The following is a 72,089-nucleotide window of genomic DNA, read 5'->3' on the forward strand; positions in this document are numbered from 1 at the left end:
AGAACAGGGATAGAGTCACTATGGTAGAGAATACACAGCAGTTCATGGTAAAGTAACATATAAGGTTTTAAACCTGAAATTGGAATGAAAGTGAAGGCTGCCCAAGATCAGGTGATAAGCTCAAAAGAGTAAGAAATGTGATTATCCTACCACCCAAAGCCTCATGCTTTAAGGTGGATAAGTTAGTCCAACCTGTAAGAACAGCTTTGCTCAATGATGCTGAGAGAAGCAAGCTGAGAATTACCAGCAGGCTCTTGAGTGGACATGGCTCAGTAGTGCCTAATCCAAGGAGAAATGATTAGGCTGACTGCCCAGGCCGAGGCTGAGATTCAGAGGATTGGAGCTAAGGGAAATGTGAGACAAGGGATTCAGGAGGAAGGAGCAGAGGTGCATTAGGCTCAGGTGTATGGATACAGCAACAGTTCTGGGTGAAATTAATTGCTTTCGGGTCGTGCATATTAGAAAGAATGAATCCAAAGTAACTTTTAGGAATTATACAATATGGTCCAAGTTTCTTAAAATAGGAATTTTCACCCATCGGGATTTTTCCTAAATAAATTTGCTACCAAAAGGGAACACACTTCTCAATGGAGTCACAACCCGATTCCATAGAGAGAGAAGTGGGGCTCTCCAACAGTGTGGACTGCCATTGTTGACTGTTTTAGCTGGTTCGACTTTGGCAGTTATTGCTCTGAAATGTTCACTTGCTGACATCTATAAGTGGAAATATATTACCTTTACTACAGGAAAATTCTAAGTAAATGAAATTTGAGGGAGGGAATTCATTCAAGAATGCCTCCTGTTTATTCCTATTCAATTCAAGAAACAGATATTGATAAGTAACATGGCTAGGTTAGATGCTGTGAGGACTACAGTCTGAAAGCTTAAGTTAAGATGAGGCAAGCTATCACCTAAAAATATGGTCTGTGCATGAATTTTTCTATAAGATTCCATGTGAAGGAATCTTATCATAAGTCTTCTCAACCTACTGGCATGTTTCTTCCCAGCAACAACTTCCTATTTTATTTAAACCCCTTTTGATTGGTTGGTCTCTCTGCTTTGCCTCTGAAATATATAACTGATCAATATCCTAAAGAGTTGATTTGCCCTGTGCTTCATAGTTATTTCATTTCATAGCCCCACTGTGATGATGTTTGAATCTGTAAAGATAAATATCTTCCTCTCTCCTTTTCTCCCTCATCTTTCTGTCCTCATTCTTTAAAATGTTAAATTCTGCTCTTCGGGTCCATGGTCCATACAATATCTTCTTAATGGACCTGGGCCAGGATGAACATAACTTTTCCCACTGGAAAGGCTAAACTGTCATGAGGCATCTCAGTCAAGATAACGACTAAGGTAGAGATGTTATAAGAAGAGGAGAGGAATATGTGAGGAACCCAGCTGAGCCAATTTGGTGCCTCTCTGTACGCTCCTGCCCTATCGTGGCTATGGATGTGCAGGTCAGGTAGAACTGGTCTGTAAAGGGCATGACAAACAAGGGGTCAGGTTCCTCAAGGATGAGGCTCTATCACACCAGTAGGGTAAGCTATTGAGTCCAGCAAAGATGATAGTTGATGAGTTGAGAGTAAGGGGAATAGAGAATGGAGATGAGGAGAGATGTAGTATCAATTGCAGCTTGATACTAACTACAGTGGCAATGGTTATAGTTGGTCCCACCAGTTCCCTCCCTTCTGCCTAATTTCTTCTTAGGAAAAAACGCTCACCAGAATCCTGAAGGATTGCTTCAGGATGGATTGTGGTAGACATGGAGATACACTTCCATGATCCCCTTTCAAGAGAATGTCTTGCCTAGCTATGGATTATGTAGTCAGAAGGCAGCTTCCATTTCTCAGGTCTTTTAGAGTCTGCCTGAGATAAGGAGACTTGCCTTCCTAATTAAACTTTTCCAGAGAATCTTGGAACCAGCGACTGAGTGAAGCAGAGGTAGAAAGGAACAGACATTTTGGCTTGATGGACAGTTCTTGCCCCAGAGCTCCCCACTAGGTCTCCCAAGGCCATGTTGGGTCTCTATCACTGTTTTCTCTTTTCAATCCCAATGCCTTCACTTCACAAGCAATGATATTTGATTAACATCTTACACCCCAACTAGAAGCCCGATGCACAAAGATTTGTGCTAGAATGGGCCTTCCTTTCCCTGGCTGCCAGCACCGCCTTCGCTCTGGCCTGGACCCACCTTTCTGCCTTCCCACGCTGCCCAGAGGCGCAGAGTAGCCAGGGGCGGGGCAGAATGCCTGCGTCATTGCCATGGCAACGATGCAAGCATCCCGCCCCACCACCCCCGCCGCTCAGCGCCTGTGTATGCAAATTAACCAGCCATCTTTGGTGGGTTAATTTGCATACTCACTCCTGATTAGCTGGTGGGCGACGTGAAGGTATGGTCAATTAGCATGTTACTCTTTTATTAGGTAGATATCCATCTCAGCATCCTCTTCTGTGCTAGTCCATCCAAACCTTCTCCCAAGAATGTTTTGATTCCTAACACCAGTCCCTTAAGGAGAAGGCCACAGTTTAATCAAAAGTAATTAAGTCTCCACTTCACTTAACAGCTATTAGGAGTAAATAAGCTGAGGAAAAGCAGCCACCATGTCAGATGTGAAAACTGTGAAGGAAACAGACCATGAAAAGAAAGAAGTTTTCTAGGAGCCGAGGGAGTGGAGCTGTGTTGAGTTTTGCAAAAGGACTGAGCCCCAGTCCTGAGTAGGAACTAATGCAGAAGGCACACTAACTTTTCACATGATCCCCTTATATTGAACAGTCCCTTTTATTTTCCTTATATAGAATTTATTCTTGGCAATAGGGTAATTACTTTCCCAAGGGATACTTCTATAGAGAAATTTGCCTGATGCATAGCTAGATTCACAGTCAAATTCAATTGCAGACACACTTAATTAGCAAAAATGTTTAGACTAACTGATTTCTTCTACAGGCTGTGTATTTTCAGCCAAAAAGAAATTCCATTATTCTTGTAACAATTTTTTTTAAATTAAAGAAAAATTTTAAAATGTACTTTACTAAAATTTACTATGTTGGAAGCCTTTTTCTTAATGGTATAAAGATTAAGAAAATGTCTTCCCAGAGTTGTTTCTATCATCTTAACAGCTTTTCCTTGAAGGTAGAAAACAAATGCTAAGGAGAAAAAAGTAGAAAAATAAAAGGTTCTTGGGTTCTGCTGACACAGTAAAGGTGTTATACCTACCCTGGAATGCCTTTCTCAGAACTCATTTTACATGAGGTTGATTTAGGCTTCCATCTTTTTGAGCCACTGTTATTTCTGGCTTCTGTTGGGAGCCTTTGAATGAATCTCTAGGTGAATCTCAGGTACTTTAGCCTGAGAACCGAAACAACAATTATTTGATGCAATTATTAAATGAACTGAACTCTATGTACATGTTGGATATTTAGTTCATGTCTTATATTTTTCAGTTCTATATGAATATTCTCATTAATAGTCATAATTTTTTTCTCTCAAAAACCCCCACACACAAACCAAATTCATGTCTTGTCTTTACTGATCAATGGCAATTTGAGACTGAGTAAAATACCTCATTTTTGCTTTGAGGAATACCTTCAGAAACATAAAATTCTAAGAATGTAAAATAGTTTATGAATGGTTTGAATTATTTTCCATTGGTTAGAACTAGATTCAGAGATATTAAAAATCAGAATAGCTAAAACATCTTCGATGGTCACTCATCCTTTATAATTAATCTCACACGAGAAATTTTTATTAATCTTGGCTGTCTAATTAGTCACTTATCTGTGGTTGGGGATCTGTAGCTACATGATAATTTAATTAGAATGGCTTTAAGAGCCTTCGTTTTTATTAAATTCTCTTTTCCTTTTTTATACAAACATTTGATAAAGATGAATTTTTATTTAGATATAATAATAGAATCTATATCACCTGTTTAAAGTTTCTTCTCAAATGCACAGTAAATGATTCACTATAATATGGTCACAGATTAAAAATTAACAACACAAGATCAAATTAATTTCTGGAACCAAATAAGATTTAAAGACATAGGATTTACTTAATTATATTCCTTTTTTGGTATGTAAGGCAATTATAAACTGAAAACTTTAGAAAATAAAATGTTTAAAAGTAAGTCTCCTAGTCTCCCATTTGGTTAAAAAATATTTCATAAACACTTGTTTTTTCAAAATATATCTATCACATTAAAACACAAGGGGTTTCCATCATTATTTATTTAATAGTCACTAGGTAAATAATCTGTTATAAATATTTTAAAGTTAAATATTAGAATTCTATTTAATATTTGATAGCACATTTTAGCTAACAGCATTTTAAAATGTAAAAATTTAAGTTTTGATAATAAAATTTTAGAAATAAGAGCTATACTGTGGTTCAGAAGAAAATACATACATAGGTTTACAAAACATAAAAAAGGATTTTTTTTTCTCTCAAATTAAGAGCAAAATTTTGGTAGAGGAGATATAAGCCTTTTTGATATAAAATTTATTTTTACTGTTCCTATTACATTCTAGCTTTTATCTGAACTTAAAGCTAGTACCATCTATTTGACCTTAAAAAGAGGTATTTTTTCAAAAATTGTTCTTATTTTAGATTTATGTAACCTATTTAGTAATATACTTCTTAAATATTTCCTCTTATTTCTAAAGTAATGATATGGGAGTTACATAACTATATCTTTAAGTTGCTATGTTCGTAAGAAGTGTGTTATTTTCCTACTGCACTGAACTTTACACTCTGCATATTTTAAATATGTTCATAGTGAACTGAAGTTATGATATTAGGAAGTGTTTTCTATTATTTGTATCAGTCAGCATATGTTGCCACTTCATGTTTTGTTTACTTCTTCAAATATAAGAGCACATTTAGTGACAATAGTGACCTTAAGTCTGATATATATTAATCAGTTCATTGTAACTGTACACTATTAAATGAAAATTTAAAAAGCAAAGCTAACATGGATAAACCTGTTTTTTATATTTTCATTGGGAAAAAATAATATACATTCCCCTGAGTAAGCTATCCCAGTATGAAGAAATAAGTGAATGTATAAAAAGTAAAATTTTTATGTATAATTGAGAAAAGTCATGAATTAGTCCTGACATCAAGTTTATTTTTAGGAATTGTATGTGTTCATTGCTAATAAAGTTGATATCCTATATAATAAAAGCCCAGTGACTGAACGGCGGAATAACCAGAAAGACCGCTCAACCAGTCACTATGACGCACACTGACCACCAGGGGGTAGACGCTCAATGCAGGAGCTGCCCCCTGGTGATCAGTGCACCCCCACAGCGGGAGCAGCCGCTCCGAGGGTGGGTCCACAGCTGCTCGGCTGACTGGGATGAGCGGCACTCCCACAGCAAGCCAATTCCTACAGGCCACGCCCCCCACCAGTGCATGAATACCATGCACCAGGCCTATAGTTTTTCATATTTTTCTAGTAGATAGTATATTGGAAGCTATTGTTGATATATTTATTTTGTAAACAACTGCATTACATTTGGATTGTCCTTAAGAGCACTTTCCTTTAGTCTGAATATTTTTATTGATACACTCATAAAATCAAGGCATAAATTCAAATAGTAATTGTTTTGCTCTCTACTGAGTGCTCAGATTTGTCAGGTTATAAGCATCTAAACTTCCTGCCCAGTTGTGACCAAGGCTTAGAGAAGAAGATAGGTCCCTTATACTATGTATATTACCACTTCGATTCTATTTTAACTCCATGTCCAGCACTTACAGAGGAGTAGTTGTTTAAAATACAAGGGAGGAAGTATCCATTGATTTCTAAACTGCTGTTCATTCAACTATTAAATTAATAGAAACGAGTTGTCAGCATGTCAGGATTCTCAGGACATGGTCTATGCTTTAGTATTGGAGAAGACTTGTGATTCCAGATAGATGTGAAAGTAGGTTAGCCATGGCAAACCTCCCTGCCTTATTTGAAATTTAATATTATTACAGAATGTACATGAATTGGTCAATATGGAGTTTCTAAAAGTAGCTTTTAAAATCTTTAATTTTCAGTGAAGTACAGATGTGCCATAAAGGAAGTCAATCAAATGGATTGTTAATCTATGATACTCATTATAGATATACTAGAGGCCCGGTGCACGAAATTCGTGCACGGAGGGGGGTTGTCCCTCAGCCCAGCCTGTACCCTCTCCAATCTGGGACCCCTCAAGGGATGTCCGACTGCCTGTTTAGGCCCGATCCCTGGGATCGGGCCTAAACGGGCAGTCGGACATCCCTCTCACAATCCAGGACTGCTGGCTCCCAACTGCTTGCCTGCCTGCCTTCCTGATTGCCCCTAACCGCTTCTGCCTGCCAGCATGATCACCCCCTAACCACTCTGCTGCCAGCCTGTTTGCCCCCAACTTCCCTCCTCTGCTGGCCTGGTCACCCCTAACTGCCCTCTCCTGCAGGGTTGATCACCTCCAACTGCCCTCCCTTGTAGGCTTGGTCCCTCTCAACTGCCCTCCCTTGCAGGCCAGGTGCCTCCCAACTGCCCTCTCCTGCTGGCCATCTTGGGGTGGCAATCCTGTGTCCACATGGGGGCAGGATCTTTGACCACATGGGGGCAGCTATATTGTGTGTTCGAGTGATGATCAATCTGCATAGTACTCTTTTATTAGATAGGGTAGAGGCCTGGTACAGGGGTGAGGGCCAGCTGGTTTGCCCTGAAGGGTGTCCCTGATCAGGGTGGGGTACCCTTGGGGCATGGGGCGGCCTGAGTGAGGGGCCTGTGGTGGTTTGCAGGCCGGCCACGCCCCCTGGCAACGCAAGCGGAGGCCCTGGTATCTGGAATTTATTTTCCTTCTACAATTGAAACTTTGTAGCCTGGAGCAGAGCCAAGCCTGGGGCTCCCTCCGAAGCCCAAAGCCATTTGTGTTGGGGTTATAATTGAAACTTTGTTGCCTTAAGCGGGTGGGCCCGGCCAGGGTGTGTGGAAAGCTTTGCTTCCCCTGTTGCCGGTGGCAACCCTGGCCTGCTCTCTCAAGCTCCATTCTGCTGCCATTTGTTTGAATTTGTTTACCTTCTATAATTGAAACTTTGTAGCTTGAGTGGAGGCTTAGGCCTGGCTAGGGCAGGCGGAAAGCTTGGCTTCCTCTGTTACCTAGGAAACCTTGCTCTCTGTGGCTGTAGCCATCTTGGTTTGGGTTAATTTGCATGCTCACTCTGATTGGCTGGTGGGCGTGGCTTGTGGGTGTGTTGGAGGTATGGTCAATTTGCATATTTGTCTATTATTAGATTAGATTATTTTGTAAATTTAAAAATTACAAAACTATAAATGTGTAGTATGCATGTTACAAATAACTTCTTCATGCTTTTCCTCTTTGGAACCTCAAGAAATCTGTGGAACTAGACAGGGAAGACATCATTTTCATCACTATTAGTCATTTACTCGGCACATATTTATTGAACACTAGCTTCCATGCTATAAAGCAACTCAAGTGTTTAAGATAAAGGCATAATTTTTGCTTCCCAGGAGTTTACAAACTACTGGGTGAAATAGATAAGACAATTGATAATGGTAACAACATGGCAAGTCTTGTGAGAGGTAAATATGAAAGCATAAAGAGAAACATCTCACCCATGGTAGTCTTATCTAAGGGACACACAAGGGGAAGACCCTATGAAGTAGGGGACACTGTTTATCACAAGGGCTGTTAAAGAAGTCACTTCAGGAACTCACATTTGCATGTGACTCTGTGGGCTGTTCTCTAGAGCACACACTTGGGTGAGGTGGCTAGTGAGACTTTTAAATCCCCACAGGATGCTTGGCCAAACAAAATGGATGCTGAGGCAGTAATACAGTGGAGTAACTTAGCTAAACAATAGACACTTTTGTTTGTTTGTTTACTTAGGAAAATTTCCAGCAAAGGAAAAGGAAAGGAATATTAAGAAACATTAATGATAGCTACCATAAAATGATTGCTTACTGTAATCCATGCATTGAGCTAAAGACTTTACATGAATTAGCTCATTTCTCTCTACTTATATCCTCTGAGTTAGGTATTGATAACACTGTTTTATATATGAGGAATCTGAGATTTAGGTAAGTACTTTACCTACTTTCAGACTCAGTATTCCAACCCAAATCTGCCCTTAGCCTCTTTGGGATCTATTTTGCTTCCAAGTCCAGAAGGTACTAAATTCAGAGCCAGGGAAGCCATTCTGAGTGCAGTGGTTCTATCTTTCTTTAAGATTTAATTTTTTGCTGAAAAAATTCTTAAATTTCTAGGGAAGATTTCAGTTGAAGTCACTGCTCTGGAAGAAGTAACAACAACTTTATTGTATCTCATTTGGGTCCAGATTATTCAAAATTGCTGTGTGCCCCTATATTAAACTTTGTTCTCATTTTAATGTTAACTTTCAATTCCCTCCAGTCTGAAATTATTGGAAATGGTAACATTTTCTAGGTATATGTAATTGTGGTAAATAATTATTTTAAATTGTACCCATTCAGTTTGAATTGCAGCTTTAATATTAATAATAAACATAACCTATTTTCACAAAATCACTTACCTATTACTGCCAGAACTGCTCATTCCCTTTCAATTTCCCTATCTTGCTGGCCCTATTTTATTTTTCATCTTTTGAAGTAGTCTGACAAATAATAGGGCAGGAAGAAAAATTTTCTAATTCACCAAGTTAAAAATATTAGTTTTCTTTAATAATTTTGTTGTCTTAAATACATAGAGTAAGGAAAAATCTATAGTTAAGCATTGACTTTCACAGGTCAACAATTCACTTGTTATATTTTAAAACAAGATACTATCTAAGTAAAACTAGAGGTAGGAAATTCTTATATATCACAATGACTTTTTCATCAAATGGCAAAGATAATAATGGACATGTCCTTTTCTTAAAAAAAAAAAAAAAGCACTTTTGGAGCAAAGGAAAACAGTTAAGGGGTAATGTAGACAAACATTTTAAATGCAGGAGGCTGATAAGCTATTGTAAAACAGAAACAAACCACTTCAGAATCAGCAAAGTACATGAAGAAATCCTGAGGGGCTATGAATAGCAAAACAAATTATTGTGACCTACTAAAGTTAATGAATAAAATAGGAACACTGTAAAAATAAAATATAGCAAGACAGAGCCAGATTGAAAACATTCCTAGGCAATTGCCATGATCTCAGGGGACTGTGGATAGATGTTTTGATAATTCATAACCCAACAGTCGAAGACACCCTTATCCTCTATCCCAGGTACATAAATATGTGAATCTTAGTTTGTAATGGGTTTCTAGAAACTGGAAAATCCAGGAATTACTAACACATTTGCCTTTTCCACTTCACTGTTCACATGAAGCTATATTGAACAGAATTACTTAAGTCAAATGATATGAGGTTAATTGGATGATAAGTCAGGGGGAAAAATGGTTGAGGATATTTGTGAAATAGATTCCACACATAGACGTATATTAAAATCACCTGAAAAATATTGTGAACATTCAGATTCCTAAGCCTCACTACTGATCTGTTATCCCGATATGGGTCTTTGCAATATTTGCAAAGTGATTCTAATTTTTTAGCCCATTTTCTTTTTACTTTTAGGCAACCTTGAATAAATGAGAACCTGTTCTCTTTCAATCAGAGAAAGAATAGCAAAACCCCCTTCAGTCAGCATTTTGAAAATTAACGCTGGCACATCTATATTTTCTAATGTGCATTTTTCATAAGGAAAATAAACTGATTTTTCTGCTCTTGATAACTATGGAAAATATTTATTACAATGTTCCTTTTAATATATTTCAAAGTTTTACTTTAAATTAAATTTTAAATGTAATAATTTTTAACCTTCCCATTAGGTTCAATTCACCAAGGCATCTTTTTTCATTAAATTTATTGGAGTGACATTGGTTAATAAAATTATATAGTTTTCAAGTGTACAATTCTGTTACATCATCTGTATATTGCATTGTGTGGCCACCATCCAAAGTCAAACCTTCCTTCATCACCATAAATTTGACCGCCTTTATATATATATATATATATATATATATATATATATATATATATATATATACCCTATATAATAAAAGGGTAATATGCAAATTGACCCAACAGCAGAACGACTGGTCGCTATGATGTGCACTGACCACCAGGGGCAGACACTCAAAACAGAAGCTTCCCCTGGTGGTCAGTGCACTCCCACAGGGGGAGCACCGCCTAGTCGGGTGAGCACAGCAGTGGTGGCAGGAGCCTCTCCCACCTCTGAGGCAGCGCTAAGGAGCAGCGAGCAGGCAGTGGGTAAGGAGCAAGGGCTCCCAGACTGCAAGAGGGCAAAGGCCGGGCGGAGGGACCTCCCACAGCCAGTGCACGAATTTTCGTGCACTGGGCCTCTAATTATACATACATATACATATATATACATATACATATATATACACATATATATACATATACATACATATATATACACATATACATACATATACATATGTATGTACTAGCTTTCCCGTTGCAGGAAAATTCCTGCAATGGGATTTCCTGCTGCACTCTACCCCACCTCCGTTCCTCCCTTGCCGCCCGCCTCGCCTTCTCCTCCGGCCCTCCCGCATTTCTCTTCGCCCCCGGCCCCGCCTCCGCTCCGCCTTTATCACCCGCCTCACCTTCTCCTCCAGCCCGCCCGCATTTCCCTTTGCTCCGCCATTGTCGCCCACCTCCGCCCCGCCCCGCCCTTGCCGTCCGCCTGGCCCGCCTGCTTTTCCCTTCGCCCCCGGCCCCGCCTCCGCCCCCGGCCCCGCCTCCGCCCCGCCCTTGCCGCCCGCCTTCTCCTCCGGCCCGCCTGCTTTTCCCTTCGCCCCCCCCCCCCCCGGCCCTGCCTCCGCCCCCGGCCCCGCCTCCGCCCCGCCCTTGCCGCCCGCCTCGCCTTCTCCTCCAGCCCGCCCGTGTTTCCCTTCGGCCCCGGCCCCGCCTCCGCCCCGCCCTTGCCGCCGGCCCCGCCTTCTCCTCCAGCCCGCCTTCGTTTCCCTTCGCCCACGGCCCTGACTTTGCTCCTCCCTTCTCCTCCCCCTGCCCCCCTGGCTTGCTTGCTTCTTCGAAGCTTTACTCCCCTTTGCAGCTCTTGGCTTCTTTCGACACTGTCTTGATATGCAAATCAGCCGCCATCTTTGTTGGGGCAATTTGCATACTCGTCCTGATTGGTTGGTGGGCGTGGCTTGGCTGGTGGGCATGGCTTAGGTGTAGCGAAGGTGCGGTCAATTTGCATATTTGTCTATTATTAGATTAGATATGTATATGTGTGTGTGTGTATGTGTATCCTATCTAATAAAAGAGTAATGTGAAAATTGACTGTCACTCCAAGACACAAGATGGCCACCCCCATGTGGTCAAAGATGGCTGCCCCCATGTGGACACAAGATGGCCACCACAAGATGGCCTGCAGGGGAGAGCACCAGGCTGGCAGATGAGGGCAGTTGGGAGAGACCAGGCCAGCAAGGGAGGGCATTTGGGGGGACCCAGGCCTGCAGGGGAGGGCAGTTGTGGGCAATCAGGCCAGCAGGAAGGCCGGTTGTGGGTGACCAGGCTGGCAGGGGAGGGCAGTTGGGGGAGATCAGGTCAGCAGGGGAGGGCATTTGGGGGGAACCAGGCCTGCAGGGGAGGGCAGTTGGGGAGAGGACCCAGGCCTAAAGTGGAGGGCAGTTGGGGAGAGGACCCAGGCCTGCAGGGGAGGGCTGTTGGGGGAACCAGGCCTGCAGGGGAGGGCTGTTGGGGGGGGGGCAGGCCTGCAGTGGAAGGCAGTTAGGGGTGACCAGGCCAGCAGGGGAGGGCAGTTAGGGGTGATCGGGCTGGCCGGGAAGCAGTAAGGCGTTGATCAGGCTGGCATGGGAGTGGTTAGGGGGTGATCAGGCTGGCAGGCAGAAGCAATTAGGGGCAATCAGGCAGAGGCAGGCGAGTGGTTGGGAGCCAGCAGTCCTGGATTGTGAGAGGGATGTCTGAACCTCTGGGATAGGGCCCAAACGGGCAGTTGGACATCCCTCAAGATGTCCCAGATTGGAGAGGGTGCAGGCTGGTCTGAGGGACACTCCCCACTCCTGCCTCTTGTGCACGAATTTCGTGCACTGGGCCTCTAGTTGTGTGTGTGTGTGTGTGTGTGTGTGTGTGTGTGTGTGTGTGTATGTATTGAGTTCAGAGAGGAATGGAGAGGGAGAGGGAGATAGAAACATAAATGATGAGAGAAAGGCATTGATTGCCTGCTTCCTGCACACCCATACTGGGGATAGAGCCCGCAACCTGGGCATGGGCCCATGACCTGAGATGAACCGTGATCTCCTTGTTCCTGGGTCGACACTCAACCACTGAGCCACACCGACTGAGTGACCCCCTTCACTCTTTACTTTCCAAACCCTTCCCTCTGGTAACCACCATACTGTTGTTTGTGTCTATGAGTTTTTGTTTGTTTTATTTATTCATTTATTGCTTTCAGTTTTATATTCCACATATGAAGAAATCCTATGGTTCCTTACTTCTTCTGACTTATTTTGCTTAGCATGATATTCTCAAGATCCATCGATGTTGTCACAAATGGCAGTATTTCATCTTTTCTTATGGCTGAGTAGTATTCCATTGCGTATATGTACCAAATCTTCCTTTATCCAATCATTTATCAAAGGACACTTCAGTTTTTCCATGTATTGGCTACCATAAGTGATGCTACAAAGAACATAGGGGTGTATATATCTTTGCAAATAATTGTTTTCAAATTTTTCAGGTAGATACCCAGAAGTGGTGTTGCTGGGTCATATGGTAACTCTATTCTTAATTTTTTGAGGAGCTTCCTAACTGTTTTCCCTTGTGGCTGTGCCCGTTTACATTCCCAGAAGCAGTGAATGAGGGTTTCTTTTTCTCCACAACATCTCCAACACTTGTTATTACTTGTCATTGATAATAGCCATTGTAATAGGTATGAGGTGATATCTCATTATAGTTTTGATTTGCATTTCCCTAATTACTAGGGAAGTTGAGCATCTTTTCATATATCTGTAGGCCATTTCTATGCCTTCTTGGGAGAAGTGTCTGTTGAGGTCCTCTGCCCATTTTCTTAATTGGATTGTTTGCTTGGTGTTGAGGTATGTGAGTTCTTTATATATTTTGGATAGTAACCCCTTGTCAGAGCTGTTGATGCAAATATCTTCTCCCATTTGTTTGGTTGCCTTTTGTTTTATTGACAAAGGAGCGAAAAACATACAATGGAATAAAGAAAGCCTCTTAAAAAATGGTGCTGGGCCCAGCCAGTGTGGCTTAGTGGTTGAGTGTCAACCTATAAACCAGGAGGTCACAGTTTGATTCCTTGCCAGGGCACGTGTCTGGGTTGCGGGCTCAATCCCAAGTGTGGGGAGTGGAGGAGGCAGCCAATCAATGATTCTCTCTCTCATTGATGTTTCTATCTCTCACTTCCTCTCTGAAATCAATAAAAATATATTTGAAAAAAGAAATGGTGCTGGGAAAATTGGAAATCACATGCAAAAGAATGAATCTAGACTACTGTTTGTCCTCATATACAAAAAATAACTCAAAAATACCTCAAAGACCTAAATATAAGACCTGAAACAATAAATTACATAGAAGAAAACATAAGTACTCAACTTCTGGACCTTGGTTAGAGAGTTATGAATCTAAAGATGAGGGAAGTAAAAGTAAAAATAAATGAATAGGAAGATATCACACTGAAAATTTTCTGCAAGGCATCTTTTTAACTCACTTCAGAAGGTTACTCATAATACAAGAATACATATTGCCCTAACTGGTTTGGCTCAGTGGATAGAGCGTCGGCCTGCAGACTCAAGGGTCCCAGGTTCAATTCCAGTCAAGGGCATGTACCTTAGTTGCGGGCACAACCCAGTAGGGAGTGTGCAGGAGGCAGCTGATCGATGTTTCTCTCTCATCGATGTTTCTAACTCTCTATCCCTCTCCCTTCCTCTATGTAAAAAATCAATAAAATATATTTAAAAAAAGAATGCATGTTGACTCTATTTACAGCTTGCATATTATAGTTGTATCATATCCTCCCACAAAGAAATATTTCATGTTTAATATATTTCATGTTTAAAAATATGTATAGAATAATGCTATGTGTATATAAAATATACATAATATACATCAATCTGTAAAGATATACACAAAACTGTTTACTTGGGTTACTTTAAGAACATAAATAATATGAGGATTGAAAGCTAAATTTTACTTATAATCTGTGTATTTGTCTCCTTTAATTTTGTTTTACTATAAACATATATTGATTTTATAAGGTTCTTTAAAAGTAGAAAAATTGTATTTTCAAAAAATAGGCAAAGGACCTAATTAGACACTTTTCAAAAGAGGACATAGAGAAGGCAAAACGACATATAAACACATGCTCAAGGTCACTAATCATCCGAGATATGCAAATCAAAACAATAATGAGGTACCATCTCACACCTGTCAGAATGGCTATTATCAACAAATCAACAAACGACAAGTGCTGGTGAGAATATGGAGAAAAAGGAACCCTCGTGCACTGCTGGTGGGAATGCAGACTGGTGCAGCCACTATGGAGAACAGTATGGAATTTCCTCAAAAAATTAAAAATGGAACTCCAGTTTGACCCAGTAATCCCACTTCTAGGAATATATCCCAAGAAAATAGAAACACCAATCAGAAAGGATATATGCACTCCTATGTTCATAGCAGCACAATCCTACCTAATAATAGACAAATATGCAAATTGACCGTACCTTTGCTATGCCCGTGATTGGCCAGGAGGCGCGGGGGGTGGGACTCGGGGTGGCCGGGGTGGCCGATTGGGCCGGCAAGATGCTGAGCTCGTGTCGCCAGCGGCGGCTCGAGCTCAGTGTCTGTGCCATGGCTGTGCTGAGGCACAGAAGGGGCCTCTGGGGCAGCGAGCTCACGTCCCACCGCAGACCATCAAAAGTGGGGGAGCTAGGTGCCTGTCTGCTCAGGCACCAGGCCTTTCAGAAGCCTTCGCGGCGCCGGAGGCTTCTGAAAGGCCTGGTACACCAGTGGACAGGCACCCAGCTCCCCCGCGATCGAAAACAAAACTGTGGGAGCTGGGTGCCTGTCCTCAGGTGCACCAGGCCTTTCAGAAGCCTCCGCCGTGCTGGAGGCTTCTGAAAGGCCTGGTGCACCAGCGATCAAAAGCAAAAGCGTGGGAGCTGGGTGCCTGTCCGCTCAGGCACCAGGCCTTTCAGAAGCCTCCGGCGGGGCGGAGGCTTCGGAAAGGCCTGGTGCACCAGCGGACAGGCACCCAACTCCCCCATGATCGAAAGCGAAAGCATGTAGGGGACCCTACACATGCATGATTCAATCATGCACTGGGCCTCTAGTTTATAATAACTACGATTTGGAAACAGCCTAAGTGCCCATCAGCAGATGAGTGGATTAGAAAACTGTGGTACATCTACACAATGGAATACTGCACCGCTATAAAAAAGAAAGAACTGTTACCATTTGCAACAGCATGGATGGACTGGAGAGCATTATGCTAAGTGAAATAAGCCAGTCAGAGAAATATAAATATCACATGATCTCACTCATATGTGGGATATAATGATCAACATAAACTGATGAACAAAAACAGATCCAGAGACAGAGAAGCATCACAGACTGTCCAACCTCAGAGGGAAGGCAGGGGAGGAGGAGATGGTAAGAGATCAACCAATGAACTTATATGCATGCATATAAGCATAACCCATGAAAAAAGATAGTAGTGGGGGGGGGGTGAGGGCATGTGCTGGCAAGTGGGAACAGACAGGGAGAGGTCAATGGGGGGTGGGGAAGGAGACATAGGTAATATTTTAAACAATAAAGAATTTAAATTAAACAAAAAAATCAACAGTATTTTTTTATTGCTCAATTTCAGGCTGCATAACACTGAAGTTCTAATTGCTACTTATTTTTAAAAAGCATTCATAAAAAAATTTCATAATTTAAAAAAAGTTAACACATCCAAACAGTTTCAAACTGGTATCTTAAAAACAGTCAACTAGTTTTCTCTGCAGTCTATAGCAATGCTGCAGTAAAACTATGTAATTTCTAAAATTTAAGACTGTAATGGACATTCTAAGTCTAGAAACAGGAGAAACTGCAGGCTCTTTTTCTCTTATTTTTAATTGTAGTTGTAAAATAATAATCATTTAAGTTTGCTGTTCTCTTCAAACCATCAGCCCTGAAAATATTCTGTATTTACTGACACAGACAAAATAATGATGGAACCAGAGAATTCATTAGTTACTACTACTGACTAAGTAATTAAAGATAATACATGTTTCCTTAAAAATAAGGGGACTGATATTCAGCATACTGTCCTTTTTTGTTTTGTCTCATTTTGCATTGCAAATCTCTAAAATTTGCTCCTGAATCCTTCCTGTCCATCTGGAAACATCTTTGAATACTATATCATTGCTGTGCCTCACTCTAATGATTTAGTGGACTTATAAATCATTAGAAACACCAATCTGGCTGAAGATGCATTTGAGTAATACATCATCAGAAAAAGGTGCTTAGATGATATATTACTCCAAAGATGGCGCTATATAGAATAGAATCCAGGAACACTTCTTACAGCACCGAGTGCTCAATTTTTAGAGGGGTTCATTTAAAAATACATTCACTGTCTTTTGGCTAAGTTTTAATCCATCATTAAATATCTTGTTACAGAGCTGTCACTCTAACTATTTGTGCCTAAAAGCAGACATTCACAAGAAATATATCATGTTTTTGAGGAAAAGTTACTCCCATTCTTCATTAAGAAATACATTGACATGATATTTTGGGCTTTTATTCAATAGTAGAGGCCCAGAGCACAAAATTTGTGCATGCGGGGGAGAGGTCCCTCAGCTTGGCCTACACCCTCTCCAATCCGGGACATCCCTCTCACAATCCAGGACTGCTGGCTCCTAACCACTCACCTGCCTGCCTGTCTGATCTCCCCTAACCACCTCTGCCTGCCTGCCAGCCTAATCTCGCCCCTAACTGCTTGCTCCCAGCACCAGCCTGATCTCGCCCCTAAATGCTTGCTCCCTAGTGCTGGCCTGATCTTGCTTCTAACTGCTTGCTCCCCTGCCAGCCTGATTACCCCTAACCGCCTCTGCCTTGGCCCCTGCCACTATGGCTTTGTCTGGCAGGAAGTTGGACATTCGGAAGATGACCGGTCGATCTGGTCTAATTAGCATATTACCCTTTCATTAGTATAGATTAATTTTCTACATATCTTAGTGTTAATATGTATGACCCTATGATCCAGAGATATTTTTCATCATCAATATTAATTTTGCATGTTATAAAATGGGAATCCTATATAATAAAGATGTAATATGCAAATTGACCATCACACCCTTGCACAAATGGCCGCCCCCATGTGGTCACAAGATGGCTGCCACAAGATGGCTGGCAGGAGAGGGCAGTTGTTGGTGATCAGGCCTACAGGGGAGGGCAGTTGGGGGCAACTGGCCTGCAGGGGAGGGCAGTTGGGGGTGACCAGGCCGGCAGGGGAGGGCAGTTAGTTGCGACCAGGATGGCAGGGGAGGGCAGTTAGAGGTGATCGGGCTGGCAGGGGAGTGCAGTTGGGGGTGACCATGCCTGCATGGGAGGGCAGTTAGGGGCGACCAGGGCAGGAGGGTAGGTCAGTTAGGGGTGACCAGGCCAGCAGGGGAGTGCAGTTAGGGGCGACCGGGCCTGCAGGGGAGGGCAGTTGAGGGCAATTGGGGGCAACCAGGCCGGCAGGGGAGGGCAGTTAGTTTTGACAAGGATGGCAGGGGAGAGCAGATGGGGGCAATTGGGCCAGCAAGGGAGCAGTTAGTTGTCAATCAGGCCAACAGGGGAGTGGTTAAGGGGTGATCAGGCTGGCAGGCAGGCGAGTGGTTAGGAGCCAGCAGTCCCGGATTGTGAGAGGGATGTCCGACTGCCAGGCCTAAACCAGCAGTTGGACATCCCCTGAGGGGGTCCCAGGTTGGAGAGGGTGCAGGCTGGGCTGAGGGACCCCCCCCCCCACCACCAGTGCACAAATTTCGTGCACTGGGCTTCTAGTACTAGAATAATGTGGAGACACATCTGCAATCAGTGTTAACTAAGCCATGTGACTTCTGTGTGAACTGTGTAGTGTTTAAATAGTATAATTTAAAAATAGCTCCCAGGCATCTGTGGATTAATTTGAGTCCTATATCCTTTGAGAGCTATAGTTTATTAATCTTCTAATGTTTAGTTATAATCAAGTGTTATTCTATACTATTGATTTTCTATTTGTGAGAAATAGCATGTAATTTTTCTAAGACTAATTCATAAGTAATAGGTCTGTACTCTAAAATTGAATAGAGAGGGTATGTTTTGTTTATGTTTTGTTTTAAATAAAAAGAAGTAATCTGGCAAGTGAAATGAGCACCCTTACATACTTTTAATATTAATGTAAAATGGTATAATCATATCTTACATGAAAGCCTTACTCTCTGATGCAAAAAGTGTGAAAAATAATGTAAATGGAGCCCCTTCAAAACGGAATCAAAACCATCAGCCCAGAGGAACTGCTTTGCAGGTCTTACTCCTCAAACCTTTAGAACATTTGAGCTGAGCAAAAGAACCTTTGGAATGGGCCAAAGCAATATTGCATTCCAAGTAACTGTTTGAAAGCTAACAGGAAAGCAGGCATCCTGGCTATCCACTGAAAATTAAAGACATTCATTTGAATTAGCACCATTATGTACAGATAAAGAATAACTTAGCTTACTTGTACCTATAGAAATTTCTTCCTTGGCTTGTTAACACCAACAAAAATTATTTTCTTCTATCCATGTAATTATTCTCCTTGCCTTTTTATAATAACCCTTGCCTTCACCTCCTAATCAGAACACCATTTGGGTTTCTGCCTGAATCGGTGCTTCCCAGATTTGCAATTCTTTTTTATCTCAAATAAACACCTGTTGCCTCTCATTTCTGCCTTTTATGGTTAGGTTACCATAGTACATTTCTCAGGAGTTTGCAGATTTTTCCTTTCTGATAGAGCTGTTGCATATGTAGGTTTATTAATCACAGTAAAGCATCCCATTGCCTTGGATCTCAGAAAAAATTGACCCTCTGATCCTAAAGAAAGAATACTTGTCTTTTATTTCTGCCTTCTCCCCCCAGATACCTCAACCCTATCCTGCCCAATACAGGACCCATCCATTTATAGAACATGGTAGGCAGGAAACATACATCATTTCAGGATAATGATTGTCTTCTACTCAAAAACAAATGTCTTACCTGCAGACCCATTTGGGACAATTAGAAAACACAATTGTACTCTAGATAGTACAGTCTCCATAGTATGTATATACAGTGTTAAATCCCATCACATGTTCACCCAAAATCATGGTCCCATGTCCTTTGTGATTATTTCTTCTGTGTAATAATTTAGACTCCATAAAAATCTCCTGCAGTCAGATATTTCATTCTTTTAAAATAAGCAAACATATTCAGGCATAGAACAGCTCAAATCTAGATTAACACAATTACACTGAATGTTTGTTTTATATAAAATCTGAGGAATCTTAATTAGCTGATAAATTTTCACCTATTTTTATTACCAAACAGAACTTTGAACATAATCATTTACAAATTCTTCATTTGGTTTACTTTCAAACCACTCAAATCCTTTCCAAGGACAATAGAGGGTATTTACTTTAAATCTGCTCAATTAAATGACCTGATAAAGTGATTATCCCCATAGAAAGAAGCCTTTAGCTTGAAAGGTAAATTCCAGTCTTCTTTATAGATGGGAGAAAATGCTGATGACTTTGAAATTGGCAGTTTTTCCTGCCAGGCTTCGTGGGATGCTTCATTATACAAGCTTCAGGAAAGAAATTTAGAATTTTTTTTTAAGTCTAACAATGTTTTTTTACACACAGGCACAGTAATTCTTTAAGGAATACTAAACAAATAATTCAAAATACAGGATAAGCTACCCTCAAATATATCCATTGAGATATTATTGACAATAATGAAATAATAGGGACAATCTTAGTGTCCAAAAATACAGGAGTAAAGGAACATTTTCCAACTACTGTCATCTCAGTAGAATGTATCCTGGTTTTTAATATCAAAATTTTATGTAATATACTTTTGTTTTAATGTTTTTAGTTATTTATAGTTATTATAGTTGTATTTTCAAAACAATAAAATATTTTAACAAAGTTTTACTTTGGCAAAGGTATGGTTTAAATATATCTATTTTTTTCTACTTTTAGTTCGGTGGAATAACCTTATTTTCTCTTTTGTGTCCTGTTAAATAAAATGAAAAACATTTAACATTATATATAAAACAAATTTAACAAAACTCACAGATGGAGTGAGAGATGGAGAGAAAAGACAGACTGACTGGAGACCTCAGGACCCAAAGAATGACATAGTGGTGAGTTCCTGGGTTTTCTTTTTGCCTAATGTATCTCAGACCTGTGGTTGAAGAAGCTACCTAGAATCCACAAACACACACACACACACACACACACACACACACACACACACACACCAGCCACCAAGTACTGCTCTCTTCAGCCTAAGGACTACGAAAGGAGGAACCTAGCAAGGCAGACACCTGTAAATAATAACCACTCTATTCCAGAGGGAAGAAGCTAGACTCTACCCAAGCCAGGCTATGAGGCATCCCAATACTCTTTCTGGTTTGGCATAAATAAAAGCCAATAGAGGGACTCTGTTCCCTCTGGGTGATAATGAGTTCCCCCACTCTGTGGTGCCAGGGGAGACCCTATAGATTGCCTAAAGTTCTAGCTCCAACCAGCAGTAAAATTCTACTGACTTTTAAGTTTATGCTAATAAAGTGTTATAATGTACTAGAGGCCCAGCACTCAAAATCGTGCAGGTAGGGCCCCTAGGCCTAGCTTCCTGCGATCAGGGCCATCTTCTGCCCGTTGGCCAGTCCCCAGGCCCAATGCCGCCTCTGCCGCTGGGCAGTCAGGCCATTGGGATCACCAGCTCATCCCCTGCTGCTCGGGGGCTCAGGCCTGCGGAAAAGCAGGTGCCGGCAACTTCACCTCCTTGTGCAGGGCCGGCCGCTGATGGATTGCGCTGCCCGCTCAGGGCCGCTCACGTGGGAGCATCTGCTGCTGCCGCTGCTGCTGGGGCTTGAGGCGCTGACGGAAGCTGTGGGGCATGCCTGCGACCTACCCACCCTAGTGTGAGTGGTCCCAAGTGGGCAGCGCGTTCCATCAGCGGCTGGCCTGGCGCATGCGCATGGGGGTGAAGTTGCCGGCGCCTCTTTTCCCACAGGCCTGAGCCCCAAGCTGCCGGGATGAGCTGGTGATCCCAAGGGCCTGCCAGCCAGCCTGGTCCTCCCATCACCCACCCCGGTTCCCCCTTTCACCATCGCTGATCAATCAGTCTGCGGGCCGGGGGCAGGGACCAAGAGGTCAGCCTTTCAGCCTGCTCGCCAGTCCCCAGTCCCGCCCTGCTGCCGCTTGCAGGCGGGGGTAGGGAAGTCGAGGGGGACCAAGAGGTGGTCGATGCCACCTCATGGCGATGGTCGAGCGGTCATTCCAGTCGTGACGCTTATGGCCTCTGGCCTTGTATTATATAGGATAGTGCTTTCTAAAATAATTCATGCACACTTTACTTTCAATTTTTTAAAAATATATATATTTTTCTTGATTTCAGAGAGGAAGGGAGAGAGAGAGGGAGATAAAAACATCAATGATGAGAGAGAATCATTGATCGGCTGCCTCCTGCATGCCCAGCACTGAGGACTAAGCCCACAACCCAGGTATGTGCCCTAACTGGGAATAGAAACTTAACATCCTGGTTCATAGGTTGACACTCAACCACTGAGCCATGCTGGCAGGTCTATCTTGAACTTTTAAAATGCATTTTTTCTCCTTTAAATTATTTATAGTTAGAAAGGCTTTGAAGCTGTTGAGTTTTTTCAAAATAGTAAGTTTTTGCTTCCATTTATCACATCTAATTACCATGAATTACTCTACTGCATTTGTTTTCTAATTAATTTTAAAATATAGTATCTTCTATAATAATAAAAGCGTAATATGCTAATTAGACCAGACAGCCGAACAATCTTCCGGACAAAGCTGGGGCTGTGAGGGCTGAGCCCCTTGCACGAATTTAGTGCATCAGGCCTCTAGTTTTATTAATAATAACTTTATAAATGTGTAGTTTATGAAATTCATATGTAATATACAATGTAAATATGAAAAATATATAATTGTATATAATTATTTCTAATTTACTAAATTGTGCACTTAGTATTTATAAAGATACATATTTCATTTCTGGATTAAATACTATTTATATATTAATTTAATATTCAATAATTTAATTTATTAAGTTGAATAAAGACCCAGGAGTTACCTTTGAGTATCATTTAGATAAATGACATAACTTTGATACTCTGAGGTTAGTTAATACATATCCAAGGGTTTTAATGTATATCTGGAGTGCATGACTTTCTCTTTGACACTCTAGTTACTTTAGAATTTCTTTTAACATTCAGATGATGTGATCTTTGTTTACTTCTCTTATTAATTTCTAAAAATATTTTGTGCTTTGGGACTATCTTATTTTTAAAAAATATTTTATTGATTTTTTACAGAGAGGAAGGGAGAGGGATAGAAAGTTTGAAATATCAATGAAAGAGAAACATCCATCAGCTGCCTCCTGCACACCCTCCTCCTGGGGATGTGCCCACAACCTAGGTACATGCCCTTGACCGGAATCGAACCTGGGACCCTTCAGTCCGCAGGCCGAGGCTCTATCCACTGAGCCAAACCGGTTAGGGCAGGACTTATTTTTTAAGACTTAGTGGTAGTTTACTTAGTGACATAATATACTGTAGTATCATATTTTTAAAATATTCCTGACCTGCTTCAAATGTTGAGTGCTCAGCATATGTGTATGTATAAACACACAATAGGTAGGTAGTAGGTAGGTAGATAGATAGATAGATAGATAGATAGATAGATAGATAGATGATAGACAGATTTGCAAAAATATAATATTAATATATGAGGAAATAACATTAAGTTATATTTTTGTGTTCTATTCACTCTTAATTGCTAAAGTTGTTGAACTATTAATTACAGGCTAAATTAAAAGTTAACATTAGTAATGTTACAAATAAAAATATAAGGAAATGAATTTTCTCCTTTTAGTTAAGTATATTATATATCTTTTAAATTAATTTAAAAAAATAAATTTACATGTGCAGTTCCAGCACCCATGAATAAATATAATCCCTTTACTGCAATGTGGAATTTCCTTTTGTTTGGAAGAGTCTCTGATCACTGGAACATTTCTCCACCAAATGCAGTAGTTTGACTATTTCCCAGAAGGACATTTCCCTTAATATCCTTTTGGATTATCTAGCTCTTGTGCTTAAAGTTTAAAAGAACCATTTGATTTTAAAAACTTTTATGTGTAGTGCTCCATTGAGTTTGGGCTTCAGCACATAGAACTACTTTTCCATAAGGTGATTTCTAGTAAATCCCTGTGTGTAAAAGCTAGATAAACACACATCACTGAGTTTGTGATTGCAATTAAATTATTGGATTTCTACATTTGAATATGTTTTGAGCATTGAAAAGCATGAAGAGCCTGTTTTCTTATGTTGGTCATGGACACTTTTCTGACACTTAATACCTTGAAATAAGCCTGCCAATATTCTTAAAAGTCTCAGAATATGAAAATGCTACATATTTAATATAGGGAAAACAGATTCAGTAAACCACATTTGCTTAATAAACTCTTCCACAGAATTCATTTTGCAAAGTCTGGATTCTCATTTAATGTACTCTAATTTTGACTTTTCTATTAAAATATTTATTCCCTCACACATTTCTTTTTGTAATGCTTCACTTATCTTGCTCAACCCAATAAACTAAATTTGCACTCACTAGAATTTTTTTGCTAATGACCATCCATGTACATTACTAAACATGAGTTATACTAGAGGCCCAGAGTGCACGAAATCGTGAGTGAGTAGCTCGCTTCTGCTTGCCTCAGCTGGCCGCCCCACCCATTGCCACTAGTAGCTCTCTGCCCCACCCTCCACTGCTCATAGCTCTCCGCAGCTAGTAGCTTGTGCCCCGCCCCGCCCGCCATGAGAGCTGCTGCTCATTTGGTCGTGATGGTGTTACTGCGTGATAGCCATGGGCCTTTTATATAAGAGATATACTCTGAGACAGGTTATCTTGATAAATATAGATTATGGCATAAAGAGGGTACTTGAGTTAATTCATCTTGTCATATATGTAGTCATTAATTTTTTTCAGTGTCATTCACTTATCTGCAAATTTGCTTAAACAGTTATTCAAAATATTTATTCATTTGGTAAACATTGTTATATGTTAGAAACTATACTGAACTTGAAGAAACTGTTCAGCCCATTTCCCCTGATACCATGACCATCAGTAGATAGTGTAAACTTCCAAAATGATGAACTCAGCATTGTTGAATTATTTCTTTCACAAAACTTACATAGGGCCTCCATTATATCCAATATTTTGCATAGAGACAGACTCTTCATTGCATCTATTCTTACTGCCATTTTCTGAGAAGTGTGTGTGTGTGTGCCAGAGAGAGAGAAAGTGATACAGTCTGTACTTTAATTGGTCACAATGGCCTCAACATGTGAGCAATTAATTCTTATTTGATTTTAGAATTCTATCCTCTGAATAATATAATAAACTGAAGAAATGCTAAGAACAAATTATATGTGTTTTTTTTTCTTTTTTGTGGGAGGATAGTAACAAAACATACTTCCTTTAAAATTATTTAGGGATAATAATTTTACAATAAGTATTGGAAAAGATAACATTTATTTTTAGAGTTTCTGCTAGATAGGCACTACACTAAGTATCCCTTCGGGAGGATTGAATGTGGTAGGTGTTATATGTATTAAGAAAAATTAAGCTATACACCATAGTAATACAACTAGTGTGGGATAGTGTTGATCTCAAAGTATTAGCCATTTTTGCTGATAGAGAATTACTTCCATTCTTAAAAACAAAAAACAAAAAAACAAAAAGCCACACAACAACAACAAAACAAAACAAAAACTCAGTTCCAGAGATACTTTAAATCTCTAAAGCAAACAATGTAAGTGATAACAAAAACAAAAACTCTGTTTCTTAGAGGGAGCAAACTATCTCCTGCTTATTTGAGAATTATCCAAATTCTCTTTTCTGATTGATATGTCTGTTATTCTTACCTTTATGTAGAGTTGGGCTGAAAATGATGCTGGCATTGTACTAAAAGGTGGCACAAGGTTTTAGTATATAGCATAAGAGTTAAGCTGGATTTTTTTTCTCGGTATTATTATTCTAAATGAATGTATTCACATTGTTTCTTCTTTGGCTTTACACTAAACAAATATTCAGTGTATTCTCTATGAGAGAGCCTGCACAAGGCACTCGGCTCAATGCAACAGTTGGTGTCAGTGCCTTAATGGAGGCACATAAAACTGTAAACAAAAGGGAAAGGTGATTCTAACCTGGTTGATAAGGTGGTCTGTTTTGTTTTTCAGAAAAGTGACTTTAAATTGAATCTTGAAAAGATAAATATTAAAAAGGTAAATATCAATAATTAATTAATATGTATTTACTTTCTACCATGATTTAGATTGTGTTGAGGATACTAATCCACATAAGTGAAAATACAAAAGCATCAACCTGCACAATTCCCAGGTATCTTAATTGAAAACTATTTGGATGAAAAAAAAAATAGAATCCTATTTGCACTTGTTTTAAATGAGAAGTTATACTAAGAATCTCACAAATTTTTATAAACTAAACTCAACAACACCTTAGAAAAGATTGGAACCAGAAATTGGAAACATCAGAATAAATGGGACTGTTGTTTGTTTTTAAGGATTTTAACATTTGTTGCCTCTTCTATTTTTTGTTCCAGATATTATTCCAACTTTTATTCACTTTCTTACTAAAGGCCATCTTTCACTGCTGATCTCCAGCTCAGTACAGATTAACTAGAATCTATGTTCCAATTCCTAACGCCCAACAGAGAAAATGCGGTGGACAAAGCTCAGATCAGGAGACCATCCTTGGCTAGCCATCTATGACGGAGCAGGGGCAGGCCACCCAGGGCTATCCTTTCTTGGCCAGAGGTTGTGAAAGTGCTCTATAAAATTATGGGTCATAAAGGCACAGTGGTCTTGGGTCACTAGATTCAGAAAATGTAATCACTTTGTTCTGAACTGTCTGAATTACATAGATTAATTTATTACATGATTTAGTTTGAATGGCACCTAAAATAATCTTGCTCATGAAATGTAACTTTTAAAAAATAATAGCATCTACTGAATTCAACAAACGTTTCTAAGATAGTTGAAGCTGGGTCTTTGGGAGGAGAAATATTCTGATTTATTTCATTGGGCATGCAAGTAGAAAATAGTATAATGGAGTTACAAAATAGCCTAGGGGTGCAAAATATCAGAGAATCTATTGTGCTAATTCAAAACACAGTGGCCACAGTAGAAATAAAGAGATACCTGGAAATTTTCTCACATATGATTTCAGCTACTGTGGACAAGCCATAAATCAATATGGTTATATACCTAGTGTTTTATCTTCTGCTTCAATACATACTATAATCATTAGTGACTATATTGTGTTTGATTTTTATACCCCTAAAACCAAACAAACAAGGTAAACTTTGGTTTTCTAAGTTACAGCTTAAACCGATAGGGGGTCCTCATACTAGATGCATTTCTAGATCATCAGACCACCCCTTCCTGCTGCAATTTAAATCTTGTGGATCAGAATTTGAAATTTGGTCATGAATGTCCTCCTTTGTAATTAAAGACATTTGAGTTACATACATAGAGGCTTAGAATCAATTTCTCATTTACTCACCCTTTTCTAAGTTGAAATGATTCTGTTCTCTGCTCTGTAACTCTGTTTCTTCTATATGTCAGGCCTGGGCATCCTCACAAACCATTGATCCATTAGAAGTAACAAAATTGCTCAATTCTTAGTAAAGAAAAAGAAGAGTAGTGGCTGGAACCCTATTGTTAGTCTAAGTTTTATTTAATTTTAAGGCCCTAACCTGTCTTTAGTCAAAGAGAGAAAAGGGAGCTGACACCCACTGAGAGAAAACAAATAAAAACGGGTTGGGGGTTATTATGCAAAATGAAGGAACTATAGCTAGCCTTTCACTTTATAACAACTGGTTATTAGAAAACTGAATTATCCTTCCCTCCCTTTCCCTTTCCCTGCCTCCCTCTCTCTTTTACTTTCTTCCATCTGTGCTCCTCCATTCTCTCTGCCCTTTTATTTCACATTCAGCCTTCTCTCTCACCTATTTGTAGATACTTCACAGCCAACCTGAAGTGGAGATGAGTCCCCAAGAGTAAATAATGTTCAGTCCAATGCCTCACAGCTAACTGATTTATTTTCAGGCCCCAACCCAAATGTTGAAAAGGTAATCTCAACTTGGGTCAGTTGACCATAGCAGGTCAGACAACTTAGCTGGGCATGGAGTCGGGATAGATTGAGAGTTCCTCATCCAGGGCTTTAGACAAATTAAGAAAATGTGGCTTGGTGGGAAATCATTTGCATTTCTAACATATATCCATTGCAATCCTGAATTAAGATTTGACAAATTATTAAATATTAAGCATTTGCTATATATCAGCATCTATTTTAAGTTTTATTAATTAATCTAATATTATTTTCACAATAATCTCTTGATAAGTGAATCATTTCTGCCTATTAAAATTTTTTAAAATTAGAATTCAGTGATTTTAAATAAATTTTTTGAGGAGGACAGGATTATAGCTGAGGGCAGTGGGTGGGCAGCATGAGCCCAAATTAAACTATTTCTTGATTTTTTTCTGGTAAAAATTCTAAAAAAATGTTGTCAATTTTCCATTTCCTAAAATTTTGGCTATATGCCATGTCAAGCAATATCTTTTTTTTTCTTCTTCACTTTTTTTTTCCCAAAAATTTTCAGTAGTTTTTCCTTTCAAAGATATTTATAGAGTATTCATTCAGTTGATGTTTGCTGAAATATTGGGTATTTCTTCCCTACCTTCTTATGTGATATACTTTCTGCTTATTAGTTTTCATGTATCTATATTAGTATATAAATAGTATGTCTATATAACTTAAAATTATGTTATATATAATATATAATAGAAAACCTATAATATATATGTAATTTGCTTGGCATTATTTTGTGAGTGGGCAAATGATGAAAATCAAGGGTTCATTTACCTAGTTGGAGTCTCTCCAGATTGGTATCTACAGGAAATCTGTCACTTAGGATTTGTTAAAGATATCAATAGAATTAGAAACAAATACAGTCACCCTCTGGATCTGCGGTCTCTATAACCTTGGTTCCAACCAACCCAGGATAAAAAATATTCTAAAAATAACAAATGTTACATTGTTGCTGACATGTACTGTAGAGTTAGACCTACGATGACTGCCTCTGCCCTGAACATGTTCAGACTTTTCTTTCTTGTTATTCCCATTTTCTTGTTATGACAATACAGCACAACAATTATTTATGTAGCATTTGCATTGTATAAGTAATCTAGACACGATTTAAAGTATATGGGAGAATGTGTACAGGTTATATGCAAACACTTTTCCTAAAGGACTTGAACATCTTCAGATATTGATATGCTCCGTAGATAGTGAGGGACCACTGTAACAGGAAATAACAGCATAGACTTTGAGATGGAATAGGCATCCACATGTGATTCTGGGAAAGTTACTTCAACTCTGTAGACTCTGAAATAGGGATATTACTACCTGCCACATAAGGTGGTTTTGAGGTTGAAGTGATAATACTATGAACTGAAAGTATGTGCATCATAAATGGTGGTGATTATTAATGCAATAGAGCAAATTTCATACAACATATAGCCAGCCATAGCTGCAATGTACTTCGCTTTTTCTTAGTTCTTCTTCACCAACACATTATTAAAGCAATAAACTAATACTAACAAGTACATCTTCTTGGTCCTCCCCCTAGATCCTTTTCCCTTTCGTCATTCTTGTTTTTGATTTTGAAGTTTTTGTCTTCTGGTCCATGTTGTCTTGGTTTCATCCTACTGTCAATGCTAATACACACACTGCAGTGAGTTCTTGCATTTTTGTTTGTAAATTTGTCAAACCTCAGGCTTAGTACAGAATCATTTTCAAATTCTTTTTCAGGAATTAAAGTTTTATCATGCTACATTTCTCTTCCTAAATAAAGCAACACACACCTATGTTAAATGCGAAAATACAGGAAGTGCCACATCCTGGCCACCTCACTCCAGTGGACATGCGCTCCGGTCTGGGATAGTACATAGATGTGCACACTGGGTTTGGTCTTCGATATTTGCTGTTCTTATTCCCTGCCCTGGCTCGGCATCACTGGCTCCTCTCACAGCCTGGACCTCTGGGTAGCTCCAGTTTCCCCCTCCTGGTATCATTGGTGAGGCATAACGCAAAGCTCCTTTTTCTTTCCTACAACTGAGAGAGATTTTTCCAAAATTCTGTTTCTAAGGAAAAACAAATTGAAATGAAGAAATAATGCAATATACTTAAAGAAATCCGTACGTTTATCTAGTGTTATTAATGAGAACTCAAAGTAGAGGCCACAATTTGAATGCACCCCTAAACCCAACACCCATAGTCATGTAATTAAAACTTAAACTGTTCCAATTTCCCCAAAATGCTGACGCTGACCTTTAATAAAACTTCGCCTTTCTTCATGTTGGCATGATCTTACAGCTTCCTAGAAAATCTGCCACACACAGTAATCGTATGCGATGAAAAAGAATGTAAGAATGTGAGTTTCTAGTAGCCAATTGCAATCTTAAAAATGTCCCCCCTCACTTACTCTTTATAAACTGATGTGTAAACGCTGAGAGTGAACTGCTAACCATTTTCTTTTTGAAGTCTCCCTGTTAGTGAACAGTTTGTTTCTCGCTCAATAAAATATTCAAATCAAGTCAAGCTCTATGAATTTTCTTTCCACAATGCAATTGTCTGCGAATAAAAATGAAGTAGAAACACAACTTGACTAGGCTTTTTCATCTTTTCAAACATCCATGATCAATTTCCTTTTCTCAAACCTGATTGAAAAATTCTGTCTTTTAAACACCTGTTTTAAATTCTTAGAAATATCCCATTCCTTCCTCTCTTTACCTTAAAATGGGTGGGTGAGGATTTCAGTTGGTAAACTGGCAGGAAGAAAAAATCCAGTTTCAAAATTCTAAATCCTAAGACAAGGATTTGGGGCCATAAGAGGGCAAATAGTTTGGGGCCATTATAGAGAAAAGAATGGATCTCTCAGACTTTTTTTGTAAATGGAAACATTTCACAAAGAGATTCCTGCCTCGTCCTCTCCTTGCACATGAATGGAAGAATATCTTTCGAAACCTGAATAAATAAAAATGAACTTATAAATGCTGCATAGGTTTTCCTAAATTGGATTCTATGGGTGTTCTCTTGTGTATTTGTAGGAATTACAAAAGCCAAAATCCCATGATAAAATTTTCAGAAATGCTGAATCATTTCCCAAAGTCTTTAAAATGCTATTCTGCTTTGTCAAATATCCCAGAGAGTAATAGTAAGTGGTATTTTAAAAATTTATTTGATATTGAGACTGTGGAAAGCTCCTGGGAATATCTCCTACAAAATATACCTTAGAAAATGCTGCCCAGAAATCATTGCTATGTTCAGACTAAGAATGTTGATTTCTGACTCTCAACCAGTTTTTATCAATAAGCATACATAGGTCTCCCCTATTCATCTTCACCTTGACTTCAAAAAAAAAAAAACAAAAAAAACCTTTCCTTGAGGCCACTTTATATTTAAGGTAGCAGTTCTCAGCTGAGAGTGATTTTGCTTCCCATGGCAGCCACATATCTACTATATCCCTCTCTAAAGCTTTGTAATTTGATTTCTACCGAGTTTAGGGAACACAGGAGGAATACAGGTGTTAGAGTCAGAACAATCTGTGTTTAGATCTCAGACCTGCCAGTTCTAGTCATGAGCAAGTTCATTAATTTCCCTGGACCTCAGTTTTCCCACCTGTAAAGTGGGGATACCTATCTGGCATGATAGTTCTGAGGATTAAATCTAATGTCCAGGACTAGCCGACTTCTTGAAATATTAAAAGAGCCAAGAAAAATGTTACTGAAAATTATTATTATGACATTGATTCTTTTCCCAGTCTTCTCAAAAGTCATCATTGATATATGAATCATCAAATCCTGTGACAGTCTCAGACTTTACACTCTCATCTTCTCTGTGTATTTGCTTCTAATGAGTGCCAATTCCTGTTGCTTCTCCCTATATTGGTTTTCTATTGTTACCATGAAAATTTACCACAAACTGTGTGGATTAAAATAATACAGATGTATTATCCTATAGTTTTGGAGGCCAGAAGTCCAAAATGAGTTCCATTGGACTATCATCACGGAATTATTAGGGCTGTGTTCCTTCTACGAGGGACTAGTAGAGAATCAATTTCCTGGCTTTTTCTACCAGTGGACACCACCTGCTTTTCTTGGCTCATAGCCTACTTCCTCCATTTCAGTCAGTTACGTCAAGACAAGTCTTCATCACTTTGAACTACAAATTTTGCCTTCCTTTAATTGGTTAAAGTCATATTACATACTAGGATGAAATAAAATTTAATAGGTCTAGTATCTAAATTTGACCTAAAATTAAAAATAATCATAAATAAAGACAATCTATTTTGCAAGTTTTGTTTTTTTCTATCATAAAACCCTCTGTTGAGGATGATACTCTGAGTTTCAGCAAAAAGTGATCTTATCAGGGGAAATATATTTTAGATATAAATATTTTAAATTAAATAATTATCTATAATAATAAAAGGATAATGTGCTAATTAGACCAGAAGTCCTTCCTGACGAAGCCAGGGATGGAGGGAAGCCAGCCTGGGCCCGGGTGCCTGCCAGCGGTCGAGGAGGGAAGGCTGGGTCCGGGTGCTGGAGGGAAGCCGGTGCCCGCAGCCTGGGGAAAGAAGGCCTACTCTTGCATGAATTTTCGTGCACCAGGCCTCTAGTTATAAATAAAAATATTTACCTGTGAAAATAGGTGGGATGGATTATTTACACTGTTATAACAGGAATTAGAATTGACAATATCTCTCAATTGCTCTGAGCATAATAGGATCATGAGCACTACAGAAATAATACTTTCTCCTTTAAAAATATAGTCAGCTACAGAACAGAGTAAAATAAAGGTGTCAATAACTTCAAATATATTAACCAATACATGCAATTCTGAGAAGAATTAAGATAATTTTATTAAAAATTTAAATGTAATGAGATTATTTTAAAATATTTCCTTCAGAAAAATATAAGGAATATAGTATTAGAGATAAATAAAATAAACTGCTTAAAGTACATAAATACTTAATTTTATTTATTAATGTTTATGCTCAGATAACCAATTCATATAATTTTGGGCATATAGGGTAAAGAGATACACATCATTTATTTTAGAAAGAATTTAATTGTAAATAGACACATTTTATAGGTCCTCTAGTAAAATTTAATATATTGGTTGGCCAATAAAATTTGTAATTAGTAAATACTTTCCACACCCTTTTTATTCTCAAAATCCTCCCAATTTGGAGTAATAAATTTTATGATCATCCTACGTATTAGAATAAGTGGCCCAATTAGCTATTTTTCAGCCTGCATCATCAATCTTGGCTGTACTTTCTTAGTACAAAGAAATTAAAAGAAGCTTGTGTCTTGAATTAAGCCTTTTTTTAAAAATCATATATATCTAGAGAATATGTTACTTAATTTTGCTTCTTTTAAAAACTTATAAAAATGATTTCAAATGTTGAAAAAAAAAAAGAAACTATAAGGAAGGAAAACCTCAGATTGTGAGATTCTGACACAGTGCCACCATTTAACAAATCCGTCCCCTTGTGTCCTACCAGTTCAGCTTCGAGAAATGCCCCCGGTTTAATCCGAAGGTCTGAAGAACCCTGCTTTATACCTTCCAGTATCCCTCTTGGATTTTCCTTATTTACCTGAGTTCCCCAGAAGCTATAAATATCAGAATAAAGATGATAGCGAAGACTTATGTTATGATAATAGTTTAAAATATGGTTATGAAGAGACTAGAGTTGAAAAGAGGATTATAGCATATGTAAAACTGAGATACTTAATCTTTTATGAATGCAGAAATTCTCAGCAGTTCAGACACCTGTGCAATCAGATGCTGTGAAATTTCTTTGAACTCTCCTAATTTGGGTTTGATGCTGCCTATTTGTTTAAACTGTTTAATAACTTATGCACTAATTACTTGTTTAAACCCACACTGACTGGCAAGCTTTCTGTTACTACTGATAAAATATAGATCACCCTAATATTTATGCCTAATTTGCATGAGTGACATTTACAGTTAACTAAACTTAATTTGTTAGTGAAATAAAGATTTTTTTAATGTCTTCATGTATTATACTGAAATTATTAGCAGGGTCATTAATAAAAAAAAATTCCTTTTGTTCTTCATTTTATGTCAAATAAATGAATAAAGACACACAAAATATGTGCTTAGTCTTGGGCTTTTATTAAAGACTTAATTTTTTTAATGAGCAGGATAATTTCAGAGTCAAAACTACTGTGATGGAATTAGCAAATTTAAAAACTTCCTTAACACTTTCATATCAAGAGGTTACATGTTGTTGTGTCTTGCAAAATTCATTATTTTACTTTAAAAACTGTTTTGTGAATCTTTGTGCATTTTTAAGGCATATATATTTTCAACTTTACTTCATTCTCCCTTGCAAATTATATAGGACTTTACTTGTATGTTAAATAAACTGAAGCTTACCTCATATATCCTCTAAGTAATGAAAGACAGTTTGCAATCCACTGAGAAAATAAAGAAACCTCATTATACAGCCCAATTTCTTTTCTTTTTAATTCAGGCCTTTATTCACTGTGAATTAGATGATCTATTATGATCCTGAAAATAGAATTGTAAATTGATTTATATGGCTTCACTTATTTATCTTGAATTCCTCTCTGCCTGTCATTTCCTGAACAGGCTAAATTTTCTCCAATTATGCTCTAGGTTTCTACTAATGTCTCTACTTTTTATTTGTTAGGCCATAACAGTAGTGGCTAGAGTAATCCCCAGCTCAGAAGGTACCCATCTTTATATTGTAGATCTCTGAAATTCTGAGAGCCTTTCTGCATTCTACCATGATTTTTAAAATGAGACCCTCCTTTTGGAGCAAATGTTTCTTCACTTGAAGAATCTCAGAGGGAAGAGGGGAGAGGGAGCAGGAAGAGATTAACCGAAGAATTTACATGCATATATACATAACCTATGGACAAAGACAATAGTGCAGTGAAGGCCTGGGTGGGGGAGTGGGTCAGAGGGGGGGTCAATGGGGTAAAAAGAAGGGGCCATTTGTAATACTTTCAACAATAAAGATAAATAAAATTAAAATAAACAAAAGCTGTGTTTTTACCATAATTAACTCATTGGAAATAAGATTAGGTTTAACTATAATAAACTGACATTTGAATAACAAAACAAAAAAAGCTTGACTTGTGACTGAGTCAAATAAGGGGTTCAGAAATTATGTTTTTGCAAATGTGAGTTCATCAATAAGTAAAGCAGGAAAAAGCAATCTGTCTTTTATGAACACGCAGAAGAGTGGAGAATCATATTCTATTACCATAGGAATAATATGTGTTCTGTCTAGTAATGTAGGAAAATGCAAAAAAAAAAAATGGCATGGAAACAGTTTTAGTAGAGATGGAGACTGAATAATATGTTAGCTTTTGTTAGTATTGTCCAGGGGAGAAAATTACCTTATTTTAAATCATTGGCCTCAGTTTCATGTACAGAAGTGGCCATGAATATATACAGAAGTGATAGAAAATGATTCATCATGACATAAAGAAAGCTGAAAACATATCACCTCCTTAACACAAGTCCACCTACTTCTTCAGGTGCTTTTTTATTTCATTCATATTGTGTGATTTTTTTTTATAGATTATCCCATATCTTAGCCCTGGTGCATAATCTTTTACATACACAACTTATAAGCTATCATTGTTATTTTTGTTTGACACTGCTTAACATTGATTTGTCAGCTTACTCACAGAGACTAATCTACTTTCGGACGGTTAATAATGGAGTTTTGAATCTATCAGGTTGAGGAAAAAAGACTGTGAATGAATAGTGAATACTAACAAGATAATATGGCACATTAACTCCTGTCTCAAAAGTATTACCTGGCCTTTCTAAAAAAAGAGTTGAAGAGATTTCTACTTTATTTTGTTTTTGTTTGTTTAGTACCACCTAGATGAATTTGCAAACCATCATATGATTAAACATCTTGATATTGAGTCCCATGTATCTCCCCTATGCAACACCCAGGTATAAGCCAGGCAATCCCCCTTGAAGTGGAATAATTCATTGGAATTCTAGCTTTTGGCGGACAGAGGTCGACTTTGTAGGGAGTGTCTCCTAGAGATTCTCTAACTTGGGCTGGCCCTGGACTTTTTCTGTTATTCTTTATGCCTGGTGAGTCCCAGAAACTAAAGTCAAATTTCATCTCAAAGGAAAGGCCAGCTTTTGTGCTATTTTTATTCTATTTTTGTTCCATTTCTACATTTTGAAGGTTTAAGTATTATTCACTTCCTAGCTATCTCATAATTTTAAACAGATATAGTATAAGCAAATGTATAGTTGTTTATACTCACATAAAATAGTCTGGAATCAGTCAGGGCACCTAATAGGCCATGGGTCTAGAAATAGTACTCTTCACTTTGTAATTCCTGCTGCTTTAGCAGATTCTGTTCTTGGTGGTTTATTATTGCCCCTCTATCAGATAAAGTGGATCCGGTTATTATTACAGATACCATATAACTTTTGAGAATTATTTATTAATATATATTATATCAGTTACCACTGATAATAACAAGTAGGAGCTTAGATTCCTAACATCCTATGAATATCACTAAGACAATAATAAATAACAGTTAGATAAACCAGCATTCATTAAATAGAATAATATAAGGAGAAATAGACTTAGACCAAAGTCTAATTTTGTGCACTAGAGGCCCGGCGCACAAAATTCATGCATGGAGGGGTGTCTCTCAGGGCAGCCTGCACCCTCTCCAATCTGGGACCCCTTGAGGGATGTCTGACTGCCCATTTGGGCCCGATTCTGGTGGGATGGGGACTAAATGGGCAGTCAGACATCCCTCTCACAATCCAGGACTGCTGGCTCCCAACCACTCGCCTGCCTGCCTTCCTGATTACCCCTAACTGCTTCTGCCTGCCAGCATGATCACCCCCTAATCACTCCCCTGTCAGCCTGATCGATGCCTAACTGCTCCCTGCCATCCCAATTGCCCCTAACTGCCCTCCCCTGCTGGCCTGGTCGCCCCTAACTGTCCTCCCTTGCAGGCCTGGTCACTCCCAACTGCCCTCCCCTGATGGCACAGACACCCCTAACTGCCCTCCCTTGCCAGCCTGGTTGCCCCTAACTGCCCTCCCCTGCCACCCTGGTCACCCCCAACTGCCCTCCCCTGCAGGCCTGGTCGCCCCCAACTGACCTCCCCTGCAGGCCTTGTCCCTCCCAACTGCCCTCCCCTGCTGGCCTGATTGCCCACAACTGCCCGCCCCTGCCAGCCATCTTGTGGTGGCCATCTTGTGTCCACATGGAGGAGGCCATCTTTGACCACATGAGGGCAGCCATCTTGTGTGTTGGAGTGATGGTCAATTTGCATATTACTCTTTTATTAGATAGGACTAGAGGCCCGGTGCACGAAATTCATGCACGGCAGGGGTGGGGTGTGTCCATCAGCCCAGCCTGCACCCTCTCCAATCTGGGACCCCTCGAGGGATGTCCGACTGCCCATTGAGGCCTGATCTAGATGGGATAGGGCCTTAACGGGCAGTTGGACATCCCTCTCACAATCCAGGACTGCTGGCTCCCAACCACTCTGCCTGCCTGCCTTCCTGATTGCCCATAACCGCTTCTGCCTGCCAGCATGATCACCCCCTAACCACTCCCCTGCAAGCCTGATTGATGCCTAACTGCTCCCCTGCCAGTGTGTTTCCCCTAACTGTCCTCCCCTTCAGGCCTGGTCACCCCTAACTGCCCTCCCCTGCAGGCCTGGTCCCCCCCAACTGCTCTCCCCTGTAGGCCTGGGTCCCACCCAACTGCCCTTCCCTGCAGGCCCGGTCACCCCCAACTTCCCTTCTCTGCCAGCCTGGTTACCCCTAACTGCCTTCCCATGCAGGCTTGATTGCCCCCAACTGCTTTCCCTTGCAGGCCTGGTCCCTCCCAACTGCTCTCCCCTGCTCGCCATCTTGTGCCAGCCATCTTGTGTCCACATAGGGGCAGGATCTTTGACCACATGGGGGCAGCCATCTTGTGTGTTGGAGTGATGGTCAATCTGCATATTACTCTTTTATTAGATAGGATAGAGACCTGGTGCATGGGTGGGGGCCAGCTGGTTTGCCCTGAAGGGTATCCCGGATCAGGGTGGGGGTTACCTTGGGGCGTGGGGCGGCCTGAGCAAGGGGCCTGTGATGGTTTGCAGGCAGGCCACGCCCCCTGGTGACCCAAGCAGAGTCCCTGGTATCTGGGATTTATGTATCTTCTACAATTGAAACTTTGTAGCCTGGAGCGGAGGCAAGCCTCCTGCTTGCTCTGTGGTGGCAGCCATTTCTGTTGGAATTTATATATATCTATAATTGAAACTTTGTAGCCTGGAGTGGAGGCCTAGGCCAGCCAGGACTGCAGAAGCTTTGCTTCCTCCATTGCCGGGGGCAACCCTTGCCTCCTGCTCTTTCCAGCTCTGTAGCTGCCGCCATTTCTGTTTGGATTTGTTTACCTTCTATAATTGAAACTTTACAGCCTTGAGTGGAGGCTTAGGCCGGCAAGGGCAGGCAGAAAGCTTGGCTTCCTCTGTTGCTGGGGAAACCCAAGCCTCCCTCCTGCTCTCTGTGGCTGTAGCCATCTTGGTTGGGTTTATTGGCATATTTGCTCCTGATTGGCTGGTGGGCATTGCTTGTGGGTGTGGCTTGTGGGTGTAGCAGAGTTAGGGTCAATTTGCATATTACTCTTTTATTAGGTAGGATATATATGTCTACACTAATAAAAGAGAAACATGCAGCCCTAACCGGTTTGGCTCAGTGGATAGAGCATTGGCCTGCATACTGAAGGGTCCCAGGTTTGATTCTGGTCAAGGGCATGTACCTTGGTTGTGGGCACATCCCCAGTAGGGAGTGTGCAAGAGGCAGCTGATCGATGTTTCTCTCTCATCGATATTTCCAACTCTCTATCCCTCTCCCTTCCTCTCTGTAAAAAATCAATATAATTAAAAAAAAAAAGAGAAACATGCAAATTGACCGTACCTCTGCTATTCCCACAAGCCATGCCCACCAGCCAATCAGGAGTGAGTATGCAAATGAACCCAACAAATATGGTGGCGGCCACAGAGCTGGAGTGAGTAGGAGGTTTGGTTGCCCCTGGTGATGGAGGAAGCCAAGCTTCCCACCCACCCTGGCTGGCCCTGGCCTCTGCTTAAGGCTACAGAGTTTCAATTATAGAAGATAAATAAATCCCAGACACCTGCTTCCAGCCGGCCCTGGCCTCCTCGCTCAAGGAAGGGCTGGGATCCTGGGTTTACAGGGGCAACTCAAGCTTCCAGCTGGCCCTGGCCTCCACTCAAGGCTACAAAGTTTCAATTATAGAAGATAAATAAATCCCAGATACCTGCTTCCAGCCAACCCTGGCCTCTGCTCAAGAAGGTGCTGAAAAAACAAACAAACAGGAAAGGCTGGGATCCTGGATCGCTGGGAGGCATGGAAAGCCTGAAAACAGCCCTCAGCCCCTCACCCAGGCTGACCACACTCCCATGGGGTGAGGGTCCCCACTGGGGGGCTTGGCCAGCCTGCAAACAGCCATTAGCCCCTCACCCAGGCTGCCACACACCCCCAGTGGGGACCCTCACCCCATGGGGTATAGCCAGCCTGCAAACCACCACAGGCCTCTCACCCAGGCCACCCCATGCCCCAAGGGAACCCCCAACCTGATCCGGGACACCCTTCAGGGCAAACCAGTGCACCAGGCCTCTCTCTATACTAATAAAAGGGTAATATGCTAATTAGACTGGGAGACCTTCTAGGAGACCTTCTGGATGTTCTTCTGGACAAAGCCATGGTGGCGGGACCGAGTTAGAGGTGGTTAGAGGCCAAGAGGGGACGGCAGTTGTGGGTGATCAGGCCAGGATGGGAAGGCAGTTGTGGGTGATCAGGCTGGTGGGAGGTGGGGCCGTTGGGGATAAGCAGACCAGCAGCGGGGGCCAGTTGGGGGTGAGCAGGACAGCAGGGGGGAAGTTTGGAGGGAGTAGGCCAGCAGGGTGGAAGTTGGGGGTGAGCAGGCCTGTGGGGAGGGGAGGTGGGGGTGAGCAGGCCAGTGGGGGGGGCAGTTGTGGGTGAGCACACTGGCACAGGGGGCAGTTGGGGGTGATCAGGCTGGCGGGGGGTGGCATTTGGGGGCAAGCAGGCTGGCAGGCAGAGTGGTTAGAAGCAATCAGGTATGCAGGCAGGCAGGTGAGTGGTTAGGAGCCAGCAGTCCCAGACTGCGAGAGGGATGTCTGACTGCCAGTTTAGGCCCGATCCCTGCAAACCGGCAGTAGGACATCCTTTGAGGGGTCCAAGATTGGAGAGGGTGCAGGCCGGGCTGAGGGACACTCCCCCCCACCATGCATGAATTTCATGCACCCGGCCACTAGTATATATATGTTTTTCTATATGTGGTCTTCTAGGAATATGTATGTTGTGCTCTTAAAGCAAGACTCATAGCATTTGCTCATAGGATAGTTTATACTCTCCAAGAGAAAGACAATGTGTTGAAAATGGACAGTATTTATAAGGTGAGTAGCTTTTCACTGTGCCTTATATTACAACTATCTTTTTATGCATAATGTCTGAAAGATAAATTACTTTGTTCTGGCAATAATTTGCCTCTTAAAAGTAACTGTATTTTATTAACCATAAACCACTAAATTATTAACTTGAGTAGTGCATAGTAAGTAGTGTAGATGGTTGGATGACCAGCAGTAAACTTTTAAACACTAGCCAAATATAATAATGGTTTCAGCTGCTCTAGTATCTTAAAACTAGAGTTTTTCCAATGGAAAGAGCTGCTAAGATTCTCTGGGGGGAAAAAATATCGCCTTTTGAAAACTAGACATTATAAAATGCACAAATAAGGCAGTTTTAAAGGTGGTACTTATATATTCAGGTCATAAAAATAGAGTTAATATAATTAGAATAAGGAAGATTTTAAAATTAACATAAAAGTTGTGGACAAAATTGTTGAAGTTACATATTATATTGAAGTTACATATTATATGACAGAAGCAGCCTTTGGAACGATTCTTGCTTAGCATATTTAAGGTGACCGTCATCTCTAAATTGGTCAGTGTAACCATAATCTCCCCTTACCCTGGATATTTCCTCTTAGTAATTTTGCATCCACTGACCCCCACCCTGGTCCTTGACTATAAATCCCCAGTTGTCCACCCTGTATTTGGAGTTGAGTCCAGTCTCCCTCCCCCACTATCAGATCCTATTGCAGTAATCCCTGCACCTTGAATAAACTCTACCTCACCATCTTCAACAAGGGTCATGAATAATTTCTTCTTTAACATCCACCTTATTTTTCTTTACCATACTTTTTTAAATTCACTTTGCTGCTTCTATGTCAAGTGTGAGTTGCTTAAAGCTTATTTTTGTTTTTATAAACCAATACATGTAGCAGCAAAAATCCTTTCAATAAAATATAAATACGTTGCCTTTTACAGAAGTAAACCACTTTGCTGCCAAATTTTCCAGTCATTTAAAAGAATATATATATACATATATATATATATATAATGCAAAAACAAACACTGGCACAGTATTAAACAAAACAGCAAACACTGTTTGCAAGCTGCTGGCAACTCCCTTCAGAAAAACGAGAATAGGACCGAGAGCCCCCAGGAGCATTGGTTATTCAAGCTTCACCCCAGATTTCAGTGTAGTGCTTGAAGGAAATGTTCAAAGACAATATAGAATTTGTTGTTAAGTCTAGCATTTGAAAGCCCTAAATCCAATTGAAAAAAAAATTTTTTTTCATGAAGAGCCTGAGAGAGCCCGGCGCATATGAAATGCTCGACAGCGTGTTCTTCTGTTTGGGGCATACTCATAGTTAAGGCCAGGAGAAGGCAGGGAGCGGAGAAGATGAAAATTGTTTTCAATAATCCCTAGCTCTGGGCTCTATACCAATAGCAGTTAATAAATAATTTATTTTTATTTTAAACATTATTTTTAATAAGCAGCCCTAGTGCATTGCACAAAGTTCCCTATACCATTGAACTTTGTATAAAGAGCGGTTTCTTATGTGTTCATTTTGTGTGTGTGTGTACGTGTGTGTGAATGCATGTATAAAAAATAGGTATATATAAACAAACACAAATGTATATACAAAAACATATCTGTAAGAGTGTTTGGTTTTTCTTTATTAAATTAGTAGCATACTCAACATATTCTTGCATTGTGTGATGTCTGGGGTACTCTACAACTGAATAAATAAATGAATAAATAAATAAATAAATAAATAAATAAATAAATAAATAAATAAATAAAAAGATTAGAATTTCCTGAGACATCCGAAGTCCCAAAATTGTATTGAATACATTGAATTCACAGTAGAAAGCTCCCTGAAGTATCACAGGAATCTCCACTGGAATGTGTATAAATGTTTCTTCCAAGTTAAATGCTATTCTATTTTCTCATTTATCCTTTTTGCTACTTTCCCACATACACATCATTTTAATCCGTGGCTACAAGCAGCAATCAGGGATTGTGGATATTGTCTGATACAGACATTGCTGTACAGTCCACCAAAGAATAGTTATGAAATACACACAAGGCCAATTTGTCATTTATTGTAACTGCTCTACCTCTCATTTTGATATTTTGTATTAGAAAACTCTGATGAGATTATATCTGTTCATTGGTTGAACATATTACTTAAATTAATACATTTATTGGTTACTTACTATAAGAAAAACATGTATAAAGTGAATGCAAATATCATCTTCAGGATCTATCAGCAACATTTTCTTGTTGCTGCTCCTGCTCTATCCTGATACCTAGTGCAAGTAAACATAGTATGTCTAACAGTTTTTCTGCTCACCAAATGGATATCCAGTCCAATTCTATCCAGTCCAAATGGGTAGGATCTCTTTAAAGCTAGTAGCGAGGGTTTGGGCAACCTGAACTGATGTTTCTATAGATACAGGCAACCTGAATTCAGCCTTTTTTTATTTATTTTATTTTACTTTGTACTGACTCGGGATTTAGTTCTGTATAGATTATTCTACATTTTCACTTCCTATCTCATGTCCATTCCCCTTAGCTTCCTTTTTCTGGTTTCTCTCCTTACCTATTAGCCTCAAGTGTGGGACAATCAAATCCTGCTTCATATTTTGCTTTTTAAATATGATTTTTCACTTGTTTTAAGTCATTTTCCATTATGGGAGTGTAGTTATATTCCCCTCCTTACACTACCAAATAGTACTATTTGATATCAGTACTATTTGATAACAGTTAAGCCTCTGGCTATACCATGTCTAACTCTCTTGTTTGGTAGCTACAATGATTGTGGCAAAGTTAAACTTTCATGTCCAACAAAACTTAATCCTTCATTGTTGGTCATAATGCCACAGCCTGGCCAATAAGAATACAATTTATGAAGTCATAGGAGAACGCTGGTCCTAACCCTGGTCCTTATTTTGATTCATCTTCCTGCTTTGTTCTCTTTAATAATGGTATTCCTCAAGTCTCCTTCTCAAACGTCACAATCACACAATTTTACTATCAGCTATATAGTGTTCATTCTCCAATTGTTGCCAAGTAAGATTTCCACCTTCCTCCACAAAAAAATTTCCTATTTCTCATTTCCCACTGAGTACTGAGTATTTCCCCTTGAAGACCTAACTCATACTAACATGCAAATGCCTAGAATCGAATTCAGCAATGACCTTCATAAATACCTCCATTTTCTGAAATTTTAATTACATATTTAGTAAGAAGAGGAAAAGAGAGAAGGAAACACATGAGAAGGAAGTTGGTAAGAAAAAGGGGGGGAAATGCTGAGATGTGATATTAGTAACAAATTTTAAAGAAAAGACAAGTAAGCCCTGGTCGTGTTTGTCAGTTCATTACTAGTAGAGTGTCATCCTGACAGGCCAAGGCTGCAGATTTGATCCCGGTCAGGGCACATATAAGAATTAACTAATGAATTTGTTAATAAGTGGAACAACACATTGATGTTTCTCTCTTTCTCTTTTTCCCTTCCTCTTTCTCTCTCTAAAATTAAAAAAAAAAAAAAGAAAGAAAGAAAGAAAAGACAAGGAGTTTCCATGTTTTAGCCAAATTCTATACAAGTACTGGTAGGAGAATTTTCAGAAAAACCCACTCCAGCTTTAACTCAGACAATTCACATAGACCCCTCTACAAAGAAGTAAAATCTAGAATTGTCTTCACTCATTGTAATGGAATGAGATGAATTACAATACCAATCACAGTCTCAATACTTACTTTTATATATAAGCAGAACTGCTAGCTAAAGGGAAATAGTAGTAAAGTACTGGTCTACTTAACAAAAGTACTGTGAAGTTATTGTAGAGCATTGCTATAAAGGTAAAGAGCCCAGGGCTAATGTAAGAGAATGGAACACTTTCGTACCTGAAATATTTTGCCACCATCTTTTATCATCTGATTCCTCAAACATTTACACATTATTGCCCGATTATAAAGTCAAAAGGATGAGGCATTTGCATATTTTTATTGTTTAAAGTATTATAAATGTCCCCTGTGGGAACCATGCCAGAGTTGCCAGACAGCCAAGGCCACTCAAAGTGTGAAAGGCCTTGTTGAGAGTATGCCGAACAGCCAAGGCCACTCTGAACACAGCTGCAAGGCCACAGCGATCTCCCCGTATGCTGTGCCTTCCATAACCCAAATGATTGATGTCACTGTTGGCAACTAGCCTTCTTTGTCTCTGGAATAATATACAAGTTACTGACCAGCTAGAGTGCTGGCACTGCTACGGTGGAAGGCTAAGAAGTCACAGAGAGCTCAGATATAGCTGCCACGTTAACCAGCCAGTGTGCGGAGAGAGAAGCTCAGAGGTAGTTACTGTGTGAGGCTACACTAGAGACCAGCCAGTGAGCTGGGCAGAGGAGACTGGAGAGCTCAGATACCACTACTATGTGAGGCGGTGAGTTTAGAGGCAGCGTGTGGCTGCTCAGATAGTAGCTGTAGGTTCAGAGGCTATTAGGGACTGCTACTGCTATGTGGGAAAGATGTATTCTTTCACCAGCCGGTGTATGGCTGCCAGTATATGACTTTGATAAAGAACTGTTTTGTCTGATGACTTCTGCAATAAAGACTCATTCTTATATAACACACCTCTCATGACTTCTCTACCTAAGACCCAGTGCCCTAGGAGGTTCAGCTCCAGGCAGAGGGGCTCAGACCCCACACCTGTAACTAGTGAACGGAGGATAAAGGATGAACTTGGACTAAGTTCCCAACAGTTAGTACAGTGGGCAGGGTTCGAGAAGGAACCTGCCCTAGCGTAGTTGGGAAGAATTTAGATATATGCATGGACTCAGAGCAATTCAGAGTGCCAGAGCCCTGCAGGGCTCTTGCTGTCTCTGACATCCCCCCTTTTGTCCCCATTGACCCCCTCCAGTCCAGCTGTCCTCATACTGCCAATACTGAATATAAAAATCCTCTGGAAGAGGGTTTTCCATTAGGAAACACAACAATAAAAGACTGATTAAGCTCTGTGTATTTGTTAGTAAGTGTTACACTGATAAGATTCCTAGGGATGGACAGTTCTGAAAAAACAATCACAATATGATTAAAAAGAAAAGTTTGAGATTTAAGCAAAGCACTGCAAAAACCTTTTGTGTGTACCATTCATCTATAGCCTCTGTGTGTAGTGCTAGGGACAAACTGAGGTCCCAGCTGCCTTCATTCATTTAATAAATTGTGATAATTAATAGCTATTATTTGTGCATTTTAGCCTTTTCACATTTAATAACAGCTGTTCCATTAAAAAATATAAAATATGATGTGTGTGTGTGTGGGGGGGGGGGTGTCACAGTACAAATAATAGATGGGAAACCTGCTTCTGTACTGTCATTCAATATCTTTCCAGCAGAGCACTTTTTTTAATATTAGCTTTGGACAATAAAATGGGAATGATTTCTATATAATTTTAAGAAAAGTCTAACTGGCAGCATAGTCAATTGGCCCCTTTGAAATTTTTCCTCCTGTTCATTTGTTCAGGTATAATTACAGCTTATTTGCAAATTTCAATGTCAATCCTTATTAATTTCTAAAATTTCTAATTATTGGAAAAAGAGGTTTGGAAACTACATTTCTCATATTACAGCTTTGAAGGGAAAATTGACATACTTCTGGTTGGGTAAATTCCTGACTCTATTCCTCTCCAACTTACCCCCAGGCGACAATGAGAATAAAATGGACTTTGTGGGAAGTTGAAGCTGAGTTCCAGCTCTTAACACAATTATGGCTAGATTTATTGGTAGGCATGACAGTTCTTGGTTGTACAACTCCAGTGAGAAAGAAGATAAATGAGACCACAGCACCTGCGGGACATAGAGGCAAGATTAGCCAAGAATTAAGAGTCTTTTCTGAGAGTCACAGAAAGTTCTGAAAAGCCTGGCAGGAGCTAGTATTTGAGAGGGCAGAGAAGAGTATAGGATGAAAAGTAAAAATAAATGTGCTAATTTTAGCTTACTGCTTTTTGTGAAATCAAATGCTGATAGTTTAGCTATAGGAAAAGAGCCAATCAGGAATTTAGTGCGCAAATCTTGGCACTTGCTATTGAATGACTACACCGTTACCTCTTCAGTATTTCCCTGAGAGCAAAACTTGCTTAGCAGTGATTCAGTAGCAAGTCTTTTTGCATATATATGAATTGTGGTACTTGATTGCACTGATACAGTTGCAATATTTTCCTATGAACTTTAATGATATATATATACCTTTCTATCAGAATCATCTATATAAACATTTTATAATCTTAATTTTTGGAATTAATAACCTTTATTTTTAAAGCAATTTTTAGGTCAGTAAAATTGAATGAAAAGTACAGAGAGTTCTCATATACCACATGTCCACAGATATGCACAACCTCTCCTTCTATCAACTTCCCACATCACAGAGGTACATTTTACAGTCAAACCTACACTCACACATCAGTAACACCCAAAATCCCTAGTTTACATTACAGTTTGCTCTGGGTGTTGTGCATTCTATGGATCTGACAAATGCCTAATAACATGTCATACAAAATAGTTTAACTGTTCTAAAAACCCTCTGTGCTCTGCCTATTCTTTTCTTTCTTCACCCTATCCTCTGGCAATCACAGATCTTTTTAATGTCCCTAAAGTTTTGTTTTTTCAGAATATCATATAGTTGGAATCATACAGTGTGTAACCTTTTCAAATGGTTTCTTTTACTTAGTAATATGCACTTAAGATTCCTCCATGAGGGATTTGTATGTGAATGTCCAGTGGTTCTAAAACCATTTGTGAGAAGACAATAATTTCTCCTTGTATTTCCTTTCTCAAAGTCCATTTCATTCTCATTGTCGCCTGGGGGTAAGTTGGAGAGGAATAGAGTCAGGAATTTACCCAACCAGGGGGAGCGGACCTAAGCCGTCAGTCAGACATAATTACCACCGCTGTGCTCACCAGCCGGAAGCCTGGCTCAGGGCTTCTGGCTGAACGGCGCTCCCCCTGTGGGAGCACACTGACCACCAGGGGGCCGTTCTTGTGTTGAGCATCTGTTCCATGGTGGTCAGTGCACATCATAGCAACCGGTCGTTCTACCATCCGGTCGATTTGCATATTAGCCTTTTATTATATAGGATAATAGTGTTTTATCAGACTTGTCTTATAAAACATTTTCTCCCAGTCTGTGGGTTGTCTTTTTATTGCTTGACATTGTATTTTGCAGGACAGGTTTACATTTTATCAGTTCTGTCTTCATGGGTGGTACCTTTGGTGTTGTATCTAAGAAGTCATTGTCATACCCAAGGTTATCTAGTATATCTCCTATGTTATATTCTAGTAGTTTTATAGTTTTGTGTTTTACTTTTAGGACCATGATCCATTTTGAGTTCACTGTTGTGCAGGATATAAGGTCTCTATGTAAATTCTTTTTCTTTTTTTGTATGTGAATGTCCAGTGGTTCTAAAACCATTTGTGAGAAGAAAATAATTTCTCCTTGTATTTCCTTTCTTCCTTTCTCAATGATCAGTTGTCTATATTTATGTGAAATATTAAAATATTTATAGCTCCATTGGTCTGTCTGTCTGTTCTTTTGCCAATACCACATTGTCTTGATTCCTGTATCTTTATAGTAAGTCTTGAAGTTGGGTAGTGTCAGTCCCCAGACTATGTTCTCCTTCAATATTGAGTTGGCTGTTCTGGGTTTTTTGCTTCTCCATATTAACTTTACAATAAGTTTATCAATATTCACAAAATAATTTGCTGGGATTTTTATTGGAATTGTGTTGAGTCTGTAGATCAGCTTTGGTAACAACTAACATCTCAAAAATATTAAATATTTATACCTATGAACAGGAATATCTCTACATTTATTTAGGCCTTTCAGCAAAGTTTTGTCATTTTCCTCATATACATTTGAGTTTTATTAGGTAAAACATTTATTTCATCAGCTATCTACATTACATATGAAAATTGACCATTTCCACATATATATTGTTACATGTCAAAGTATGTTTAAGATAAAATTTAGGCACTTCTTAATGAAAAAATTATGATGTTATGGATGGCTTTAATTATTAAGTAACAAATATTAATTAATGTTAAATAGTATCTATAAATATTATGTTCAAATATTTTACTATCCCATTATTGCTAAATGTTTTGTTATTAAGATCATGACAAAAATGTTTGAGTTTTGAATTAGAGGTAGGATCTCTTCACTACTTATTAGCTAAGTGGCTTCTGAGTCTCAATTTTTGTCATGTTAAAAATGGATTCTTACCTTGTGGATATTATGCAAAGATTGAATAGTTAAAGGATATTAAGAACCTTTAACATAAGAAAAGATAAACAAAAGTTAACTGCTTTTACTACTACCACTACTACTACTACTACTACTACTACTATTACTACTACTACGACGTAGCCTGCTGTAGAAAAATGAACTCTTGCTGTAGAACCAGGAGAACCAGCATTGCCCTAACTAATCATATAACTTCAAGTAGGTCAAACCATTATTGGCCTCCTGGATAAACTAGGTGAATTAAAAATTCCTTTTTTATCTCTAAAAGCATAGAGATATCTATGAGAAAATGTTATTAGGTTAATGATTGGGGAAATATATATTGTAATTAGTAGGAAATTATAATGCAAAGAAGACATTTTCTGCTAAAATTTTAATTAGTTGTGTAGAGTGCAAAGAGAAACAAATACAGAATTAATGAGCTAGAAATTAGTTATTAATGTGCATAAACAACAGAAGGCCTTTTTTGAGTCAGAAACTTTCTTGAGTCATTTTTAAATCACTATGAATTGATTTCTGTGATTTATTATTTTTATTTCTTAGGCCTTAAATGACCTCATCTGACTTCTATGCAAAGGCTTTTATAGCCAACTATTTTTTTTTTCTTAAAAAAAGAAAGAAGCACTGCAATGCAATCTGGTATATTGCAGATAACATGGTGACAATTTTCAATTGAAGTCTTAAATGTCCTAAATTCTTAACAATAGCAAAAGAGCTCAATACAGTGTAAAGTATCCACTGGAAATTTTTCTATACAGCCATTTGGTTTAACAATTACCACGTAGGAAGAGCTGAATGGAAAAATACTCCTGACATGTTCTGAGTTCATGTTAAGTGAAACGAACAAAATACAAAAGTGTATATGTCCTACAAAATTGCACACACATAGAAAGGAGTATGCCAAGATACTAATAGTGGTTATGGTGGATTACTGAGTTTATAATAAGTATTATTTTTCTCTATTAATTACTACCAATTTGGTATAAGCCAATATGTTGTTCAGCTTACAAAAAGTAAATGTTAAGAAAGAAAAAACCTGAGAGGTAGTCTTATAAATAGGAAAAAAAATCCACTGTTAACACTTAGGAGACTTTGGTCTTAGACTCAGTTTGCTCTCTAATTAGCTATTTAGCCTTAGAAAACTCAGTTTACCTCTCCAAGCCTTCTTGCACTCACATTGTCTCATTAAAAAAAAATGGTTTAAAATGAGTTTTCTTCCATCATTAACACTATATGAAGCTATAAATTTCATTTCATATATATTTATTAGAACATACTAATATGCCTACTATCTAGGTACCCACACTGATGCTACTAACACAGTTTTAAATTAATTGCAGCTTTATATTTTATAGTGGATGACTAGTGGAAATTTAGAAAGTGAAGGAAATCATATACAAAGATAATAAGTATTCCAAGTCTAGCCAGCTCACATTACCCAGGATTAAAGTACTTTTGAGTTACCTAAGATTAAGACATATCAGGAACCTGAGACAGGGCCACAACTGGGGGTTCCATGAAGGTCAGTAAAATATTTCACTCTTAGCCCTCCTAATGTCACTCTGGTTGAAGTCACAAGGAAAATCTACAGACTCTTGATTGCTAACCTTCTCTCTACCCAAAAGAGTAAAAATTAGAAAAAAATATATATTGCCCCTCTGGATTGGCCAATTAGAAAACAGAAGCCCATTCTTGGACCTGACACACACCCTCATTTATTGCCTGGCCATAGTATGGTTTGGATTACACCCCTACATGCCTCTTGCTATAAACTTCCTCATGTGCCCAGCATATTCCATCCAAACTCACACTAACTGATCTCACAGCTTTCTTTTGCCAAATTAGGATGCATTATCAATCGTGTTGTTGGTTTGTTTTTTAACCTTGAAATTTAGGTTTCTCCTATCTTTGCTCAGTATAATGTCTAGAGAACTATTGCAATTACATAAAATTATGTAACCATCACTTCAATCAAGTTACATAACAATTCCTTCACCAACAAAAATTTTCTGTGTTCTTTTAGATCAACATCTTCATCCATCCCTATTCCTGGCAACCACTGGTCTGTTTTGTGTTTTTTTCCTCCTTACAAGAATGTCATCTAAATGAAACAATGCACTTTTGAGCCTAGTTACTTTTATATATTTGAAATCTATTCAGGTTGTTGCATGTATCAATAGGTCACTTGAGTTTGATGATATATTTCCTAGTTGAGGAACATTCTTTTATTTTCTAGGTTTGGGCAATTGTGTATAAAGCTGTTTTAAGAATTCTCATACAGGTGTTTATGTGAACATGTCACTTCAAATGCCTAGGGCAGTGATTGCTAGGTCCTATGGTAAGTATATCTTAATCTGTGTCAACTATTCTACAACTGTTTGGTAGAATTCACCAGTAAAGCTATCTGGACCTGAACTTTTGTTTGTTGGGAGTTTTATTTATTACTGATCAATTTTATTACTAGTAAGCCATCTGTTCAGATTTTCTATTTCTTCTGGATTCAATCTTGAAAGACTGTAAGTTTCTAAAAAATTATTCATTTCTTTTAGGTTGTTCAAATTGTTGGTGTACAATTGTTTCTAATAATCTCATATGATCCTGTGAATTTCTGCTAGGTGTTTTAGCTTATGTCTCCTGTGTGTAAGATCTAAGGATTGGGGTGTCTGGCGAGCTCAAATCCTTTGTTCCTCAGGGCAAAAATGAAACTTCGAGGTTTGTCTGGACCATGAAATGTCATGGCTGGGGTGTTTTTTGTTTTGTTTTTTGTTTTTTTTTTCCTCAGCAAGATGATGTCTCTGCCTCTCTCTCCCTTCTTAGTGCTGGCCCTTGTTGTGGAGGCTCTGGCCATCCAGCTTCCAGGTCCCCTTCAGGGAGAATTGTCCCATATATAGTTGTAGATTTGTTGAGTCCACTGGAGGAGGTAAGCTCTGGAACCTTCCTATGCTGCCCACCAGTTATTTCAGCTTCGCGTTATCTGATAAAAGTATAAAAGACAATATGAATGTAGTCACCAGACTGGACCAGCATTTTCTGGAGAAAATGGGCTTGATGAATTTCAGTCATGTTTCCTGTTCCTTATCAGAAACTCGGGGATGTCAATTTATATTCAAAATAAAACACTAAAAATATTCGGCTGAATGATAATTAGTGACATACGTTAAAATTACACCCAGAACATGATGCCCACCTTGTTCATTGGGTCCCCTGTGGCCATGGAGCACGTGAAGACCTTCGTGGCATCTACTCAGTATGTATTGATCCTGGTTTCTGGTGGCTGGTGTGAAATGCAGATGTAGAACTCTGCTGTGCTTATAAATTAGCTAGCTGATCTTTAATGCAAATCTAAATTGTTTTTATTAACTTTGACTATAATTGCTGTGAACTAGAAAATGTTTTTAATCCTGGGAGATTGGCTCTTTCTTTCTGAATGCCTGATATAATTTCATTAGTTAATCTCATTTGTATTTACACACCTTGTTTGTTTCTGCAAGTATGTTAAATTGTAGCTATCCAATTTTTAAAATAGAAAACGATTTTAAGAAGTTTGAGTAGTGATATTTGTGATACCTCATATTCTTACTGATAGCTGTGATATATCAAGTATCTTTCATATTGTTTTTATATTTATATATGTCAGTGTTCTAGAAGTATTTATATTAGTTAAGATTAATGAAAATTTTGCTAAATAAATTATTTTCTGTGACAAAGATTATTTTATCAGAAACAACAATCATGATGTGACATAAAGAATATGTTTTATAATGCTTCTTATTGAATGGTGTCATTTTAATGTAACAATTACTCTGGGCACAATTCTACCCTCTTTGACTATTTACATACTTATCCTGGGCCCTGTCCATTGTGACTCCTACAATGGAGCGCCCTCTTTCTTCAGAGTCAGCACATTGTGTCAATTTTTTCTGCCTCACACTACCGCCCCCCCCCCCCCCCCCCCACTTCCTTAGAAAGGACAGGCAACCAAAATTCCAGGGCCCATAGATTCACAAGCAGCTCGATATTTGTTTCTCATACCTTGCAGCTTCTGTGATTGCATCTATATTGATGAGACACAAACACAAACACAGATCAAGTGAAAAAGAAAGATTTGATAGAGGAAAGGTTTCTTACTTTGAAGTTCCTAGTTCCAATAACTGCTCCAGAATTAAATTACAGAGAACAAGCCATAATATAAGTTTAGCCACCACAATGGCTCTCTGAGGGCTCTATTCACTAATAATACATGCTCATTTGTGTGTATTTTCAAGCCGCTTGCTTAAAAGGGCCTCATGACCCACCATTTCTTAGGAAATTATAGGCCAGTAATAGCCTCACCCAAGGGGTTACTTGCTATGTAATGATTTTTGCAGCCATATTTGGGACATCACAAAAAGGAAGGAAGTGGGGAATTATTATTGAAGAAGAGACTAAAGTAGAATGAGGTACAGAAAAATGAAGTAAATTATATTTTTCACTGTACATTAAACATTGAGAGGGAACGACATTTTAAAAGACAGTTTGGGGTGAAGAACCAATTCTTGAAATGTAACCATGATAATACACAAGCATTCAAAGTTTAAATGTGCACTGGTTGTGTAAAAACACACACACACAAATGCATTCATATGAAAATAAAAAGGATATGTGTTTAGTGTATGAAAATCACATCAGAAAGTATCAGAATCAGAAAGAGTGTCTTCTCACAATCTAATCTGATGGATGCCTGAATTTAAATTTCAAACATTTACTTTGTTCTTTAGTTACTAGTTGCTGATTGGCTTCCAAGATTGATGGCTCTGGTTATTGAGTGGTCGATTTTAAACCTGAAAGCAACAAGCAGGTAATATTTCACTATGTCAAAATGCAGAGCCTGGCATCAGGTAAATCATTACTAACTTCAGGAACACTAAGAGAACATTTCTGTCCTTTGAATGTGAAAGGTGACTTTCATGGGAAGCAGAGCTAAAGAAGCAGGTTCTACTGATTATATAGCATGTTGGATCAATGAAGGGTGGGCAGCATTCGGGAGTGAGTGCTTTTCAGGTAAACACAAGAAAACAGGGAAAACAGAGAGAGTAGAGTAGAGAAAAAACAATATATCATCAGTAAAATAGCATGCAGAAACGCATGTCAGACAAATGTCTAAAGGACGTGGTACTGGTCAGGAAGTTTGCCAATGGTGAAAGATGGAGTTAACAATGAAGTTGAGAACAGGTCATACATAAAATTGCTTGTAATTATAATTGATGTTTAGTGTATTTCCTATTTCATTTCAATGCTTAAAATCTTTCAGTGGTTCCCCATACCTCGTTTCATTAATTATTATTATTATTTTTTTTTAGTGCACACTGTATGTCGGGTATAGTACTTGATGCACAGGTGAACACAACAGATGAACTGAGTGCTGTGGTAGTATATAAGGGACACTCCTAGTGGGAGGGTTTGAGAATTCTATTAGTCTCCTATTGCTTCATCAGAATTACCACAAATTAAGCAGTTTAAAACATAAATTTATTTTCTTAATTTCAATGTCAGGAGTTTGGGCTCAGGTTAATTGGGTTCTTATAAGACTGAAGTCAAGATTTTGGCTGGCTCTGCCATATCATTAGAGCACAGAGTCCTTTCTAAGATCACTCAAATTGCTGACAGAATTCAATTCCTTGTGGTTGTAGGACTCAAGTCTCCTATGCTCTTTGCAAAGGCACTTCACTGTATGACTGCTTTCTTCCAGGCCAACCAGAGGAAGGTGTCTAACACTTCACATTCTTTTAAGAGATCATCTGGCTAAGTCTAGCCTACCCAGGATAATATACCTTTGGGTTAACTCAAACCATTGAGTGACATCCCATCATAGTCATTGCTCTTACCAACACTAAAGGAAAGGCATGCAGAGTATAAATCATTGTGGAGAGTCTTTGAATTCTGTATATTACATAAAAGTTTTCCTGAGGAAGCCATATGCAACCTGAAACCTAAGAATGGTTAGAGTTATGCAGTCAAACAATCAGAGTAGATTTATTGTAGCCTATGGAGCCACCATGTGTATAGACTAGAGGTAGGAGAGACAATAGAGAATCTAAGAAACTGGAAAAGCTCTGCTTACTTTGGGAAAGAAATCAACATATCATAATAGAGTTTACAAATGCATGCATGATATAGCACCATAAGGCATTTCCTGCATCATGTATCACAACTTTAAAGCTCAAACTCTATAACTGAGCCACATCATCTTTTTTTTTTTTACTTTGATGAATTTATATAAGTTACCTTTAGTTCTGCATGCAAGCCATCACACTCTCCCTTTCCTCACAGTTCTAAAATGACTTCTCAGCAGATAAGTATCTAAACCGAGATAAGAATAAATAGGAATTATCCTGATGACATGCTGAGCCTCCAAATACTGGGAAAATATCATTGTTCTGTACTTTTTTAGCACATTGTAATGCCACATAACATCTATCCTATATCACACTATATTGCAATTGTACATTTTGTTTTGCCCTAGCAAAGGTAAGATCTGTGCTCACTATTATTTCCTTATTGCCTAGTTCAGTTATATCAAGTAAGAGATGCTGAACGAGGATGGTGATGATGATGGTAATGATGGCAACAATAACTACTGCAATGATGGTGAGGGGAATGAGAACAGAATTAAGAACAAAATTTTAAGAAAGATTCAAATTATTTAGCACTAGGTACCATACAAATATTTGTTTACTCACTTAAGTCCATTCCGCAATAATTTGAATGAAGAGAAAACTCAGTCAAAATACTACTGGCCATCAAAAATAGCTGTGTATTATTTTGTTTATGCCCAGGACTAAGGAAAGAGTTATATGCATGATAAATTCTAAAGTTGACTGTCAGCTACATTTGGGATGTATTTAAATAAGCAAATGGTTATTATTCATTGATTTGCATTTAACCAATATTGTGCACAAATCTTTTATTAAAAACAGCTGGAAGGCTAGCACTCTCCTGACAGACAAAATGCTTATACCTTGAGCTTGTGAATATAAGTACAGGTAAAAACTTATCATGGGCTTTCCTCTCAGCTCAGTAAGCTTCACTTTTGGCCCTGACAGTCAATAACTATGACTCAAATTTTCATTTTTGCTAATGGTTTGACATTATACTGATTAAGTTAATAAAAGAATACTTATAGAAAGTCTTCAAATAGAGATTGCTCCCCTAGGAACAATTATTTTTCTTCTTTTCCCCTAAAACTCTCATAATTAAAGTAATTTTATTAGTCAAAATGTTTTTGGATTAGAACTAGAGGCTATACTAGAGGGGGTAACTCAGAACCAACATCTGTCTATGACCATGGCCAATGCACTAGATTCAAAGCCAAGTATTAATGACATAGTATTGGATTGAATTCACCTCCTATATATTAGATGGTATTCATCTGTATATATGCAGTTGACATTTGCAAACTCTTATTGACCATATATGGTAAATCTAGAACAATTTTAGTTATTATCTTTGCAGTTTGCAAAGGCCATTACTGTGTTTCATGTCTATTATTTTAGTTCACTTGTGTTTTAAAAACCACATAAAATTTACTCCAACAATGATACTGAATTTTTATGTCCTGTAAACTTAATACATTTATTTGGCAATGAGTATTTAATTTAGATATGTCTATATCAACAGTCTGGCAATTGATAGCACCTATTTTGTAAAATGGGGTCTGTTCCATGAGTTGGACTAAACAAAAAACTTATTGTAAGTAAGTGTTAGGTTCTTCCTAAAGGCACCCTTCAAAGGACCTGTAGGCAGAAGGGGACAAATATCTATCTATGAATTTAATTGTCAAACTTTTCAAACGATACACTTTTTGTAGATATAATTTTTAAAGTATATGGACATATTTTTAATTTTAGAAGTACAGAATGCCCATTTTCATGTTTCTTGCCAGAATTTACGAACTTGCACTCTTTATCTAAACATCATCAAAAACTTGAGGATAAAAATGAAGATTTATAGAGGATTATCTGGGCATAATCTTTAGACATTCTCCTGTACCTAGGTATTCTTAACCTAGAATCTGCAACCTTCATCATGCTCATAAATAGGCTTCAGATGACCCTTCAAGTGCCTAGATTAGATCTGAAGTACTCTTGGTAAGCAAGTATATAAGCTATTATGAACAATTTCAAGGAAAAAGTGTATACATTTAATTGGATTACCATCTAAAATATTCTCTCTGATTATTTCTGTGCTAAGAATTCTTAAATATCTTTCCAGACTGAGATCTTTCCAAGATTTTTCTAAATCAACTATTTATGTAATAGAGTGATTTGTAAACAAAATATGAACTGTTGAGAACTAAGATTATAGACCAATAATTTCTTAAAATCACATCAGAATTACTTGGGTGGATTAAAAAAAAAAGACATTATCATCAGGTCCTATCACTTTCACATTGAATTAGAAAAGTGAGGTGAAACCTAGTAATCTGTATGTTTCCAAAGGCATGCTAGGAAACATTGATTTATGCTATGGATATAACATAAAAGTATGAACCTGTCAAGATTTACAACAGAGGCAACTAATTGTGATTCATTCATGCCATCATTTAGTAGTAGCCATTGAGCTCTGTGATGGGCACATGATGAATTTCCAATATTCAACTCTGTTAAGTCACCTTATGAGCACTCTAGCACAAAGCCTTTTCTAGAAGTCATTAAACCACCGAATGGAAAACCCTCTTACCGTCTGTCAACTCAATACAAATAGAAATGTAGGGCAGATTTAAATGGTTAAGAGTGTACTACTGTGCACACAGTTTTGTTTTTAAATTAGAGAATTGAATGATGACTTTCATGGAAAAATGATAAAAGAAATAAGAACAAAGTGTAATATATCTATTAACATATATATATATGTATGTTTGTCTATTATGTATTTTTAGAAATTGTATTTGTGGGGGAGGAAACAGAAAAAGAAAATATGTATATGCTTACCTTCATAAGCCTCTTCTATTAGAATGACCTCCCATTCATTCATTCTATAAAATATAGATTTCTAACTCTGCTCCTGTATCAGATTTTCTGGGCATAAAGTGCAAGATTCTTCATTTTTAATAAGTATTTCAGATAAATTTTATTCTTATTCACTGTCCTATTAACCACACAGAGTGCTCATTTCCTTGAAGACCCCATAGAATCAATGGCAAGTCATATGCCATGATAGTTGTACAAAACCTAATGTGAGGGGTTATATGTTCTAAAAATTATCATTTATAGGTAGGTTAGTAAAGAGAACCTCATAGTACATTTAACTAAAACTATTTTCTTAACATATCAATGCACTCAAATAATTTGATTTTTTTCACTCATGCATTTATTCCAAGATACTCTAAGCTTTGTATGCTTGAAAATAAGACTACTTAGATTTTTTTAATAAGTATTGTTTGCATCATTATAAGTTTATTATAATAAAGCCATTCAATAATAAAAATGTATTAGACTAAAGATAAATGTCAGTAATGTAAACATTATAGTATATATAGAAAAGCTTCTAAGAACTAGAGTTCATTTGAGAGACCTTTGTTTCACTGGTGATTTTTCTTCTGTGAGTTAAGTGTGCAAATGAGCTTTGCCTTTTGATTAAATTATAAAATGAAAATAAAAGTCGGCAGGTATGTTGACATTTCAGTTCTCATAAGTAGGGTCATTTATATCCCAATTCAGAAACCCCATATGTTTTTCTCTAAAATGAGAATAATAATTATTTACAAATTATCTATATTTCTGGGAATGAGAACAATTTATAAACTAATTGTTTTGGGTTTTTGGCTTTTTTGTTTTGACTTTTTTAAAGATATCTTTCATCTCTAAGAAAAACATTTAGTTTCTTTGTGAAACTTTTAAATTATATTAGGAACAAGCACTGTGTTTGTGTTTGTTCATTTTGTTGTTTGTATATTTGCAAATGATATCTGCTTATTCTAACATATTTACACATACAGAAAAGTGCAACGAATAAGATAAGAGTAACAACGAATCACTAAAAATCTCTCCAACTCCAAATAAATCTTTTTAACAGCAGTGTGTTCTGGGTAAATGTGGCAGGAGCACATGTTGATAACTCTCTCTAAATTCCCCTCAGAAAATACAATTGCTCAGGCAACCATTCTGGTAGAGCCTGAGGGATTGTTTTAGAATATGATATTTTTTCTCAAGCTTTAAGAGAGAGTGCAGCTTGGAGTTTCATTTGCTCTGGTGCTGGGAGATCTACAACTATGGAATCAACTGCAGAAAGAGGGCTTGTCTTCCTTGGAGGTCAAGGACAGAGTTCACCATCCCAGTTCCCCATAGAGCAAGGCCTGCTAAAGCCTGGCTTGAGGGTTCAATGGTCCTTTCACTTCAGACAGGATGTCCAATTCTGTTGGATCCAGTAGGCCTGGAGGGTGCTGCTGTGATAGATGAAATTTATCCTGGCTTCTTTAATACAAAAAAAAATTTACACTCCTGTCATAGGAGTGTTCCCATGAACCATGTCCACACCTATCCATAGTAATATAAAACTTGATCATGTTGCTGATCTGATTGATATAAATGATATCTCATTTTAGGTTTAGTTTGCTATTTTTCTGATTACTGGTGAATTTTAATTTGAATAGTTGCCTCTAATTTCTGCATATTTTGACTTTTTTTCAGCCTTTCTTTGGTGAATGCTGTCTTAAAACAAAATAAAACAAAGAAAAGCAATACAATATAGATAGTGCAAGCATGTTTGACAACTATTCAACATCAGGCCAGCTCCATGTCATTCAAAGCAGCCAGGCAAGCACGTTGTTGAAACCAACAGTCAGGCAATGCATTGTCTATTCTCTGCTTGGACCTCGAGGGCCCTTATTTGCTCTTTTCTACTTCTCTCTGTGCCTCAGAAAGTTGATGGCACTGTCTTGCATCACCTGACCTTTTCAGCTCTCTGTTTCCATTTAAGCTTGGGCAAAGAAATGTGCAGGAGCAGTTGTTAATATCTCCATTTTACTAATAAGAAAGCTGGGCCTTGGATATTTATTTAACTCACAGTAATCAGCAATGGCAAAGCTAGGGTTTAAACTCATTCCATCCAGCTCATTTGGTAACAGGTGTTGTGTAGAATTATACTATTTTCTTTGCTATCAAAAATAAAATCTAAGGAATCACCCTCTAACCATATTAACTTTTAAATTTTATTTTACAACCAGTGCCCTGGTGCACGGACTTGTGCACATTGAAAGGAAATTAGTTAGAAGGTGGCTAGCGGGGCGGAATTGGGAGAGAAGGGCCAGACAGGCCCTGTTGCCAACCTCCTGCAGTCTCTCCCAGGCCAGCTGCACCTGGGGCTATGGCAAGGCTCAAAGGGCTTCTGCAGAGTGAGCAGGGTCCCTCCAGCAGGTGGGGTCCCTCAGCCTGGCCTGCGGGGATCGAGCTAAAACCTGATTGTGCTTAAAACTTTGTGCTTTTTGTTCTTAAAACTTTGCACTTTTGTCTCACTAAATTATTTCACCAGTCTTGTAAAGGAATTATCTAAAACTATACTAAACAATTTATTAAACACTGATGCTTACCTGAAATGGCCATTATGGCCCTGTGGTGTTTCCAACAAATATTCACTCTGACAATGATTATGATCTTTAACTCCTGTGCTTATATTCTCCAAGACTACCCAGCCATTTTTCTGGGGGAAACAACAGCAGCAACATGCAACCTTCAAGGTACTTTTACTTTATTTTATTTATATTGTTCAGTACTTGAGCTTTTAAAATCAGTCACTTTTCTTTAACTTTGTGTGCTTTTATGTATAAGAATATATATTTTTTGTATTTGTGTAAGTTGAGTTAGTGGCAGGAAGCAGACATCAAGACAACATATACTTCCAGTCTAATAATGAAAAAACAACAACGTAAGACTGATCCCAAATGAGGGACATTCTACAAAATGGTATTTTGTATCATTTTCATACAGTACCTCTCAAAAATTATAAACATCATCTATAGAAGGAAAGTCTGAAAACTGTCACACCAAGTGGAGCCTAAGACATAATGACTAAATGTATTATGTTATCTTAGGCTCATAGAACAGAAAAATTACTTTAGATAAAAAGGAAGGAAATCTGAATAAAGTATGAGCCATACATCAGTAAGTATCGATATTTTTTCATTAATTGGGACAAACATATCACACTAATGTAAGATGTTAATACACAGTGGAACTGTGGGAAACTTTTAATACTGCCTTCTCAAATTTTCTGTAAGTCTCAAACTATTCTAAAGTCAAAGTTTAAAAAATAAAATAAAAGGATAACGGAACCAAGCAAGCCATAGGATGGCAGTGTGGGCTAGTAGTTTGGAGCTAGAAACATAAGGCAGAAGTTTATACACATCTGCCTGATTCTCTGTTGCGCTATATGTTTGTCGCTGGTGACCCTAAGCAAAAGGTCTCTAATTTTAAAAAGGAAATGACAGTTGAATGAACTATATGGAATATCTGTAAAAAACAGAGCAGTAAGAAAACCAAAACGTATTTGTAGGTATGATTATTTAGGTCTAAGTCCAAGAATTTCAAGTTTTTAAAAATTCTATTCAGGATGCCTGAAGAATCATTTCATCCTACTGAATATTTTTTTTATAAACTAGAGGCTCGGTGCATGATATTCGTGCATGGGTAGGGTCTCTAGGCCTGGCCTGCAATCAGGGCCCATCAGGTTCCCCACCTCCCCACCTCCTTCTTCCCTCCCTGCCTGCGCGCCACCACCACAAGTTTTCCCCGCCACCACCTTCCTGTCTACTCCTTCCCTTGCTCCCTCAGTGCCCCGCCACCTCCACTGGTTGCCCGCCATGTTCTGCGCCACCCCCTGGTGGTCAGTGCGCATCATAGCAAGTGATCGAACTCCTGTTCTCTTGGCCGAACTCCCAAGGGGACACTTTGCATATTAGCCTTTTATATATAGAGATTGTGTTTTAAAAATGGAGTGGTATTAGCATTTTCATTGGGGCATCTCTCTGTTGATTGTAAATGGCCCTCACATTAATTAAATTTAAGTATATTTGACTTTGTCTAAGTAAATGGTAGTAGCAATCCTGCCCCTCCAGAAGTTATGAAAATATAAAATACATTTATTTTTTTAAATAAGAAACAGTATCTTACATCTGCCAATACTGTGTTCTTTAAGAGTTAGAATTATGCTAAACAAGAAGATTAAAAGAGGTAACATGTCCTCTAAAAAAGGCACACTCAAGGTAAAGAGTCTGCAGATGTCAGTAAGGAAAGTCTAGTATCTTGGATAGATTAACCTCCTACACTCCTTCTCAAAGCTTATTCTTCTCTCTGTGTACTTTATTTTTAATTTTATTATAATACTTTCAAATCTACACTGTTGACAGATTTTTTCTTCTGAATTTTATTCAAAATGAGCAGTTGCTAGTGATTGCACTTGCTTTACATAAAAATTACCCCTTTTGCTTAAATAATTTAAAAGAAGATAGCATGCATATGACCCATACAATGTCAGTATACAGTTATATATCACCATTAAAAATAATGTTAATATCATTAGCACACATAATAATATTAACAATGTTTTCTTGATGTTTTCAAATGTTCACCATAATTTCCCCAATTGGTTCATAAGTTTCCTTTTGAAAATTATCTCTCATTTCTTTAATTTGCATTAATTTCTTTTAAATTATACAATCTTCATATGCTGATTATTAGTATATCTTCTTTCATGAACAATCTATTCATATTTTGTTCTTCTCTTTTTTTTTGAACTGGGTATTTCTGAGTTTTAATAAAAAATATTTATCTGTTTTAAAATTCTAGCTCTCTTAAATTATATTTTGAAGTAAAGTACACACATATACCAACACATATGTACTTTTTATATCAAGTCAAGAGTATTATTTATTTCCAAAATTTTCAGAGTAGTTATTACCAACTCTCAGGACATGCTTAATATTATATTTGGTTGTAATCATGTGTTTCATTAAGCATATTGCTATTTACTAAATGTATGTTTTACTTTAAATAGTTCAGTGGTGTCTGAACTCAAAATAACATTTAGTCTGTGAATATAGAGTTTTAGTAGAAAATGATTCCAAATTTCAATAGTTTTATTTTCTTATTATTCTAAATAAAAATGTTTTGACCTTGATTCTCCTTGACTGAGAAAGGGACTTACATGCCAGGTAGTTTTTTTGGAGAAGTGATCCTAGAGAGCTGAGGAATTAGACAGTGAATAGGGATGAATGGAGAGCTAATTCAAGTGCATTATCAAATTGGTCAACTGGTGCCCAATATCCCTAGGACCTTCTGAGGAGTGACCAGATTGCACCTAGAGTGTCTCCAAAGGAAGAAGAGGTAAAGCATTCTCCACTGACTCATCCCCTCCTTGTTGAGGATTGCCACTGCTGCCCTCTCCCACAACAATCACTTCCAGGTGCACATACACTAGTTCTTAGCCAACTCCCTCGGGCACCCTGGGCCACAGCATCAGGAAGTGACAAATGTGACATACCATTGAGGTGAGAGGACTAATTTTAAGCCTCAAAGAGAAATCACACATCCATGTTCTTCTACAGATAAGGCAATCAACTCCAATTTGTCTTCCTAGGCTAGTTGGAGTTGGAGTTCTAACTCTGGCAAGTAAACAAGATGATAAAAAAAAAGAGACAGATTTAAACAGTTTTTGGGCAGATGACTTAAAATCTCTGTGGCTTGAGATTTTCATTTATAAAATCCTAAATCATAGGGTTGTTTGGAGGATGAAATGATAAGTGTTTCACAATTGTACAAACAATAGTTATTCAATAAATAATTATTGAAATTTTCTTCAACTGAGAATCTCAGTGATTGATGATAGGAAGCATAGTCTTTTTATATCTGTAAAATGAAAGGGAAATTATTCACTTTTAAATAAGCATGGTGCAAGAGTTGATGTGAATATTTGTTGTGTAATTTGCATGCATGTTTATATGGATCAAAATAGAAGATGATGCAAACCAATTGAAAATGGTGGGGTTTTTTGGTCATATATTATTGTTTTTAAAACAATATCCTTTAACTTTGGAGGAAGAACTATACAGTTAAAAAATACTCTATAGATGAAGTTAAAAAATCTTATATTTTCTTCTCTATTTTTAAAGATTATTTAAAGTTCAAACTAAGCTTAGTCTTTAAAAATGCTTGAAAATAGAGCATTGTATGTGATTCCACATTTAACAGCATCATCTGGAAATACAAAGTCCTGACATCCAAGATAAATGAACAACAAATGAAAAAGGCTACAGAAAGGGTCAAATTCATCTGATGCTTGGACTGTTGTAAAGAATGTTGAGCTTTCCATTTTTTCTTTCGAAATTGTAGCATAGAAATCAACTTCTGAAAAATTTTCTAAACTTTTAAATTAAAGAATACTAACTCTTTATTATACATCATTTACTTGATAACTGTAAAACACTCTAACACGATCATTTGTTGTAGAAAATAAAAGTATGTTAAAACATTTTTAAAATTTTCCTTGGAAAGAAATAATCAAAGAAAATATAACATATAATTTTAAAAATATATAATGAGGTAAAATGTCCAGTAAACAAGTGGCAGTGATGAGGATATTTTGAGAAAATATTACCTTAAATTCATTTGGTATTTTTAAAATAAATGCTCACAAGTGATTTCCCCTTCCTACCACTGCATAGACTCACTCAAGAGCTCTAAGAGGAAATTACAAAGTAATGACATTACTTTTTATTTCCTAGATTAAGTAAGTACTGTGGGGGAAAAAAAAGTTAACCAATTTATACAATATTAGAGAGCAAGTTATTGATGAAATGAATGCATAATCCCTATCTATCAACTCCTAGACTTGATTTCTTTGTAATGCCTAATGTTGACACTCCAGAAAGAGAAAAATGCATAAGTGATTAGGTAATTATTTTACATGCCTTCTACAAAGAAGGGGTAACAAATAAAATTAACAAGACAGATTCACTGCCTAAATTAATTTATAAACTCTTGGAAGAAATACAAAGCTACAAAAATTGCCATAATAAAATTCAGAGTATGATGTGACAAATACTACAATAAACGCAAATATTCATGGTTGAACATTGATAAAAATGAGACAAATTCTGCCTGCGGCAAATTGGAAAGTCCTTTTTGAAATGATATAATCTAATCCTTTTGTAGTGCTATAGGTGAGGTATTTTCAAGTCCATTTACCTATTTGAGTATTAAAATCAGAAGTTAAACTTAATTCTATTTAACACCAAAACTTATACTAGTTACATTCCAATAAAAATATGATCTATTAAAGTCAACTTGAAATAAAGACTCTTGCTGTCTTCCCTGTGTGTGTCAGCCCCTCCCTCTCTCTCTCTTTTTCTGAAGGCTAACGCACAGTGAAGACTGTTGATGGTCATATGCAGAATGTGATCGGAAGAACTGAGCATTCGATGCCAGCTAAGCAGCTACCATGATCTCAGGGTCAAGTGACAGGATTATACAAAACTGAAAAAAGTGGCTTTTTAGATAAAGGGAATAAAGAAGGAATTAAAAATGTTTTGATTCTGGCTTTGGAGATGTAAAATCAATGGCATCATTAACAAGAGTGAAGAGCTGTGATTTCAGCAAGGTTAGAGGCAATCAAGGGCCAAGGGCAGGCTTAAGACAAGTGTGTTTAATCCCTCACCCCCACCGCCTCTCCTGACGCAGCATAACAACACGGCTTCAGTGTTCCTTGAAGCTCCATCCCCCACCTCCCACGCCCCACACACTTACTATATAAGTATCTACAAGTAACAATATATGCTTATTAGGCCAGGGTGTTTGGAAGATAAATTCCTAGATCCTTGATATAAACATGTTACTTCCACTAACCCCAAGACCCTCTTATAAACAAATTTGGGAGGCAATATTTTGAAAAAGTAATGTTCAGTTCATTTTTTTCATGTATTGAAGTTACATGTATGTCCTTCATGTAGTTCCATGATGTGTGAAGTTGTATGTCCTATAAAGGGCCTGTGAGAATTAAGTCCAGCCAGATTCCACTAATAGAGATCCTTTGAGTTTGGAGAGTATATAAAGATTTGCACTGGGGCCCTAGCCAGTTTGGCTCAGTGGATAAAGCTCTGGCCCATGGACTGAAGGGTCACAGCTTTGATTCCGGTCAAGGTCCCATACCTCGGTTGCTGGCTCGGTCCCTGGCAGCCTGCAGGAGGCAGCCAATCGATGTGTCTCTCTCACATCAATCTTTGTCTCTCTGTCTCTCCCCCTCCCTTCCACTCTCTCTGTCTCGCCCCCTCCCTTCCACTCTCTCTGAAAATTAATGGAAAAATATCCTTGGGGGAGGATTAACAACAACAACAAAAAGGATTTGCATTGTGGATCTATTTCTGAGAATGGGAGTGCTGGCTGACAGCCCATTTTAGAATACAGTTTGAAGGGGGAAATTTTTTATGGCAAAAAATAGGGATCATCCTACCTAATAAAAGAGTAATATGCAAATTGATCCTAACTCTGCTACACCCACAAGCCATGCCCACAAGCCACACCCACCAGCTAATCAGGAGCAGATATGCAAATAAACCCAACCAAGATGGCTACAGCCACAGAGAGCAAGGTTTCCCAGGCAACAGAGGAAGCCAAGCTTTCCACCTGCCCTTGCAGGCCTAAGCCTCCACTCAAGCTACAAAATTTCAATTATAGAAGGTAAACAAATCCAAACAGAAATGGCAGCAGCCACGGAGCTGGAGAGAGCAGGCCAGGGTTGCCCCTGGCAATGGAGGAAGCAAAGCTTTCCACCTGACCTGGCTGGCCCAGGCCTCCCCTCTAGGCTACAAAGTTTCAATTATAGAAGGTGAATTAACCCCAACAGAAATGGCTGCTGGCCATGGAGCAAGCAGGAGGCTTGGCTCCACTCCAGGCTACAAAGTTTCAATTGTAGAAGGTAAATAAATTCCAGAAACCAGGGCCTCCACTTGGGTCACCAGGGGGAGTGGCCAGCCTGCAAACCACCACAGGCCCCTTGCCCAGGCCTCCCCATACCCCAAGGGAACCCCCACCCTGATCCGGGACATCCTTCAGGGCAAACCAGCTGGACCCCACCCCTGCACCAGGCCTCTATCCTATCTAATAAAAGAGTAATATGCATATTGACCATCACTCCAACACACAATATGGCTTCCCCCATGTGGACACAAGATGGCCACCACAAGATGGCCAGCAGGGGAGGGCAGTTGGGAGGCACCAGGCCTGCAAGGGAGGGCAGTTGAGAGGGACCAGGCCTGCAAGGGAGGGCAGTTGGAGGTGATCAACCCTGCAGGGGAGGGCAGTTAGGGGTGACCAGGCTGGCAGAGGAGGGAAGCTGGGGGCAAACAGGCTGGCAGGGGAGCAGTTAGGCATCAATCAGGCTGGCAGCGGAGTGGTTAGGGGGTGATCAGGTTGGCAGGCAGAAGCGGTTAGGGGCAATCAGGAAGGCAGACAGGCGAGCAGTTGGGAGCCAGCAGCCCGGATTGTGAGAGGGGTCCCAGATTGGAGAGGGTACAGGCTGGGCTGAGGGACACCTCCCCTCCGTGCACAAATTTCGTGCACCGGGCCTCTAGTTTAGAATAAAAGGATAACTTTTATTGAAGTGTCATACTAATTTTAATTGGCTTCATTAGGGCCAAGATTTTTCAGCTGACAAACTTAGATGTCTGAAGGCTTCACAAAGATGAGGGAGAGATGAAGTGTACAGGGAAAAGTACACATTCACTTCAATATTCCAATAAAATAAACCCCTGCAATTGTGTGAGAGAAGTGCCACGCCTGGTAACCACTTCCACCCTGGTGCTGTGCACACCCATGATTCACTTCTGTCTTCTCAAAAACCACTCTCTGCTGTGTATTTATTTTTCTAGCAGACTGAAAGCCATACACTCCAAAAGCTTGCTTCTAAGAAATGCCATCTCCAATGCAGTTCTTTGGGAATTTGAAGTGTCTGATATTGTAAAATAGAACATTTCCAAGCTCGTTCTGCTGGTGTCTAAGCCTCTCCCATTTACCTATTACTTTTATGGTTATTTAAACAGGACTCAACTCTTTCAAATTTCTTTATTCTATATGTCCTTCAAATCCTTAGCGCTATTAATAACTAGTGAAATCACTTCAACTACCAAATATGGCTGAGAACTTGAAGATAAGCAGGAAAAAAAGGCCACAGATTAACTAAAGATAACACAAAGCTCATGCACTAAAAGCCATGCTTGTAACTCATCTTGCATTCTTGATTTAATATTAGTTTAGACATCATTCTTAGTGTGTCCTGATGACTTCTAAGTATTTAGTAATCAGTAAGCCACACTAATCTAACTCAATGCTCAAAGAATAAAATATAGATGATGTGTGAAAGTTTTGTATGTGGCAAGGAAATACATAGCTAATGTCATCTACGATCTCAGCTCAGAGTACACTTGAAACAGAACACAAGAAGGTGATCAGAACGCTACAGGCAGGGACATTGTCAGCTGAAAGAACTGACTACTGATACCTTGCTGATGGAGATAGAAACCCATAAAATCAGACTGCAAAACTGAAAAAAAAATTATGGGTAATATAGATGTACTTAATATTTCATAATAACTGTAAAACTCCTGAAGTATAACTCCATTATAGTTCAGTTCTAATGGTTTTGCTGAATGTTGACTCTAAATAATGGTGCACAAATAAATTATATCAAATATATTCTATTTGAGCAAGCAGGGAACCATGGATTCAAGAACAGAAAATTCTCACTTTTATTTCACTTTCTCCTGACTCCTTTACCTCACCCAGGTCCTGATTTTGCTTTTCCTCCACCTATTCTCTTCAATGGGCTCAGGGTTTCTCCTAATCTGTTAATGGCAGTGATGGGCATATTTCTATCAACATGTTTGGCTGCTTGAGAGAGGAAACTTAACTAACTAAAATGAACTGACTTAGAATACCTCCTCTTCTGGAAATGTCAGCTAAAGGCCATGTTGTGGAGGAAGAAGCAAAGGACATGTTAGACGAATTCATTATAAGAGATATTTTTCATTTCTCTCTAACCTTTGAAAGCCAAGTTCCAAAGAAATTAATTAGCCTGATGGAGTTCTCATTTACATCATGTCTAATTTACACTAACAAAGTAAACTGCATGGGTAACAAATTGCCTAAATATTTCAAGCAAATTGAAATAAACCTCAATTTAGTAACTATTCCAGGAGAAAATATTTGTGTTCTAACGATCAACCTAATTAACCTAGTTATGACACTTTCATTTACACAATATATACTTATGCTAAAAATTGACCACATTTTTTAAGGAGAATAAACTTCAAGTTTCAGGAACCATAATATTTTTTTTATCCAAATTATCAGGCTAATTATCTCACTACAAGTTCTTTTATATACAGGAAATAATAATGGATCAGTTCATGGTGATTTCAAATTAAATCTTCAATAGCAAAATGCATTATCTCCTCTCATTTTACTCAATGGCAGGATTTTCCAGACAAAATTCTATTTAATAGTAGGTATTCTTTTTCTTTAGGAGCTAGAGAAAACATGGGTGTGGTATGGAAAAAAAAAAAAAAAAGGTTAAACATTTGACTTCTTTGAGAGTTTATCAAGATGTATGAAAACACAGGGTGGGTAATAACTATTATTAGCAGTGAGTCACCAAATCAAACTCACCAAGTAAGCATTTGTGTCTATTGGTGCAAAGTGAGTACCAAAGAAACAAAATTAGAATTATTGAAAACAATATTCAGAGTGCAAAATCCAACTCAAAGATTTTGGTCAAAAACATAACTTGTGACCAGGCTTTTCTATAATGGAAAAAAAATTTTAGAAAGAAATTAGTTATTTGTAATGGATCTTTTTTCAGTCTTAAACATTTAGTTCTAAAGCACCATCCTCTTTCTAGAATTTTGGGGCAAAATTCACAAATAACCTTTTGTATTTAGTTTGCAATTCCACCTTGCAGAACCTTTGGAACTTCAAGTCATGTCCCTTTCCTGGCAAGGCTCTGGGTGGCATGTAGCATTTCTTCTTTTGTTATTATTTTCTGTGCTATTGTGCTTATTATTATCCTGTGCTTATTGTTAGCTACCATTGTTAGAGTAACTGATGCTACCTTTGCGGATCTTGGTTATCCAACAACCAAAGGTGCTACTCCATTTGGGATTTGGAGGAGAGGATTCTCAAGCTTCAGGTACTAGGGCTATTTTGCTATGAGGGTGGCCAGGAATTATTCCCTTAAGACTCATTTTAGTAAGAACATGAAAACAATTTTCTCATGTGCTTGTTAACTATTTGAAAGGCAACATCCAAATTTTTAAACAAAAGTACCTTTTCCTTGTTGACTAAGAGCTAATGATTAATGTCCTAGAACAGAACTCATACAACTTTCTCCAATAAGAAACCTTTAATTCAAAGTTAGAGTAACATTTGCTCTATTCAATTATTTAATACTAGAACATGGAAGCTTGCTAGTCTTTCAAATAGGTATAACATTCCAGCACCTTTCTTACCCCAATATAACAATGTGACTTTGCATTTTTATCAGAATCCACCCCTTCATGCCCCCCTTGGAATTTAAAATTTTTCAAATCTTGTATATAATTTTATTTGTATTTTAATGTAAATTATTTTTTTCTGCTTAACCAATAAGTAATAAAGCAAAAGGCAAGATCAGAGGTTGAGTGTTTTGTGTCTGTTGAAAATGAAATACAATAGTCCCCCCTTATCTGTGGGGGATAAATTCCAAGACCCCCAGTGGATGCCTGAAACCAGGAATAGTATCAAACCCTGTATATGCTACATTTTTTTTTTCTACAGATGCATGCCTTTTACTTAAACAAAGCACTATAGTTTCTCTTTGGCATATTTGAATTGCCAGCATCACTATTCTTTTGGGGGCTATTATTAAGTAAAATAAGGGTTAGTTCAATACAAACACTGCCATACCATGATAGTTGATCTGATACCCCAGAGGACCACCAAGTGATTAAGAGGTAGGGAGCATATACAGCCTGGATAAGCTGGACCAAGGGTTAAGTAAATGCTGGTAGGGACAGAGTGGGACGGCCTGAGATTTCATCACACTACTCAGAATGGCATGCAACTTAAAACTTAGGATGATTTATTTCTGGAATTTTCATTTAATATTTGCGGACTATGGTTGGCCATGGGTAATTGAATCATGGCAAGTGACACTGTGGAAACTGTGCTATCAGTTTTAGTGAATTTTTAAAAATTGTCTAGGGGATCTTAATTGCCCAATCTATAGTCTAGTATTATTTTTCTAATTATGAAACATTTTGGTCGTCAGGTTTAGCACTGAGAGTTTTCAGAGTATCAGAGTGGCTTCCCAAATTTAGAGCCTCAGTTAGCAGTAGAGTGGAGACTGCCAAGCCTTAGGATTAATCTATCTCACTCGGTCTGTCCCTCCTGATGGCCATGGCTGTCATGGTGAAAGATGAACTCTCTTGTACTTGGACTGTTAATGTAAACGAGCTCTATTTCATTTTGAGATGTCTTGATTGAGAATTCTTGAGATGACTCAGGTCAATTTTCTGAGAGGTTACAACTAATTTAAAACTTACTAGTGAGTATAAATAGCTTCAGATGATCGTTTAAATATGACATATGTTACTCTTGGGTTGAATTTCATTTGCTGCTCCCAAACCAGTTATTTAGTTTTGTTTTCTTAAGTCATTCCAGAAACCTTACAAGGTCCCGACTAACCAACGCATAAATTTCCCTCTTAGTACAGACATTTTAGAGATACGTTGAATTGCAGTGTGTAGTACAGATCCCTTGAGCACCCCACTGGCAAATCTTTTGTGTCCTGAGAATTGCTTAATTATTCCTTTTCTTTGTTCCCTATCTTTTAATCAGACTCTCTCCCTATGATTTCCTTGGTGTTATTAATGGAACTGCATGAAAAATGTAATCAAAATCTTCCTTTGCAAGTTTAAACAAATTAAACCTGTTTTCTCTTTGTTGCATAATTTGTCTTTTATATTGTTTTATTTTTGTGGTGATCTTGTCAAAACACAAACTCATATTATGTTTTCAAAGACTTAAAATATATTGTGGACCTGAAAATTCACTCACCCATCCCTGTTAACATTACTTTTCTGTCACTTAAAAAATATTTTTCTTTGGTGACATGAATAGTGTTTCATAGATATGTTATTGGCTAGAAAGAAAATATTTTTTTTCAGAGCAGGACTCTAGGTAAATAATTTTTGATTATTTGTTCTCACTACTTTATTGAGGAGCACTCTATAAACTCACTTGACTTTTAGGAGTTTGAATAGGTTGCCATCCTGATATGCTCCCCTAGAAGAAAATCTTTCACCGAAGGTTCTTGCCAGAGTGTCTGTAGATAGAGAGTAGGGTCTTTACTGAGCCTAAAATAATTTGTCATATCACTATCTTATTCCTATTAACACATACACAATTGCCAGAACGTGGTCTAAGACTTGCTTTCATTATAACACATCAACTGTCTACAAAGGTGTAGAAGAAAAGGGCATGTTAACTCTCTACCTCAAATCACTTGAGTCTACTGACATTATCTAAAGAACTTGATAAAATTGGATGGCTACAGTGGCCTAGATAGTATGTTATGTGCAACATACTATATATATAGTATGCTAATATGGTATATACCATATCATACTATAGTATCGTATATCATGCATACTATGGTATATATCAGACTATACCATAGTATAAACTGCATGATTTCTGTCATATATTATTTCTACATTATAACATGATAGTCGACAATATGCTGATAAATGATTAACACCTGGTTTGGGAGGGGGAAAGGAAATTGGACCGTTGGCAATTTCTGTGCCTTACGTACTCCTACAGCGTGAGCTGTTGA

This window comes from Eptesicus fuscus, chromosome 14 (genome assembly GCF_027574615.1).
Source record: "Eptesicus fuscus isolate TK198812 chromosome 14, DD_ASM_mEF_20220401, whole genome shotgun sequence".
NCBI lineage: Eukaryota > Metazoa > Chordata > Mammalia > Chiroptera > Vespertilionidae > Eptesicus > Eptesicus fuscus.